We start from the raw sequence: 51,685 nt of genomic DNA, 5'->3' as shown, positions 1-51,685 counted from the left end.
AAAAGATATTGCCTCAAAATGCCCCCCCCCCACCCCCACACACACACCTCCCTTTTCTTATTTTCTCTGACCATAATGTCAGTTTTGTCTCCTCGACATGCACAAGTGAAGTGATGAAATATGTGAATGGAGCCATCACATCCACATTAGTGATTTTTATAAGTTTCTACTTGGTGTTTGGTTGTGTTGATCTCATCTTTTTAACTTTTTGTGTGATTAACAGAAATGCATTTTGCTGACAAAGACATCTGTATTTATCTCTTTACTGTTGCATCATTTCAGTTTTAGTTGTAACAAAAACTATAACATTTTAAGTTGTGTAAGAAAAAGAAGAAAAAAACTGCCAATTGTAGTTATTTTATTTGTAAACCAGTAATGATAAATATTTTAAATGGTTATCAATATATTGTTTCCGCTAGTTACCCATCAGCCATTTGACAGGTTTTCTTATTTATGAAAGAAATTAGATCATGTTTGCTTCTTGCAATGGAGGTGTATTTTTATTCTTATTCTATTGTTTCATTTCCTTTGGTTTGATAAAAATGATGATGATCACAACAATGATTATTTCTTTACTTTTTTTTACATTTGTGGGTGCTGCTCCCTCTGCCCCCCCCCCCTTTGCCAGCAGCATCTGTTTGTGTCACAACGCTTCTTTAATTTCAAAACCTGCATAATAAAAAAAAGTTTAAAAGTGATCGTTCGCCGCAGACTCTTTCTTTTGTTCCCTTTTCTACTCTGAGAGGATATCGCACATTTGCTTTTGTTTTTAAGACGTGATAATCGTTTTAAAGATCCGCCGACACCCCCCAACTTACCGAACCTTACAGCGTGTTTGCGCTGAAGGGGGTCACGTTTGCATCCCGTGTTTATTTATAGCTCCGGACTCCAATGGCATTAGCTAATTAGCCGTGGTTACAGTGTACGCCAGCCCGTGTGGATATTGCCAGTAAACTATCTTAACAAACAAGAGAGCAGATGCGAGAAGACGTTTGCTTTGCTCGTGAAAGTGGCGCATCGTAGGCGTCTAGTGTGAGATAAAGAGAACAGAGAAATGCAATGTGCACACAAACTCAGGCAACCGTCCAAGTACTGATTTTACCCCAATTGCACACCAGTCTTCTTCGAGACTTTCTCTTCTTGGAAAGACGGAGAGATTGAAATGGAACTGCCACGATCCCTCTATTCAATGTTTTATTCATTTTACGTCTCTTCCTCAATAGTATTGAATCGGCAAATAGATTGTTATTGGACAATTGGAGGACCTGCCACTTAGTGATATGACACACATTATATGAAAAACACAGTCATACATTCTTAATACAATGCCAGATAAAAGAGGCTGTGGGTGCTGCCACACAGCCCTGTCTGTGCCTTTTGTGTACGCAGCCATGTGTTTGTGTGAATAGCTGTGTGTTTTTGTTTCCTTTTTTCCTGGGGTGTTGTCTCTCCTCTCTTGCTGCAGTTCCATTTCGCACACACATGGCAACAGTATCTTATTTCCTTCACTGCATATTCCCCTCAGCCGTACACACGTGTGCCGGCACAGTCATTATTTCTGGAGTAAATACTGCGAGGAGACGGTATCGCTTTAACACTCCCGTCAGCGCCCTTAATCCTGTCTCTCGTCTCCGAGTCAAAGTCACGAGGCCGACAGAGAATGAAAAAGCCACAATTTATGGTGGAGGGTGCCATTGAGGAGAGGCGAATGCAGCGGTCCTGTTGGTTAGCAGAGAATCAGACGGACCGCTGCGGAGATGGCATCAGTAACAGCAGGCTGGTTGACAAAGACAAGGTCGGTGTGCTACATCTGTTCGAGAGAGAAATGAAAGTGACGCAAAACCCACTCTAAACGCTCCGTTTTATGTTGAATCAAGAGCGTAATGAGTTCAATGAAAGATTGATTGATTGATTTTTAATATATATTCATGTTTTGACATTGATTCAGGTTAATGCATCAGCCCGGCAAGATTCATTTATGAAAATGTGCCCTCTGTCAAATCAAAATTAAATTAAAATGAGTCACCTCAGCCCTATTGTGTGTTCCCTTTTGCTCCAATGTGTTTGATGGGCTCTTCAGGCTACATTTAACACGCAAAATAAAGATTTTATTCGGTCTATGAGGATCTTTCGTTCAATCAAAACATGTATTGAGGTGTAATTAATGATGAAAAAAGTGTCCAGTATCCTTTAAAAAATTCACATTTGACCTAAATGTTGCTAAATGTCTGTCAGTGTCGGAATGCGTCTTTCTTTCTTCCGATGTCTATTTAAGTACACAACTGACGAAAGACACAAGCGTGCACGTACAACAGGTTGAGCCTGTTTGTCGATGATGACTGAGGTCAACCTCAGCGCGTGTGAATCTTCATCTGTGGAGTCGCTCAGCCATCGGTGGGAAACGTCTCATAAGATCCACCTGTCATGAGCGACTTGCTTTCTTGTACTTTATTTGCAAGATGCTGTGGTGGAGCCGTGTAAGATCAGCTTTCAAGTGAGCGTGGATATAAATATGATTATTCTGAGAAACGTAGTCGGACGCTGGAGCACATCTGTCCCGTGTCAGTGATGCGGGCCAGAAGGTCAGCGCTATGTTGCCGTGGGCAGAGAGCAGCACACACACCGGGCCTTTCCTCAGACCGGCTAACGGAGCTTGAGGGCGACACGTTTCAGTTTCACCCTCGGTGCTGCGGTGCAGCGTCGAGCAGCAGGAAATGTGGGTGTTTTTAACAGGAAGTGGGTTTCGTTTTGTGTTCAGAATCAGCGACGCTTTTTTTTTTTTATGCTGACATGAATGAACTTGTCCATCAACGAAAGCGCAATGTCGCCGTCAGATCTTTGCATTAAATATTACAATTGTCATAGAGTTAATTCCGCAGTATTTTTGATTTAGCAGTTTATCAAATGTGGCTCGTTAATCATTTCCTTTCATTTTATTCGCTAGAGAGCTCTTTTTTTTGGAACTAAATGGGTTGTCATTATGTTCCATTTCAGTTGCAGCTAAGAACTGAAGGAAACAAAAGGTGACAGAATGTAACACGGAGGACATACCACGTGAGGCACAGAGCACACTTGTGGTTTCACACCTGTAGATGTCGACATCATCCAGCATGTATGCTATTGACAACCACCATTTCTTCTTTTCTTTTTACCATAAGGTCAAATTTGATACAATTATTACAAACATTTTAAAGTGGTTGCATTGTTTAGTTGCCACGGGACTCATTTTGAAACATCAGGCAATGAACCATTTCTCTTTATGACTGGATTAAACCAGATTTAAATGTTTCAATAGCAATTTGGTTTATTTTTGCCTCACAAAAGAACTACTTTTAAAAAAGGGACAAAATCAAACTAGCTGCAAAGTGATGCAAATACCAACACGTGCTCACTCCCACCTTGTTAAATGCACCTCTTGAAGCCTTAAGCATCATGTTTCAACGTGCTTCAACACATGGGTAACGTTATTTTTTGACCTAAGTCATACACGTTACTCAGCTTAGGTACGTTGGTTAGGTTCGAGGTAAGATCCTAGTTTAGGTCAAGACGAGTTTGACGTAACTTAAAGTGAAACTTTGCCGATTTACAAGCAGCTTCATATCGTTGCGATACAATGTCACCCGGCAGCCTTCTGCGGGCCGCTGAGTGGGGAGCTGTGGTCGCCGATCACATGCCGAATGTTCACTTGCACATCACACCCACGTTGTAGGCCCACCAGCAACAGGCACACGGTGTGAAATGGTCACAGTGTTAAACACGGGGTTGAAGTGAATTGAAACTTCACTGACTTTTAGTTTCACACTGGATATGGACAGCGGCCTCCTGAGTAAAAGTTCTGTTTTTGGAACATTAAATGTAAATATAGGTAGTAATAAACTGCATTGGCAACCACGGACGTTTTTTGGGTGGACGTCGGCTTAAAAACACGTGACCTTAGAAATGCCATATCCCAACAGCAGATGCTACATTTAATACTACAGCTTTACATATTTTAACAAAAATAAACTAAAACAAAGAAAGTATAAATCACACGCAAACTACATATTGCCTTTTCTTTCCGAGCATTCCTTCATAGAAGTATCTGATTGTGTTAAATGATTATGTAATCTTTCGTAAATTTGTCCAGCAGATTTTCCGTGGGAATAGAAAGCGATTTGATTAGGCTGATATTGCACTTGTGATCTTTATGGACTCGTGGAAATTGGGGTTGAGAGAGAAACATTAAGAAAATGGTGGCTGGAAGAAAGACTTGTGTGATAAGAAGTCTCCCTCTCATTTATCCGTGGGCTGTACGGGGCAGGAGCCCACATCCCCGAAGAGGAACCTCCGTGCTCATTGAGTAAGAGGTCAAATAATAGCGGCCCACTTTTCTCCATCTCAGCACTTCTTAAGTCTTGACTTGAAGTGGAGGTGAGTCAGATTGAGAACCACACACATAACTATTTTCTCATCACCCCTGCAGTCGTGGTGTCTAAGTCGGGTCTCTTTATGCCCTGGATCAACTCACACACACAAAAAAACAGGACCAGCAGGATGCAGTCATTTCAGATGTTTGTTAACCGCCACAGCTGCTCCATTTGAGCAAGATCGCCCACACATGCTGCACCTTAGATCCTCCAATAATTGCATGTCGGGGAGAGTGTTAGAGAGAAATGATTGTGTTAGTGTAACAAGGTTCTGGTCCAGATGTTTGGGATTAAAGGCTTGTTATGAAAATACCAAATAGTTACTCAGGAAGTAAGGTATTCAGCTCTGTCATGCACATGGCATGTGACACTATTTAAACAGGCTTGCAAGATGAGATTGGGAAAGGATTCAAATGAACATAGTGCAACATGTTGGCATGTTGTATAATAGACAGTCCGAGCATTTGGTTGGTGGAAAAGGTCTGTGTTCTTAAAATCCGCACCATAGCAACCAAGCTGTGATACATGCTTTGCCAACATACAGGAAATGTAACTTCACAATGCATTTGTACACTTGCACTCACGGCTGAGACACCCTTTGAAGAAGCATTTGTTCCGTTTTAATTGTCAAACACGATATTTAGGAAGTATTTATGAAAATAAAAGCATTTAAAGGTTATTTGAAAATGTTTTTGCCTGTTTACTTCAAGATTGAATTATGAGATGTTCCTCTTTGTTTACTCACTCATCGCAGCAAACAGCAACTAATGACTTCTGGTGCAGGACACAAATTTGGTTTTACAGCCATTTCATTTGTGCACAGAAACCAATCAATTCCTCCCATGCAGTGAGATGCCTATAAAAACTATACATAATATTAGTTCAGTGCAAATCCTTCTATTGACAACATACAAAGCAAAGACCATTTAAAAACCGTTCAGACATGCCGACACCAAAGATGAAAGATAATTTTGTCAAGTAAATAGAATTCAAGATTCAAGATTCAAGATTCAAGATGTTTTATTTGTCACATACACAATGTGGGGTCCTGTGAGGTCGAGTTCACAATCCTGATGGCCTGATACAAGTCCTGCAGGGTGGAGTGTAGTTCCAGTAGTTCAGCCGAACGCACTACTCTCTGCAGAGCCTTCCTGTCCTGAAACCAGGCTGTGATGCTTCCTGTCAGGTTCGTTGACCCTCCACAGTAGTCCCGTTAATCCCCAGTGGTGAGTCGTCCTCTGTTGTTGAGGGAGGTGTGTCTGCCCACCCTGACCACCTGTGGCGTGGATCTCTTGAGCAGGCGGGGACCACGGACCCCGGTAGAGAACTCCCACCGCTACGCTTGGTGTTGTTGTGTTAGGCCGAGCTAAGCGCTGTTGTTGCTAGCCTCAATGAGTTCAGGTCGTCGCTAGGGATGCGTCGGCACCACCATTGCGCGGGGTCTGGACCGTATAGGCAGGCAATGCAGGCGTTCACAGGACCCTAACTTTTACCGGGGGGACGATAATCCGCGCTGTTATGAGGGCTCTCATCTACGTCCCCGCGACTTCGCTGACGTCACTGCTAAAAAGCATAGCATGTCGGTGGCGGCATGGTCGGAGGAGAGAGACAGCCTTTGTAGCCTCTAGCCTCTTAGGCGTGGCAGTGGTCCAACGTTTCTTTTCTTCCTCTGTAGCGTAATGTGCTGGGTGAAGTTCGGCATGACTTTTTTTTTGCCTTTATTATCCCAGCCACCACCACACCACAGCCGCGGGATACTTGTTCTGATGCCGACATAACACATCATGTAGGTCCGAGTGTGCTCTACGGTCCGCTCCTGGGTGAAATGTAGACGGCTGTGGTGATGAGAGTGGCGGCATGAGATCGTCAGATGTTCCAGGTTGCGAAGCAGGAACGAGAAAGAGTCTTAATGTTCTTGGGGTTGCACCATGTGTTGTGTGTCATGAAGCAGACCCTCCACCCTTAGATTTAAATCTGATCCTTGCCTAACATCATCCTCAGTCTGTTCCGACTCCCGTTCTTCTCGATGTTTTTCGTCGTCTCCCGCACTAGCGGCTCCACTGTTGTTGTTGTGGTTCTTCGCGCGGATCTCCTGCCGCCACGCTGGATCATGTCCAAAAGCTGCGCTCAGATGCTGTTATTGCCGATGTGTTTGCTAAAGAGCGCACAATCTCCGCGGAGCTACCACGACGGCGTCTGGACACAGCCGCGCCATCAATGACATGAGGGCTGCGAATAGGCTAGGAAGCTAACATTAGCGCTGATAATACTCCATATCTCAGAGAATCTCTGGTTGTCTTCTGCAATCGAGCAGAGACTGCTGAGCTCCAACAAAAGAACCAGCACAGTTTTTTGGCATAGGCTTAAAGGAAATAGTTTTTCATTATGGCTTATGCTTAGTGGTGTATAGTAATGTAGTAGAAATACTTTGTTAATGTATTTTATAAGTTGTTTTGGATATCCGTACTATACTTTACTATTTATATTTCTTTTGACTTTCACTTTTACTTTTTTTACGAAAAGTGATCATTTTACTCTGATGCATTATCCCTGAAACCTTCGTTACTCGCGACAACATCAAAAAATATATTTAGAGAAAAATGTATCACAAGACCAACGTCCAGGACTGTGGTGGAACACGGACTCCAAAGCAAGCAGGTTTGGTGAATCACGGGTCCTAGCATGCAAGTTAAATCATTGGTTAATCACATTAATGAACAATTGTAAACAAGTGCTCTCAAAGCCGCGGTTTCTTTTATTCACAGTGATGCCTGTGATGCTATAGCTAGCAAGACTACTATAAATATTTAAGTACATTTAATATCAGACAATTACTTTTGATACTTAAGTACAGTAAATATCAGATACTTTAAGACTTTTACTCAAGTAGTGTTCTAATAGGTGACTTTCACTTTTACTGGTCATTTTCCATTAAGGTATTTTTACTTTTACTCAAGTAAGGCTTTTGGGTCGTTTATACACCACTTCTTAAGCTACTCCCCTTGTAAAAATACTGAATCTCTTCAGGAAAAAAACTGAAAAATGAGAACGCTAGCAGTGGCTAGCAGCGACAACGGCCTGATCCTGAACACGTTTAGCGATAGCATGTTCTTCTTTGACTTTAGATAAACAGTGTATCCAATTAATTTAATGTGAATTGCAGTAAACATTCTTCACGCCTAATACATTGTTGAATGTTTGTGCCAGCTGTATTGTCATGTGCGTATGGGGCTAGTGTGCAAAGCTAAGCTGTCTAAGATGCTAGCCACTGCTACATGCTATAAACGTCTATAAACATCTTTGGCTTTGTCCTCCACTGTAAAGCTCTTATCAACTTTGTTCCACTCATTTTCCAAGATAAACTTTATATCCCTTTGAATTTACTCGGCAAACATTAAATGAATAAGTTATTTCCACCTAAGTCCTATACAAATGCAAACGTGTGTTCGTCAGCTATGCAGGAGAATCCAATTCCTGAGGTTTTTAAACTACTTCAGGTGTAATGAGCTCCATATGACATCGCGAACAAGCCAAGACTCTAATGAACACTAATGGCTGATTACTTTTCCGTTTGAATAATACTGTCACATTTTTGGCGTACATAATATAATAGTTAATTTGAGCACGAACTCAAAGCGTTAGAGAGAGAACATTCTTATTGTTCGTCTCTGTGAGCTCCATTGTGTTGGACACCTGGTATGTCAAGTATTTCTCCTCTTTAACCAATCATAGTGTTTATTTACCAGCAGATCCAAAATATGTTGTGCTTTGTCTGCCATTTTCATATTTCAGATCTAACATATAATTGTATCTTTAAGCCCTATTACTCTTCATTTATGTCCGTGAGATTAACTTTCTTTCTACCCAAGGGACATTTGCTTCTGCATTCATCAGAATAAAATGCACCAGAATATTTATTTTGTATTTCTTGAGTGTTCTCTCTTTTTGTCTCTCTTCCGAGTCATACTACTTTCTGTCACTCCAAAGGGTTTTCAATCAGTCTCCCTGGTCTTAAAGAAATTGACTTAAAAGGTTTGGAGAAGGTGAAAATGTGAATTGAATTCTAACTTGGGACTCATTTCAAAGGATCATCCCGGGCTAAATCGTTGGCAGAGAAATCCAGGTCACACGAAACCTGATGAAGGGCCGCACGGTGACGTGTGGGTTTTACAAATAAATATTAGTTCTCGGTTAAACGCATTGAACTTGTTTCTCAATGTTGCGCATTCATTCTTTGAATCGTGTCAGCACCCGGATAACTTTGTCAATGATGAGCTGACTTGACAAGAAGGAGAGCAGCTCTGTGAACAGGTCAGAAGTTCAGATTGGGGATGAAGACTTCAGAGCCTTCAAGTATGTTAAAGAAACCTTGAAACTCAAATTCTACAGAATGTTTTGTCTCCGCCGTTTCCCATTCAACCTTATCTCTGAGCATGTTGAATGCTACTGCAGAAGCAAACCTGCTACTTTTATATACAACTAAATCGCTGCAGCAAATAATATTCGTATTATCTTAGCGACGTAATGAGAAAACATTTTAATTCACGGATCTGGCATGTTTCAGAATGTTATTCTATCACCAAGAATAGCTTCTTTTGGTCATATCACATTCATATATTTGTTTTCTATTCTCGCTGTAAGAATTAAGGTCAATAATAAGAATTGAAACGTTATGTTAAAGAAGATATTTTGCTAGATTGCACAATGTATTAGTATCAAAATGAGACAACGCCGTGCTACAGCCATGCTTGCAACTCTTTGAAAGAGTTAAATAGTAATGTCAGTATGCTAACCATTACATTGCTATAAAATAAAATGCTCACCATCAGCATGTTAGCTCGTTTTGCATTAATTTGCATATCCACTAAATAATCAATACATTGGTTCATCATGGTCGGGCTTGAAATAACTGTGTTAATTAAGTAACAGTTAAACAACGCAATGTAAGAACGAAAAACATCTTTGGCATCGCCAAAGAGGGTAGGGTCTATCCTCAGGGGACAGTGAATATCCGAAATGTAATTTCCATCCCGTAGTCCAACATTATGACAGACACAGAGATGTATGAACCTCCGCATCACTCACAACCTCCAACCACCTTTTGATTTGTTTCTCTTCTCTCTCATATAAATGGTAATATGCTAATATATAAACAGGCCAATAACAACTCGCTGGTTTACTGGACTCCTTTACTGTCAACCATACATTCATATAATACACACCACAATTGTATTATTCATTAGTAACTTTAATTGCATTTGTTAAGCGTGAGCCAGTAATGACTTAAATCCTGTTTTCCTCTCACGCCCACATCCTCGCAACTCACGGCCTCTTCTTTCTCCGCTTGTCAGCCACAGATAATAAACACAGGAGAACATTCTGGGGGAAAAAAGCTCTTTAATATGTTTCCTTTTTTTAGAAATGTATCATCAAATTAATGGAAACTGCTCAATAACTGCTGCTGCGAGGAATGCTTCTCACCTAATTGAATTAGGGTTTTCATTTCTGTGATTTCTGTGTTTGTTTTTGGCAGCTGCCATCTGTTTGCCTGGGACCAGCTCTATTAATAAGCTATTCAGATTGAGATGGGGCTTTATTCCAGCAACTGTTTCTCACCTCTCTCTCTCTCTCTCTCTACCCTTTTCTCGCTTCCTTGCTCACTCAAATGATTGTCATGGAAATCATCAGAGGTGCCAAACCACAAACAAAAGAAAGAGATTCAACATACACCTGAGCCAAAAAGAACAGAACTGCAGTCTAATTACGATGGGAACAATTAAGACTGTGCATATTTATTGACAGGGGACTTCACACAGGAGCATATGCTCATGAATACCAAAAAATGAAGGCAGGATGGGGTGGGGGTGGTGGTGGAGGTGGCCGTGGATTGGATCTGAATGTCTATATGATGGTGTTGCTATGAAGAAGAAAAAAAACATTTCTACCCTAGAAGCCTGTTAGGCAACGAAAATGTACTATTTTATTATGGACTCATTTTGTGCAATGTTTTGATGTAACACCTTTCTGAAAGCAATCTGGTCAATTTCCATTGCCTCAAACAAATGAAGATTAAAAAAAAAAACGTAAGTGTGCTCATTGTCAACAGCTGCCAATAATAACCCCCATTGTCGCTTTCTTTTCCTTCTTTATTTTTTATTTTTCTACCCCTCCTGTTGACAGCTACAGTCTCCTTTCAATACTCCAAGAACAAGGAATTCCAATCTGGGCTTTGCTCAGTATTCTGATCACACACCTCTCTCCTCCAGTAATACAATTCTACTTTAAAATTCATAACTACATTTGGAAAGAATAAAAGGGTGCCCTGATGGAATATTTCCATGGAGCTTACTTGAGCGAAAATACAATTCGCTTTGGCATATTTAATAACCCCAACCCGGTCTTTAAGACATACAGTAGTAATAACAATATTTAAAACAATCCTGGTGAGAAAAAAAACAACAAATCCAAGGCAATGCCGTACAGCATGAAATGAGTAGCAATAATTCCTGCCTCCAGGAGGAGAGAATGATCGAGTGAATGAAAGAAAAAGGGGGTGAAATGAAAGAGACAAGAGATGGAGAGAAGCCTCGTCAGAGTTAGAAAGAGTGAGCTGAGCTCGACTCTCATTTTCTTCCTTTTTCTTGCACTCTTCTTCTGCCTGGAAGGCAGTTTGAATTGAATCAAACAACCTCGATTGATTAAGCTCGGATGAATGACTTTCCAATGACACAGGACTCAGCTTTAGCCTCACCCCATCCCTCTGTACATATTTGACATGGTTATTGAGGAGTTGATGTGAAAGTGATTGCGCAGTTGATTCCTTTGGATTCTGCACAAGGTTGAAACGTTGTACCTCGACTGACTGTTGTCGCCATTGTTCCTTTCCGTGAAAGTCCCCCGTTTGATTCCCGTTGAATCCTTCTTTGATTCCAATGCCTCTCAGGAAGAGACGCACAATGAAGGAGTGTGAGAAAATAGATAACATGCTCCTCCAATTGGAATATGAATTGCTCAGCTCGAGCTTTAGGATTAATCTCTTGGCCTCTTTTCCTCTCTCTAGTCCTTTTTGTGTTAAGAGGGAGAGGAAGAAAAAAAAGACAGAGAGAGAGAGAAAGTAAAAAGGAAAAAAGATAGGAATAGAGTATTGAATATTGTGGGATGTCCTGTTCTGAATTAGGTCAGGACCAATTAAAGATTAAATGCTCTCTCTCTCTCTCTCTCTCTCTCTCTCTCTCTCTCTCTCTCTCTCTCTCTCGACAATAACACTCTCTTTGTGATTCCTCTGTATGGAGAGACAGAGACCCCTACTGTTTCTAACCGTACATTCATAGCAGCCAGACCTCTCCTCCTTCAATAGTCTACTGCCATCTGTCTGCTATGATACACACTGCAGGATATGATCCACAGCTCGGATGTGTCCTATACAGCCATGTCCTATACAGCCATGTCATATACAGCCATGTCATATACAGCCATGTCCTATACAGCCATGTCCTATACAGCCATGTCATATACAGCCATGTCCTATACAGCCATGTCATATATAGCCATGTCATATACAGCCATGTCCTATACAGCCATGTCCTATACAGCCATGTCATATACAGCCATGTCCTATACAGCCATGTCATATACAGCCATGTCATATACAGCCATGTCCTATACAGCCATGTCATATACAGCCATGTCCTATACAGCCATGTCCTATACAGCCATGTCATATACAGCCATGTCCTATACAGCCATGTCCTATACAGCCATGTCATATACAGCCATGTCCTATACAGCCATGTCATATACAGCCATGTCATATACAGCCATGTCCTATACAGCCATGTCCTATACAGCCATGTCATATACAGCCATGTCCTATACAGCCATGTCATATACAGCCATGTCATATACAGCCATGTCCTATACAGCCATGTCATATACAGCCATGTCCTATACAGCCATGTCATATACAGCCATGTCCTATACAGCCATGTCATATACAGCCATGTCATATACAGCCATGTCATATACAGCCATGTCCTATACAGCCATGTCCTATACAGCCATGTCATATACAGCCATGTCCTATACAGCCATGTCCTATACAGCCATGTCCTATACAGCCATGTCATATACAGCCATGTCATATATAGCCATGTCATATACAGCCATGTCATATATAGCCATGTCATATACAGCCATGTCATATATAGCCATGTCATATATAGCCATGTCATATACAGCCATGTCATATACAGCCATGTCCTATACAGCCATGTCATATACAGCCATGTCCTATACAGCCATGTCCTATACAGCCATGTCCTATACAGCCATGTCATATATAGCCATGTCATATACAGCCATGTCCTATACAGCCATGTCCTATACAGCCATGTCCTATACAGCCATGTCATATACAGCCATGTCCTATACAGCCATGTCCTATACAGCCATGTCCTATACAGCCATGTCATATATAGCCATGTCATATACAGCCATGTCATATATAGCCATGTCATATATAGCCATGTCATATACAGCCATGTCATATACAGCCATGTCATATATAGCCATGTCATATACAGCCATGTCATATATAGCCATGTCATATATAGCCATGTCCTATACAGCCATGTTCTATACAGCCATGTCCTATACAGCCATGTCATATACAGCCATGTCCTATACAGCCATATACTAAGCGTCTAAGTATTTAGATCCTTAGTTGTTTGTCAAGACAGCAGCTGATACCGTCGTTGAGTTTACATTAAACTGTGTGTTTCCTTCTCATACAATCTTTTTGTTTTAGAAATATAGATTTTGTTAAATGCTGTTACAGAAAGATGAAATGCAGACGGTGATTGGCGAGTTTAATTGAACTGCAAAGCATCGAGAGGGTTTGACTGGATGTTGTTTGTCAGTTGTATTAAAACCTGCGTGTGTGGTTCTTTATGAATATAATATATATATATGTTTATGTATGTACATATATATATGAATTTGTATATATGTATGTATGTACATATATACTTATATGTTGGTGTATCGGGCATGTAATTCAGATAATTATATCTATTTTAAATATCGGATTTAACTTCACATAAAATTATTGGAAATACGCCCAATATACTGACATCATAAAAAAACTTATGATGTGACTTATGTGTGTGCACCTATGGAGGAGAGCCACACTGCGGTCTGTACCCGGTCTCTGTACCTCCTTACATACATAAATACACGCACATACATCGATATAAATATACACATACATGTTTAGACATGTATGTGTATATTTATATCGATGTATGTGCGTGTATTTATGTATGTACATGTAACATGTGTATATATCAGAGAACCCTCCCACCTCCCTCCCCCCCCCCCCCACCCCTTCTGTGCAATTCACAAATCCCCCACCAGTCGTATTCCTACGAGTATCTAGAGTTCACATCCTGGTTCCCACATTCTGGTACCAGGACTCTCCCGGATCCTCAAGTAGGCTTGAGACCAGTGCTTGAGCCTGCTCTAAAAACTCTGTGTATACATGACAAAGTGAGAAGATGTAGTATTTAAACTAACAATGAGAATTCCAAAGCATACCGTATTGAAAATTACAGTTATTTCTTTTTTTATCCGATTAATCGATAAATCGAAAAAATTGTCAACAGATGAATCGATTATCAAAATAATCGTTCGTTGCAGCCCGAGTGTATATATGTATGCTACACAAGTATAAGCATACACCAGTAATACTCAAGTAAAGTACTTCATATATACTTTATTGACATCGACACACGAGTTTATAAAGCCAAATGTTCGAGCTTTTTCAAGTTTAAAGAAATTGGCATCCACACACTTTTTAATTGATTATTATGCATTAAGCATTGTAAAGAGAGCCTGTGTGATGATTCAGTCTGACCTGCAGGACAAGATGCTCATCTTTCATAACGACGATGAATATCGTGACTATAATGAAGAGTGTGACTTCACACAGGAAGTGGTGGACACAATAGTAGCTGGACTCGTGATTGTGATCGACACCTGAACTGATAGTCGCTGTTCATTTGAGAAGATTATGCTTCATAAAATATGGAAATGATGCCAAATGGACACGCTGGCTCTGTGCCATCGCAGGACAATTATTTAAAAGTGCATTTCCACTCTCATTGTATGTCATTTAAATCAATAAAAACATTTAATTGTTGTTTAATTCATTCCTTTAAAAAATAATTTGACAGTCAAAATTATTAAAAAGAGGAAGATAATTTGTAAATATAACAGATTGTTATTGGTTTCACTTTTAAAAACACTAAGCGTGGAACCTCAGATTATTTTTAACAACGCCATATACCATTTAAGACATACAACATTCATTAGTCATTAGCCTGGAATTGGGAAAGGTCTGAGAGAGAGAGAGAGAGAGAGAGAGAGAGAGAGAGAGAGAGAGAGAGAGAGAGAGATACAGACATTTTATTGACTATACATGCAGGAGCTTCAGTGCAATAATAATTGTTTTCGTTGTAGTGCAGCAAACAACAATAACATATACTTATTCAATGATGTTTTGTTCTGATATTACAGATGTATCAAATGAGTGAGTGTGGTGCATTTTAGCCCATTTATATTCACACTTGCTTTATGCCAAACACTTGCTAAAGTATGTGTTCTACATCTGTGAATACTTTCCTCCATCTTCCAAAGAACAACACAATAGGTTTCCAATTATGTCACATGGGTAAAGAACAATACATATCTTTGGTTAAGTATGGGCGTATCGGAAAGGTCTGTTTCGTATTGTCGTGCGACATAATTGATTTGACCAAATAATATACAATCTGGGCTCAAACAAACACAGTATGTGCATAGCCTTGATCAGCCCTGACTTGTCTCAACATCTCCAGTCTTTTCATTATTTGATGTCTGCATTCACACAATATCCCTGCTTATTGTTGACATTCAAACAAAGACCTTAATGTTGCCTATTCAATCCCATTTAGAGTCAATATTCCTTCTCTTTTTGTGTGATCGTGTTTGCTCTCCGGGCTTCGACACAAAAGAAGAGATTGCAGAGTGCACATATGCACTGCAACATTTCCTCCGAGATCTTTTCCTTTACCATCATATTTTCCATCAATGTCCCCCCCCCCCCCCCTTCCTCTCCGTCCTAAGTGCCCTTCCATTTTTGTTAATCAAAATATATTCACACAATCTCCTCCTCCTCTCCAGCGGATCTGAGAGGCTGATTGGCAATTTCGGCAGCGAAAAAACCACAGTTCAGGGGGAAGAGATGGACGCAGCCAATCTGAGAGCTCCCTGCCGTTACCATGGTAACGCCTCAACAAGAGGAGCGGGGGGCTCAAAGGGGAGAAAGGAGAGAGAAGATATGATCAAAAGTGAACACTCTATTCTGATTTGACGGGCTGATGTACAAGTCACAGTTTGTTATTACCACACTCTCCCGCATCCATTCGGTGTTCGGGCACACGCATGCAAATGCACACGCGTGTTTGAAAAGCAGATGCACGCACACGGACTCACACTTTGCACGGCAACACGCAGCATCTGCGCCTCGCTGATAACGCGGCCTCGCGGCAGTAAAAGCATATGGGAGGGTTCTGTTTGCTTGCTCCCTTTACAACGGCTGGAGCAGCAGGCCGAACCGTCTCCATCACACACCCCGCTGACTTAAGCATCCCATCATCATCCTCGTCATCATCATCTCTGCTCTTCCCATTCTACGGCTCTGTCTGGACTTCATAAATCTGACAGACCCCCAACCGGGGCTGTTAAATGAAAGACGAGATCTGCGGTCTGAAGCACGAGATCGTTAAAGACCCGGAGATATGACTTCAAAACGTACAGCTGGATACGAAAAGTGCATTAGGGCCGAGTTAGAAAGGACTCCACACGGCTGTGTGAGCTATGAGAGATAGACAGGCAGACAGACAGGCAGACAGACAGGCAGACAGACAGGCAGGCAGACAGGCAGACAGACAGACAGACAGGCAGACAGACAGACAGACAGACAGGCAGACAGGCAGACAGGCAGACAGACAGGCAGACAGACAGACAGACAGGCAGACAGACAGGCAGACAGACAGGCAGACAGACAGGCAGACAGACAGGCAGACAGGCAGGCAGAGAGGCAGGCTGACAGATACATAAATAGATGGACAGATAAATATATTTGATAGAGAAATAGATAGAGATACATAAATAGATAGATGGATAAATAGACAGATAGATATATAGACACTTATATTCAATCCCTTTTTCCAGATTCAGTCTCAAAAGCAGATATCACTCTTGTAATACTTTTCTTCTTTTCATTTTTGGGAGTCATCAGGCGATTAAAACGTCAACAAACAAGTATGAATATGATGCGAGTGCAGACGACACAGGCGTCAACTCCACAAAGACTTCCTCATCTTTCACACAACTTGGGTTTTCTTTGATGACGCCAAACTCATCCTTCTGGATGCTGTGACATGGGATTCGGGTTGTGTGCCGTGCATTTGTCCCCCCGAGGCCTCTAAAGCCGCTTTAATCCAGTGGCGGGCCGTGCATTTTCTACCTAGGCCTTCAATGCCGTCTTACTACAGCTGAACAACCTCATGTAAGATTAGTTCACCATGTATTTATGTATGTACATGTGTATATATCAGAGAACCCCCTGCTCTATCCCCCCCCAGTCTACGAGTATCCAGGGTACACATCCTGGTTACCATATTCTGGTCCCCAGGACTCTCTCAGATCCTCAAGTAGACCTCAGGACAGTGCTTGAGTCTGCTCTCTATACGCACTCTGGATCAGTGCTCCGTGATGTCTCTAGCGACGTCACAGCACAGAACCAGAACACTGCATTGTGAGAGCCAATCAGCGCTGAGCTGCTCCGCTGTTGGATCTAATTGGCTGCTGCTGCTCTCGTGGCGCTGGATGCGGAATGTTACGACGTGTGTGGCATTTCCACAAGAAGTATAACGTAGGTTAATTATTCCGTGGCGGATGGCGGAAAATATTTTTCCACGGAGCAAAGTAACGGAGATAAGCCACGCCCCCTCAACGACGCGTATGACGCGGTTAAACCACAAACAGTCGGGCTAGTAAACTCACGCGAGTCAGCGCTGTCAGTTCTGTTTGTGACGGGTCCACACACATGCTGACCAATGGATCTCCAGGACCTTTCCAGGACTTTAAACCAAATTTCCATGATTAAACATTTTGTGAATATATATATATATATGATTAATTTTTTACCACAAGTGGCGGTGCAGAATAAACCGAAAACTCAACATGGACCTTATTTGATCTGTAACACCGTATAAGATGCTCATCAGTGCAGCTTCTAACATTTGTAGAATTTAGTGGGGATTTATGGGAGGACATGATGCGCCACTGGTTTCCCCTGAGGCTTGATGCACAGGAAAAGTTTCAAGTGGTTGAAATCTGAAAACTCACCTCTAGATGTCGCCAAAACCCACACACTACAACTTTAAATCGGAAAGCTGTCAAACAAATTAAATATGATTTTCTGTTTCATAAGTGTCTGTTTGTATTTTCAGTTGAGCCTTCTTCATCTTTAGAGAAGAAAATAAAAAGAAATAAAATAATCAAGAGTGACATTAATACGCATCAATAAAGCAAAGTAAACAATAAAAGTTAACAAAGTTTATTACATGTTTATATACAAACAACCTTGCAAGGCACACATTTGTTTAAATAAGAATATACAATACATTTTATTCTTGAAAGCAAACAGGTTTTTAGTTTTGAAATATATATTAATACAAGTCTGTTTAGTGTTGGACACAGAGAGAAGGCCCCGATTTGTTGATGTTCAGTCGACACACATTTTTAAAAAAGAAAGAAAAAACACTGATGTAAACAACTCAACATCTTTCATATGGTAAAATATCATTTAAATGAGGACAATTTGTGTAGAAAATAGACTATCGTTGCTTTCTGATGAAGATTGTTAGTCCTCTGTTGTGATTAAATCATGAAAAATGGAAGAAGAAAAATAAACTGTACTATAAAACTCTGTGAACTCTTTGAAAGCTTAACCCTACAGGAAAAGAAGTTTAGCTGCAGTGGCACTCTGAGCCAAACGTTTGTCATCCATCAACACGTGATTATGAAACAACCTCTCTTGGTAAACTCTAAAAACACGAGAGCTTTTATTTTGTACTTCACATGGGTCATAATGTCTGACTCGGGCATCCAGATTCAAGGAAGGTGTCTTTTCTTGTCAGGATAATTACACGTTCTTATCTCATTTACTGGTTAAGCTAAAAACCTTTTCATAATATACTGTGTTAGTCATTTCTGTTTGTTAGGCTATGGATGAGCACATTTAAAACAGACGAAAAGAGAACGAGAGGAGAGTAAAATAAAAAGTTGTTGAGCTGCAGGGAAAATTATATTTTAACTAAAAAGTATGTAGCTTTCTTTCGTGAAAATCCAAGGGAAAGGCAACTTAAACATTCACATACAAACCACATGGTTATAGTTGTGTCGTGTACATTGTTCAGTTCAGATTATCGATCATAATGGATCGTCATTAGCCATGTCATTCTGTCACTCCACTAAAGCTGCTTTTGTAAAAAGAAAAAGAAGAAAAAAAAGGAAAAAAGAAAAAAAGAACAAAAGTTAGTCCGACATCAATCAGGACATTTGTGAAATAACTTATTGTTATGACTGCTCACAGCGCATGAAGCAACGATTGAAAGGATGAAAGGATGCTCAGTACAAAGGCCTGCCGGGACTCGTGAAACAAAACAGAACTTAACAATGGCGCAAAAAAACCATGAAATGGTTGGGATTTCAAGCTCGGAGGCAGGCTGTCACTTCACACAGTTTGCCATCATAACGCGTGATGACCCACCGTAAAGGATTCGACAGATGCAAGATCCCCAAAGTGGTTGCTGTGAAAACTCTCTTTACCGTAAAACTACAAGTTCAATAAAAAGGGTCCATCATTGTTGCGGTCTTCTATTCATTCCCCGAGAAAGAGCAACGGGTGCCCGACCAGAGCCGATCCTCTCGGAGGCCGAGGAGGGCTGAAAGAAAGTGGCGAGTCGGCACCTTTTCCTGGGCTGCATCCTCCGGCGAGTCTTTTTCCGGCCGTGTGTTTGAATGAATATTCCTATCTTTGATGTTCCAGATGGTTGACCGTCATCACGCCAGGAGGCCCAGTCGCTTGACCTTGGCGGACAGGAAAGAGTGGATGATGAAGACGATGGTCTTGGGGCAAGAATGGAGGTCCAGTTGCTGGAGACAAGAGTGCAGGGAATATGAACGAGAAAGAAAGAAATTAAAATGTAGAAAAGAAATGAAGTTCTAAATGTGAAATATAGTTCGGTTCAATTACATTTTATGTATTTAAATACTCTTAAAACATATTTTCAACATCAGTAAATTGTCAGTCATTGTGATTTTAACAACTTGACTGTGGGAATATTAGTGATTATTCTTCCTGGAGCTTTCAACCGCATATCATCAATGTCTGCAACAAGCTACCGAGTGGATCATGTGTTTAGATTATTGTGTCAAAACTTTATTTGTATAATCATTCAAAGAAATCCAGCGGCGTTGTGACAGCGCTATAAACCAGATTTGTTAAGACATTTATGTCAAACTCTCTCCACGACTGTCATCACAACAATTCGAAGCCAACTTTGACGTTAAATACCACATCTTATATGTATGGTGGTTATAATGCAACGATATTAAAAGTGCTACGTACTGAGCAAGTTGAATGGAAAACGGTAGCTTACAATCTCGGCGCCTGGGCCTCCGAAGTCGAGGAATATCATGCGAACTCCGTCATCCGAGGACATTCTAAGGCGCTCGAAGGGCTGCTGGAGCAGAATACTCTTCCTCACACCCATCTCCTCTGTGAATAGTGTGAACCCCTCATCAATGTGGACTCCCAGGGTGCACTCCTTCCCATTCCAACTGCAGGCTGCCGTGGGTAGAAAATGAAGGAGAAAAGAACACGGCTTACACAGAAGCGGACAAAGGGAAGGTAAGGTTGTGCTTTTTACAGCACACCGCTGTAGTCCTTGAGAAATAAATCCAGATTTATATTGCATATTTATCGCTGTGAGCGCAGTGTTGGTACTGAGCCCAGAATTATTGGCTGTATCTATGCGTGTGAGACTGAAAGGATGACAAGAATAATTAAATAATGGTTTTTGTTAAGAAAAAGACAATCGGCCTCCTAAGTCTGATTTCTAAAATTAGATCATTTTAGGTTTTAGGATGACGGTTTTGGCACCACCTCGTGCTCCCAGCAGAGGGCGCTGTCACAGCATTACACTGCACTGAAGGGATGTTTCAGAAGAAGTCTGAATCATGGAAGTGAAAAGAGCTGCAGTCACTGCAGACATGGCTTATATGACATCACATGTATCCAGCTGGACTTGCTCTACATACATGCGATAACCACAAATGTTCCTTTCTAAAAACTCAGTTCACGTCAAGTCCTTCACAAACATGCAGCCAGAATAAAATCCTCAGAGATTGAGGACACTCGGCTAAAGACGACAGTCACGAAATCCTCGTGTGAGAAACCATTCATTGTGCGTCCTAATCCAGGCCACTTTTATGTAGTGAGACGTTTGTGCGTCTGTTGAATAGAACATCTTGTAATTGTTTGAATTACATAGATTTGAGCTCTTTGAGCATTTTTGATTGCCAGCAGATCTGAAATCAGAAATAGCGCCATGTTTTAGTGCATGACAAACACGTCCTAAACAACTTGTTTTTTAAACACAAATTGTGTCAGTGTGAAAGACTTGTCAATCAATTTTAGAGTGACAGCAGTGTTGCGTTTGTGTTGTGTTCATTCAGTTAGATCGATTGTTCCCTGTAGAAAATAACTTTTTTTTGTGTAAAGTAACAGTGTTTAGCATGCATTCACTTTGGGAGGGATTTCAAAGAGAAAAATATATATATATATATATATATATTATAAATATATATATGTATAAATATTTTTTGAGATTAATATATGTATAAATATTGATTACATATTTAGATATATAAATATAAATATATATATATATATTGATCAAATCTACTATTATATAAGTGTCTTTAAATACACAATTATTGACTTCAGTTTCTGGTACTCATTGTAAACTAGCTACCACTACACAACACTTCACAAGTCTTTCTCATGCACTATATTATAGAATTGATATGCCTCTCATCATGTGTCACTTAACATGTAGTGAATCTACCAAAAGACACGTGACCTCGGTGCCATGAGAAGAGGGTGACCCCGGTGGGAGTCAAACCGTGGACCTCGGTCGCGTCATTCAGAACAGAGTTTTTCGACTCGTAGGCAGAGGAACTGTGTAGAAAGAGTGAAGATGTGGAGCTGGGGGTCAAACGCGTGGCTGCATCCGTACCCGTGGTGACCTCCTTGATGAGCTCCGCAGCATCGTGGCAACCCTCCACCAGCAGATGAGTCCAGGTGGACAGCTCCTTGGCAGAGTCCACCCTGAACACATGGGTCTCCACGCCTTGCTTGGTGCCCGAACGCAGGCCGAACGAGAGGTCAGAGTCCAGGAGAGGGGAACTCTTCCCCGGTCCGGAGTGCACCAGTCTGAACGGGAGAGGAGAACGTGGGGGGGAGAAAGAGGGGTAATTAAGAAGAGCAAATGAAGGGGTGTGCACGCCGATGTGCTGCAGAAACAAGAGTGGGATGTGGAGTGCACCGCGAGAGAAAGGAGGGAAGGAAAAACCCATGAGTCAGAGGCTGTGGTTCCACTCATGTTTTCCAAATGAATGTGACGCAGAATGTCCAATAGTCCAGTTACGGAAAAAGTGAGCTAGTGCTCTCCCGACGGGGCCAAGACAAGCCCAAAAAGGCAGCTTTTCTCAATTCTGGGCCGCTCGGGGTGGAGGGCTATTAAATGCCAAACATGCTACGTGTGCTCACTGCCTCGATAGGTCGAGGACTGTGTGTGTGTGTGTGTGTGGATGCATGGGTGTGTGTGTCGGGAACCTGGTCGCAATGAGCGGGTGACTCTTGGTGGGGCTGCTGAGGCTCTCTTTGCTTTCAGGCAAAGAGGGATACAGGAGCAGGTCTCTGTCGGTCAGCATGGCCAGCACCGGTTTCTCTGGACCCTGGGTCACCTGCACATGTGCAGCAGAGTTGAAGAAATCCGTTAAGCTCACTCAGATAACCGATAGTAACACCCCAGGGACATCAGTGGAGTGGAGGTCTGGATCGGGGTCCATGCCTACGACTAATTATTCATACACTCTGTCATATTCATTGAATGTGTTGTAACTATGTAATGATTCCTTCTGGTCACATGACAGCGATTGCTTCTGTCCATCCTGGAGAGGGATCCTCCTCTGTTGCTCTCTTGAAGGTGTCTTCCCTTTTTCCCCCGTGAAAGGTTATTTTTCTACTTTTTGGGGAGTTGTTCCTGATCCGATGTGAGGTCAAAGATCAGGGATGTCGTACGTGTACAGATTGTAAAGCCCTCTGAGGCAAAATTTGTAATTTGTGATATTGGGCGATACAAAATAAACTGAATTGAAGATATGAATAAAGGATCTGGACCATGAATAGACCGGATTGAAGCGTATGGCGTGAGAGTTTTGAACCCAGAACCATAAAACATGAACAGGGGGAAAAGCATCAAACACAAACGGAGCAGGTCTTGCTGCGTGAACCATGCACATCTGCATTCTTGCACACCTGCTCTGTAATCCAGCCCAGATGTTTGACCTCCACGCCAAGTTGCATGCTCTTCATCTCCTCCCGAACTCGGGGTAAAAGGTTGGCGGCGCCGGCCAGGATGCCGTTGTACCAGGACTGAGCCATGGCCGGGTCCTTGGCCCGCAGGAACACAGAGTTCTTCCTGCTGGATGAAATCACCTCGAAATACCTGGCGGATGAGAAGTGAGGGAGAGAGAGGGAAACGAGCAACAAAGTGAATCTCAAAAATGGAGAAATGGGGCATTTTGAGAAAAGAGAAAAGATTCAGGGTGAAGTGGAAGTTTCCGATATTAACAAAGAGACTGTGGGAAGAAGGTGGTGGTGGGGGGGGGTAAGAAGTCCCTTTTACAATATTCCCTCTCAGCCAAAGTGTTCTTTTGAGGCTGTGATCTTTCCGATTGACTTTTTCCTGAAAAGGAATACATGAATTAATAATGTGTGGCTCATAACTGGCTTCAAACGTCCAGCATGCTGTACCTGTTCTCTGTGTCCGGGGGGCACTGTTTCCGTGACACCTGGCACATCTTCAGCGGGACGCTGCAGGGCTCCGTCACCTCAGCGGGGAAGAGTTCAGTGCCCCTCTGAGGCGTGGAGGGGGGAGAGTCCCAGGGGAGGGCGGCCCCGGGGGATCCCGAGTTTTTAAAGAAAGCCGACATCTCCTTGATGTACTTCACTGGAACACGGAGAGAGGGAGAGCATTAGATGAAGCGGAAACAGAGGGGGACGGAGGAGGAAGGGAAAAAGGAATTTGGGATGTGAAGAAAGAGCCTCCGGGGTCAGAGATGAGCTGAGAGCTGGAGCGGCACTTTACGGCATGAAGAAAGAAATACGGTTAATTGGTGAGAATTCTCTGTCACTTCAGATGTCTCAGTTTTTAGTGCTTATCGTGGTTTTAAATGAAGAAGAAAAAAAACACTCCTAACATGGAAAAGCTATGCTTCTACCCTCCTAAAACTAGCAGTCGAGTTGCAAAGCATCACTTCATCATTTCATCCTATGAAGCATATGTGTGAACATGTCATAATTAGCATATAAATTATCGAGCTATTGTCCCCAAACATTTGCGTGAGGTCACAGTGACCTTTGACCACCACATTCTAATCAACCTCGAGTCTAGGAAAAAATGGGCCACATTTAAAGAAATTCCCTGATATCACGCTTTCAAGAGAACGGGACGCACAGAGGGACAACCGGAAAAAATATAATGCCTCAGAACGTATGATTTACTTTAATCCATAAAAAACACCATAAGTACAGGGAACGGGAGGTTGAAAATCACAGAACCACACTGTCGGATGGAAATCACACTTTTCAGTCGTCACGCCATTTTTCCCATGGGAAATTGTAAATGTTAACAGGATGTGTCTGCTCTTCTTTGTTTTGAGGTCGTTTCCACATAACTGGTCCTATATTATTTCATAACGAGTGTGTAATTTGACAAATCATTACCCGAGTATTTTCCAAGGAAGATCTTCATATTTACGAAATTGTCGTCCCACACTTCATATTTTGTTCCACCTTAAATTACCAGATTAAATATCCAAAAAGAAACCCAATTAGAACATTTGAACCACAATTACTTTTCCAAGTCATACAAAATACAGCATTTTCCCATAACTGCAAAATTGAGACGCACAATCACTAGAATAACAGTCTTCTTTTGGCATGTTGCCCAGTTGTTTTCTTTGCTCACATCTGTTTTTATACTCAGTTTTACCACACACACACACACACACACACACACACACACACGGCCTTAGCACCAGTCCAGCAAGTCCAGCACACTGTGGTATGGGTTTTGCGAGAGTAAAAATAGCCCAGAGGACATGGCAATGCATGAGGCCGACGGCTGGAGGCAGAGCTCTGGTTTCACTGGGGAAGTGTGGAGAGCTGTTCTCGCACAGGACAAGAGGCATGTCGCCAGAGGGCGAGCACACGTGTCACAGCACAGGACACCGGCAGTGAGAGAGGGGGGGGGGGGCTTCCACCGCTCCCAGAACACGCCGGTTCTAATGAAACATCCCTACGTCGTATAACTGGGTCGCGGCTCGTCTCATTTGTGGTTTTATGCTTCGCTCCAAACGTTCGGGTTTCTCATTATTCACTTCTCTCAGGAGGCGTCAGAGTGACTCGGTGTCACGAGTTACATCAGGCTCCGTCTGAAATTCCTGAGAGTCAGAGCTCGGAGCTCCGCCAACACACTGACATTACATCTCCACCGCCGCAGCTCGTTTTCACCGGTCGCTTTTAGTCATGGCGTTCAGCTTTTGCCCCAGTCGGACGCCGCCGCGCCAAAGTGGAACGGTGAGTCTGTTCAAAAGGTCACGACCTCGCACGATCGACGTCTGCCGTCGCGTGGCTGTTCCCGTGTGATCAAAAATTCTCATTCTCAGTTTTCTTTTCTTTAAGCCTGTTAGGTTGTGGTGGATTTTATGGACACTTGCACATGTAAATAAGGAAGTCTTATGTTTTACATAATGCATATAGAAAGATAATTGACATAGTGGATATTAGGGAGGAATATTCCGATTAATGTATTAAGAAGCATAGACAAGTATGATCACTGTATTATATGTGTAACTGTAATGTTAATTTTATGAGGTTTATTGTTATCACAACTGTAGGATGTGGACAGTATGAATGAGATTGGTTTTATTATGATAGGTTGTGCGTTTCCCTTGAGATCCTAGCTGGTTTCCTGTTTAGGCTCTTATTCTGAAGTCTAAAACCGGGGGTAGGGCTCTAAACCGGAAGCGGAAAGCAGCTGTTACCTCTCTTGGCGCGAAGCTCGGTCTCTTTTGAAATGCTGAGCAGGAGAGAGCACGCCATCGGGGTGCTGAGTGAGAACAACACACAAACTGGGAGCTTTAAGCTCACTAAATGGAGACTGTAAGTACTAATCTGATTTGCGAGACATTAGATTGTCTGTCTGATTATTGGAGGTCGACAGAAACTTTAAAGCAACCAGAAATGACTGTCAAATAAATACTCTTATATGCATCCCTGGTGTTGAGACTTCTTCCACAAAACACATCGCTCCAACAAGACTCTTTTGAACACTTTACTCTTTTAAACCCGATGCCAACATGTATTGACTTAAGTTGCTGCAGACAATGGAATTACCTCAGTTTTGAAAACAATATCCATCCTGTAGCTCCTCTGACTCTTCTTCTGTGAAAACATATTCTCTCTCTCTCTCTCTCTCTCTAGCCCATAAGCAGACCCTGCTGTATGGTTCATTTACCACATGCATATCATGCTGTATTGAAGACCATAAAGTCCTGTTCACAGTGTTTTATTCGGTAATAAAGCAAGGGAGGAGGTCAGGGTCATTCTCTCATCGACTTCCATACAATCAAGCCTTCTTATTGCAACCAGAGGTGTCGCCCCCTAGCGGCCAGTAAAGAGAATGCACGTTGGAGACACTTCTGCATCTTCACTCTGCACAGGTTGTAACCTGGTTAAGACTTGAGGGATCACTTCATACAAGTTTCTCAAAAACAACAAGTGTGAAAAAAGCATTACTATGGAAGACCGAGTTCATGTTTCATATGCAGAACAAAAACATAGGCTGGGAGGGGGAAACACCAATCATAGCAAGTGTAAGGATGAATGTCCTTCGTGAAAGAGGCTTTACTTTTCTCTGAAAACACCATGTGGAGATTCTAAGTGGTGAATGAAAAGGAGAGAGGGATGGAGAATTGAGGGGGAGGTGGAAAAGAACGGACAAAATGGGAAAGAGAGACACAGGAATGAAAAGAGATGGAGAAAATAAGAACGAGTGAGACATGAGACACGGAGGGACCGAACACAGTTAAGCTCAGCCAGAAATGTCTCCATGAATACCAGTGGCGGCACATTCAATACAGAGCTAAAATTAGCTGAGGTGGCACTGTTATTACTTTAGCTTATCGGGCTGCCAGCGAAACTACTTTTGTGCCATGTGTGTGTGTGTGTGTGTGTGTGTGGAGCTTCTTTGCTTCTTCTGCAAAATCTGCCACTTAGCTGTTCCTTCTAAAGTCTTCACATTGAACCTCACAAACCCTGACCAGACATTTTCAGCCAATTCAATTTGACACAATTCACTTCACTGTGGTTTGAAAACCCTTTTTTCCCTCTTTAACTTTTCACACACACACTGATGGTTTAATAATTGCTTCAACAGGTGTCTACTCAGAAAACCAGAGAGTTGGTGTCGATGGCGGTCATTACCATGCGGTGAAAAAAGTGCAGCGAGGGAAACAATGCGCTCCAGCTGAATAACCCCCTGCCACTGGTTACCGTGGGAGCGGCTGGAATGTCGCTGGCCAGTCAGCGGCCTCAGAAGCCTGCTGCTGGCTCTGTAAACCATGTCAGGCGAAGAATGTCCCGATGTTACACCACCAACGAGGAAAGATGTCCAAAACAACATCATAAATAACGGAACACTCGCCGTTTTCGTTCGGTACATTGGGGGTCAAACGAGGATTACAAAAAATCAAAGTCCTGTGAGTCCAATTAAAAGAGGCTGCCCATCATGAATTAGAGGGTGTAGAAACCTACAGGACTAATCGGATGGTGCAAAAACAGGTCGCAAGTCAATATTAGAAATATGCTTATAGTTTATAGATGTTGTAAACAAATGTATGCATGAGAAAAAGGAGTGTGTGTGTGTGTGTTTGTGTGTATGTGTTTGTGTGTATAGAGTGGAGCCCGACAGACATAACAGCATAAACGATGATAACTTCCGGTGGAGGCCGATAAGTACAGAGTCCAACATATTGATCGAAGCAGCTTTAAGGATTCCTTGTGTTTGTCAATATTTATCTTCGCGTTGAAAATGCGGAAGGTTATGTTTTGATCGCCGTGTATTTATTTATTTATTTGTATGCGTGTTACTCGCATAACTTAAAAAGCATTAAACCGAATCGCATGAAATTTGGTGGGATGGTTGGTTATTATCCGGGGACCATTTGATTAGATTTTGGGATCGATCGGGTCAAAGGTCAAGGTCATGAAAAGGTCAACATCTTCTTTTTACAATAGCACGGTCAATTTGTATCCAATTGGCATGCAACTAATGCCAAAATGTTCATAATTCAATGCCCAATCTTGTGATATGCGAAGGTATGCGCTCTACCGAGTGCCCGTTCTAGTTGTTTATGTTACAGAACAAATCAGATGTGTTAATACCAGTGTTAAAAATGGTTTATCATTCAGGCTCAATAGTGCAGAGAAATGCATATTTTCTACTCTTACCAAATCCTTGGGTGGTCCGTTTTGAGGCAGGTGTGTATATGCACACATAAAGATTTTTAAAAAAGGTCTTGGTCCGAGTTTCCTTTCATTGATGCATAAATGCTGGGTTCATGTGTTTGTCAGTGCGCCAACGATTTCTGCTGTTCTGATTCAGAGAAGTTCATTGTTCCTGGAGCCCATCTCATTAAAACCATGGATAAATGCCACGGTATGGTATGGAGAGGCTGAAAGGGTAAGAGAGAGAAGGCCGAGCACACCCAATCACACTTTTAGGCCAATTCACACACAGCCAGAGCACATACAGTCGTTGATTTCCTTTGAGTCCTTTTGACTTCACGTCTCATGGGGTCATCGGACCCTATGAGACGGCATAGATCCTATCTGCCTGATGGATCATTGAGGTCTGGGTCGTGGAATTCCTGCTCCTGACTACGCCACTGTCCTGTTGAGACTCCGCCCACTGTTGAGACTCCGCCCACTCCTCCTCCCCATCGCCATCTGCCTGATGGATCGTGGAGGTCTCCATCGTGGAATATGCCTACTATGAACTATTCATACACTCTGTGATATTCATTGAATGTATTTTAACTCTAAATCTATCCTTCTGTACACATTACATCTATTGCACCTGTCCATCCTGGAGAGGGATCCTCTCTGTTGCTCTCCTGAAGGTTTCTTCCCTTTTTTTCCCCCTGAAGGGTTATTTGAGAGTTTTTCCTGGTCCGATGTGAGGTTTTGGGACAGGGATGTCTATGTGTACAGATTGTAAAGCACTCCGAGACAAATTTGTAATTTGTGAAATTGGGCTATACAAATGAACTGAATTGAATTGAATTGAATTGATTACTGTGTGCGGTGTGTCAGGAGGAGTTAATCGTCTTAATTCAACAAAGTAACAGTGAAGGAAACTTGATCAGGATCTGGCAGAGGACAAGAACAGAGTGGAAGAGAGGCTGAGCCGCAGACATCAACACTCACAACTTCGGTTTCCCTGTGTTGATTTCCTGCCTGAAATGCAAAGAAACGACATTTTCCATTCGGAGGTTAGTTTTGGTTCGCTCGGTGGGATTCTAAATGGAAACTTGCAGTGGAAATGAACCTCATTTACACTTTGTTTTCTTCACTGATGACATCAATTAAAAGTTGTTAACATGCGATATGGGAAGAAAACTGAAATAGTTTATGAAATGTCACTGAAAAGTAACATGAATGTACACTTGAAATATGCATAATGACAGTGGGTCATGTCTCTGAAATCTTAAGTAGGATTGTTGCAAATTCAGTGTTAGAAGTCAAATTAATTTAGAGTTGGCTGTTAGATCAGCAGTTTTTAATATTGCTGAAAAGTCATTTTGTGTTAATTTCATTGTGTATTTATTGTGAATAATGGCCGCATACGCACTCTCCCGTGCCTATTACACCCCCCCCCCCCCTTCCTCCATCCCCTACGTGCACAATACTGTGCGACGGTTCAGTGGAGACTGAGCCCGTAATGAAGTGAGAGAGTGGCACAAAGAATTTATCGGGGGCCCCGAACCGGGGCAGCGGGGTTCGGCGGGGGCCTGTTAAGCAAACTTGACGCCAAAGGGAGAGAGGGCCTTAGAGAGGGCTGTGATTTAATAAAGCAATGTTATTGCGAGTTAATCCATTCCCCTTGCTGAGTCCAAGCGCAATGTCCTCACGGGCCAGTGGCTCCAGACGGAACAGGACCCGGGCTTTGTGTCCCCAGGGTTTGAGGTCTCACTGCAGACTGCAGGAGAAGATGTGCACATGAATTATTCCCCGATTACACATTATGATGACTTACTTAAATTCACATCATTTCCATTTTTTTGTTCTCCTTCTCGGCTGTTTCTATCCACAGTTTTCCAGATTTATACCAGTTTGCAACATTGCAAAAGTAGTAGTCATATAGACTCGCTATTCATCATCATCAACACTCCACGAGACGGATCCTCAAAATAACCTGCAGCAACAAAACAAAAAGAAAGTGAGACTTTCCTGAGCGATGGTTGGATCTGTGAGCGTGTAGCTGATTGTCAAAATGTTTAATGATGGTGAAATGGAACCAGGAAAAACTTGTCCACACTACTGCACACTGGAACATGCACAAAAAAAACTAAAAATGATTTTATATTCACAGACAACTTCATTTATCTCAGACAAAAAGAAAGATAAACGACAGCAAGAAGACATTTCATCTCTAAATGAGATCAGTGAAGGTTAACAGAAAGACCAAATCGAATGGAATTTCATTTAGTCGGCAATTAAAAATCAGACCACATGGGCTGGCGCTCGGCACGGAACGGCTCCACGAAACAATTCTCCAACTAGATAATGATACATCTGGAATTAAAAGAAGGTCGTGATCCTTTCACCGTTAAATAATTCACTCCGGCAGAGAACAGAGCAACGTGAGCCCTGAGAACAAAAAGATCCAATAGGTCGTATGAAACTGGAGGAATTCAGTCAGGCTACATGGGAAAGGTTTCTTTTCAAAGTAATAATTAGCATGTCACAGAAACTTTTAATGAGGTGATAAGTACATGCGTCATGTCATTGGCGTAACTGCTGCGCGGCTCGCGCGTCAACACTGGTGCGGATCGTACATTTATATATATCCCCACCGAGTTCCTTTCATTCATTCATGTGAATTCTGAACAGAATCTAGTTGAGAATCAGATCAAGTTGAGCACGTGGAGATTAATCGCGCACGGGCCAATCGGTAAAAGATCCGCCTTTGATTTCACAGGGTCAACGCTGAATTATTGCCACATGCAGATCCACTTCTCAACCAGACGGGTCAAATTGAGAAAAAGAGGAAGAAGCCCCATCCCCCCCAAAAAAATGTATATCTAAAAAGGGTTTGTCCCATCCATAACTTTAAATTGGTCTTCCAGTTATGATACAAGTCTTATCGTTTAATGGACACCATCGTGCACTTGTTTTTTTAAAGACATATTTCATGAGACGACAGCAAAGCCAAGAATGTAAGATAGACAGAGCCACCATGGCAGAGGACACACCAGCGAGTGGACCGATCCACGATGACAAGCCATCCGACCAATATTTGGGGTACAGTGTGAGAAATGTATTAATCCTGCGGAGACTCCGAAGAGAAAAGGACCAGATTCTCTCGCTGAATGACGTTTACTGCATGTCACACTGTGCCAGATCGGGCTAATAAAATCTGGATCAAACGGATATTTAATAGAGAAATGTTCAGTTATGGGATGACTGGGGGCTACATATATGTCTCGAAAAAAAGTCATATATGAAAAGAAATCAGCCGTTTGTGGACCTCTGCCACTGCTTCTGGATTGACGGCCAAAAGATCTCGTGAGGCGTAAAGCGTCCGTTAAAGAAATCAGAGCACCCCTGCTCTTTATTCAGGGTTCTTACACATTTTGACCAATGGATTTCCAGGACTTTTCCATGACTTTAAACCAAATTTCCATGACCAAACTGAAATCTCGGTATAAACATGAACAATTTTGAAAATGTTGCGTATTGAGAGCGTACGCCGGCTTATATTTTGAGCGTCTTTCTTTAAAAAAATATATTAATTATTTCAAACTCGGCGTAAATGAACATGTGATTATAACAAATTTCCATGACTTTTCCAAAACTTTGATGATTTAAGTTTTTTCCATGACTTTTCCAGGTTTTCCATGACCGTACGAACCCTGCTTATTGCCGAACATTCTCTGAAGGGGGTCTGAAATCCTGGTGAAGCGAGCGGATCGGCGAGAGCGACCGAACCACAGGGAGTTGCTGCTGCCACACACACACACACACACACACCAGATGAATTAGCTGCTGCACAGACACACAGACTCTCTCATCTCCCGACTGGGTTGAGGCAGCTTGGCCCAAAGACACCACCGGAGAGTTGTAGTCTTACACCCTTCTCTGTTCTTCCATCCGAGCCATTACCCACCCAGAACTCTAGAGTAGAGACTGTGTCTGTCCCACGGCCACTTCAATTAACTAAATGAAAACGAAGCAGAAGAGGAGTCATACAAAATAACCTCATAAAGGTTAACACCACTATTTCAACAGTGCAACAAAACAGGAGAATTAAATGTGGACTCCTAAATGTGGACTCCATCTCTGTCATCTAAAGCTGTAAATAATTTAATATCAGATAATCACATTGATTTATGTTGTCTTACTGAAACCTGGCTGAGTCATGAAGAATATGTCAGCCGAAATGAATCGACTCCTCCGAGTCATATTAATACTCACATTCCTCGAGGCGCCGGCTGAGGAGGTGGAGGAGCAGCCATCTTTGACTACAGCCTATTCATAAATCCTAAACCTAAATTAAACTACAACTCATTTGAAAGCCTTGTTCTCAGTCTTTCACATCCAACCTGGAAAACACTACAGCCAATTCGATCTGTTACACCGTACCGGCCACCCGGTTTCTATCAAGTTTAGTCCTTAAAACTGATACACTTATTATTGTAGGTGATTTTAATATCCATGTGGATGTTGACAATGATTGCCTTAGGGCTGCATTCATCTCATTGTTGGACTCGATTGGCTTCTGTCAGAGAGTACAGAAACCCACTCACAGCTTTGGCCACACCCCCAACCTTGTTCTTACATATGGCGTTGACATTGAGCATTTGGAGGACTTCCCACAGAACCCTCTTCTGTCAGACTCATAACTTTTGAGTTTATACTACCAGAGTGTACACCGTTACTCAAAAGCTTCTACACCAGATGTCTAACTGACAGTGCCGGGAGGTAGACACCGTCACCTCATTTAACCCTTGTGTTGCCTTCGGGTCATTTTGACCCGAATCAATATTACACCCTCCCCCCGCCTTCGGATTAATTTGACCCCATTCAATGTTTAATGTCGGTGTTTCTTCGGTAGTCAACAAACAAACATAAAGTGTCTCACACTTAAACTTGGAAAACAATATTAATTCTAATAATTTTCTGGAGGTTTTAATTGCTGGCGTCAAATTGAACCCAAAGGGTAAAATATGTTAGTAAATATAAAGGTAACAGGAGGGTGAAACATTGATTGAAAAAAAAAAAAAAAAAGAGAGGGGGGTGTATTGATGATAAAAAAAAAATGACCCGAAGGCAACACAAGGGTTAAGAGTCGACTTAAGACTTTCCTCTTTGATAGTCTTATAGTTAGGGCTGAATCAGGTTCACCTGGTCCAGCCCCTTGATCTGCTGCTATAGGCTTATAGCTGCCGGGGGATGTTTAGGATACACTGAGCACCTTTCTCCTCTTCTCTCTACTTATGGATGAATTGTCATCTCTTCATTACACATTATTAACTCCACTTCCTCCCTGGAGTCTTTGTGACTTCACATCTCATCAATTGGACCTGGCTGTGTTTTAAGCTGGTCCTGGGTCCTGACCCCTTCAGCCTGCTTCCGGCATCCAGCCTCTGGGCTAGACCTGGCCTCCTTCCCAATGGCCCTGCCTCCTTCTCATTGCCTCCTGCCTCAAAGGCCGACCTCATTGGTCTGGGCTCTTTCGCGATGCCTCCTGTCTCTGTGGCCCTGCCTCCTGCCCCGCCCCTCTACCTCCTTCTGTTTCATGGATTGTGGAGGTCTGGATCTTGGCCCACTACTATAGTTATTCATACATTTTTGTCATATTCATGAAATGTGTTATAACTTGGTAACGCTATTTATTCTGGACACATGACATCTATTGCTTCTGTCCATCCTGGAGAGGGATCCTCCTCTGTTGCTCTCCTGAAGGTTTTTCCTGATCCGATGTGAGGTCCTGGGACAAGGATGTCGGACGTGTACAGATTGTAAAGCCCTCTGAGGCAAATTTGTAATTTATGATATTGCGCTATACAAAATTAACTGAATTTAATTGAATGTGAGCTGGCCTTGCAGTATGGTACATCTCTTCTTTTGAGGATTATATTCATGCATGTCCTTGGAGAACTTGATTTGTAGATACGAGTTTTAGCCCTCAAAGCAAAATGTAACTCAAACTGCTGGTCTGCAGTCTTCTGAAGGGCTGCCCCTTGTATAAATAACCCAGACTATTTTAATGTAAAATTATGAACATGATCTTCAATGACAACCCACATAACCAAAACTACCACGTGGTTGATATCTACAGTTTAACAGCAAAGCGCTGCGGATCACAAAACTCTTCTTTATGCACGGCATACAAATTGCGGGAAGTTGAAGAATTTGATACAGAGGAACATATGTGTGTGTGTGTGTGTGTGTCAAAGAGAGAGAGAGAGAGATTAGGTTTGGGGTTAGCTCTTGTTGAGAGCGCTGACAAAGCATACTTCAGCTAACACTCATCAGACACAGATGAACCTCTTCAAATCTAATCTCTCCTCCGGCGCTCCTGAAACACACTCCTACTCGTGCATATTGAATTTTCACATTCTGGTCATTTTAAAGACGCATTAATGCACTTCCAGAGGAATGATGGCAGTCAATGTGATGTAGTCACACATGTGTTGAATATAATGGGAATAGCAAACCACCGTGTCCACTGGGACTTCAAGTTAACAGCTGTAATGAAACTTGAAAATATAGCCTGCGTGAAAGGCTTGATGTAAACGAGCGTGGCAACACAGAGGTCGCCTCCTTTTACGGAGAGCGCCCACGCTCATGAACAAATTATAAACATCTGAGTTTCGACATGTTTCCAACAGATCACACAGAGCTGGGATGTCCGTGTGTCCACGATCTCAAGAATCGGCAAAGTAGGAGGTCGTAGATTAAAACAGAAAGGAAGTAGAAACAACTACATTTCAACATTTAAAAGCATTTCGAATGAAGAAATAATAAGGTTCTGGAGACCTGCCAAATTCCATGTCCTCCATGTGTAACACCCGGTTCTGTTTCTCCTGTGTTCCGAGTCTCATATGTTCCATGTCCTCTGTCTTAATTGTTTAATTCCCTGCACCTGCCCTCAGCCACTCTTGTCTCGTTACTGTCTGATGTCTTACACCCGTTTCCCCCCCTATATATTCTGTCAGGTCTTTGTGATGGAGTGTGGCTCAGGCGCAGAGAGACAGGCTGGACGCAATATAAATAACAAAAAAGCACTCTTTAATGAGGCAAAACAGTTTACAAAAAAACAAGGTCCAAAAGGGGCAGGCAGACAGGCAGGGTCGAAGCAGGCAGGATCAGATACGACAGACAGGATGACGGGAAAAAGACACGGAACTAGAGACGACAATCCGACAGGAGACAAGGGAAAGACTGACACAATATATAGGGGGGGGAAACACAGGTGTACGACATCAGACAGTAACGAGACAAGAGTGGCTGAGGGCAGGTGCAGGGAATTAAACAATTAAGACAGAGAAGACACAGAGGAGACATCGGAGACACGGAACATAGGAGAAACAGAACACAGGAGAAACAGAACCGGGTGTTACACCATGCAGTCCATGGTGTTCTATTCCACGCAGGATGACGGTGTCGTCATTTCTCATGAATACAAACAGAATGTTTATTTTTAGAATTGAAAATGAAATAAAAGCCTTGCATCTGGGTTTTAAATGTCCAGCCTTTGCATCTCACTGCCCACTAATCTATCTTTTAAACACATCTTGAACCAAAGAGGTGAAACCATAACAGCAACAAGCTGAACATATTTCACAATGCTATTTAATATGTCAGTAGATTTAATGTTTTTAATTCATTGCGGCGCTAACTGCAATGATCCTTGAGAGAAATAGTACATGTACTGTTGTTGAATCAATAAATCCACTTGCCAGCCACAGTGAAACCCCCGTTTTAAAAAGGTTGGCCTTTTGTTTACACCGATACAGATATTTACGAAACCGCTAGGTATATTTATTTTTACCTTTCCCAAACACATTGGACTTTGTACAAAGTTGCCCAACGGTTCATGCTTACATAATGCACATTGGCCAACCGCCCAATGTGGAGAGCAGAAATCAGGAGACGAGATCCAGTTTACAAGACATGTCCTGCTCAAAAACCAGGGAGAGAGCTTCCATTTCTAAGCCTACTTAATCCGTGTGGGTGTGCTCTGAGCCTCGCGCACAAACACACACTCACACACACAGAAAGGAAATGATGTCCCCCTGGAAGTCAAGTAAATGCAGGTTGACATTATGCAACTACCCCCACCAAATCTTAAAAATGGATCCGACCACATGAAACAGTCAGACTCGAGACCAACGCTTTTTAAATCGGACAAAAGAACATTTCAATTCTTCTCCTATTTCGGCAATTTATGATTCACAGAATGTGTTTTTCGTTTTGTTTGAATACATTAGGTTAACTAGAATGGGCACTCGGTAGAGCGCATACCTTCGCATATCACAAGATTGGGCATTGAATTATGAACATTTTGGCATTAGTTGCATGCCAATTGGATAAGAAATGATCGTGCTATGGTAAAAAGAAGATTTTGATCTTTTCATGACCTTGACCTTTGACCCGATCGATCCCAAAATCTAATCAAATGGTCCCCGGATAATAACCAATCATCCCACCAAATGTCATGCGATTCAAGAAGAGTTTGACCTTTTCATGACCTTGACCTTTGACCCAATCAATCGCAAAATCTCATCAAATGGTCCCCGGATAATAACCAATCACCCCCCCAAATTTCACGTGATTCGGTTTAATACTTTTTGACTTATACGAATAAAACGCACGCACGCGCGCATACAAATACACGGCGATCAAAACATAACCTTCCGCATTTTTAATGCGAAGGTAATGACAAAACGTATATGTGCCACATTCAGGAGCCTCCGGGGCCCAGTGGGCTGACGATGTGCTCGTGGGATCATTAAAGAGTGTCTGAAACCATTTCTGCAGTCGGGAATTTAAGGGCGCGATCGGCACATTTTTAGAAACTGACAAATCTTTAAACAACGACTTCCGTCTCTTATTTTGAGCAAAATCCAGAGGTGTGCAGAGACGCCATTATCCGTGTCCTGGATCATGGATTCGAGTACATCCCCAGTGCAAAGCCCATGAATGCATCCGAGGGAATACTGTCCAGTGTCCACTGTGTCCACTGTGTCCACTGTTATCCTCGTTCCAGTCCCCGTCTCGCCCTTCTCCGATGGCAGCTTCTTTTTTTTTGTGTCCCGCTTAGGAATTCGCTCAACACTTTTTGCATTCAGATGCGATCCGACGACATGTTGGACAATCTAGTTGGTTCGGAACAAGCCGAGGCCTTTCGCCGCTGAACCAGAGGGTCAAGTATGCTGCCAGTAACCCAAACTGGTATATGAATGAGGTCGTTGTGCAACTGGTCTCATGACGAGCCTCGCCGGCTCAATCGTGAGAACATTACATTCGCCCCCGTGCGCTTCGAAGCATAACGTACCAGCACTTTGACTCCTAAGAACAGCACTCGCACACACACACATTGACACACACGCAGTGAACAAACTCACACAAGCGCACACTCCTACCTGCCCCCCGCCCCCCACATGCACGCTCAGCTCGGTGTCCTGACCTGTCTTTGGTAGCCCGTTTATCCCCCGGCTTCACACCATGTGTGCGGGTATGCGTAGTATGTGGTTGTGGAGCCGACTCACTTGGTGTGTGTCCGTGGAACATGTCTTGCTTTGGCTGGCAGCCCGGGGGGGGGGGGGGGGGGGCAATGATGGATGCATTCTCAGTGAGAGTAGAATCAAAATTAAAACAGAGAGAGTGGCCAGCGCTACATTCTGTCCCTGAAGAGCCGCTCCATAGGTCTCTCTTATTTCTGGCCCACTTTCACCCTCAATTATGATTTCTTCATTTTTTGGCTTTATGAAGCATTGTTTAATTGTTCTCATGCTTAACCTTTCGCAAAAAATGATATACGAGCCTCCTAATCTATTGCGACAGAAACCCGTAACTCCATGATAACGGCACATTCAGGTGTGATAATAAAGTGCGTGTGTGTGTGTATGTATGTGTGTGTGTGCCTGCCTTGGAAAATTCAAGGTAACCTACAATCCTCTCCTCTTCATCCTCTTCCTTTCTCTCCTCACATGTACACACACACACACACACACACACACAGCACATGTGCTCAAACGCCAAAACACAAACAGTCTGGCTGTAAATGTCGCGGGGCGGAAATGAAGGGCACCTGTGGTTGTGTGGTTTCATCATGGCCCGTTAGATTTATCTGACCCTCGCAGGTGTTCACTGTTCCCCTCTCGCAGACGCACATTGATTATTCCATCACCGACTGCAACAGGACCGCAGAGGCCGACTAGCGGAGGGCGTCCAATTAGAAACCTTGAGAAAGGCTATTTTCCTTCTTTCAAACAGACAGCTTGACGATGAACACGTTCGAATTTGTGGCAGGTTTTTTTGTAAAAAAGCAGGAGGGTACTACACACACACACACACACACACCTACATACATACAGGCCCACACACACACCTGGGAGCTGCCCCGTGCTGCCCCTTCCCTCTGCTGCAGGCTGGAAGAGCAACCATATGGGACATTAAAATCACATCATTTATTAAATCTTTCTAAAGTGCTAAAGCTATCACCATCTGTGCGGCGAAAACCCCCGTCCCCCTTTTCAGAACCAAGACTCAGCTTCTCGTTTTCCAATGTTTCAATCTCCTGCACGGCAACATGTTAGCCGGTCCACTTCTCCCTGACACAAATACATCCTTGAAAACATCTTTCACCTGGATTATCCCACTAAAAAGGTTATGACGCCATTAATACCTCGCACGTGCTGCTGCGACATTCGGACTAATCCAAGTGGGCAGAAACCGGTTTAATACAGGCGATGCAAATCATGTCTTCTTCTTCTTGACTTCCAAAAGAGTCACGGGCTCAGAATGCCGATCAGGCTTCTCATGAAACGCCCTCGGACGTGGCGAGAGTGCTTATCGGACATATTCAAGCGTTACTGTTAATAATAATAATAATAATTATAATAATACATACAATTTCTATAGCGCTTTTCATAGCACTCAAAGACGCTTTACAACACATAATTGAAAAAAATCCAAAAAGCTATGCATTAAAAATTACAATAAAAGTAAACGATAAAAGCAAATAAGAACGGACAGAGCACACAATCACACATTAAAAGCGGTTTTGAACAGGTGGGTTTTGATTTGAACGATGAAAGTTCGGTGCAGTCTCGGATGATTTTGGAGAGAGAGTTCCAGAGGGAGGGGGCAGAAATGGAGAAGGCTCTGTCACCCCATGTGACTGTTCACATATTCCAGATATTTGAACGTGATGGAGGCAGTTCCTCCTCGCTCCGAGTCGAGGCCGACTTCACCCACCCGCCTTGAGCACCAGCAGCTCGACGGTGGCTGGTTTGTTGCCGTGCCACGCGGAAGGAAGACTGTCACCCGACCTTTAACACGGAAGTCGTGCCAAGAAGGAGGTTCCTTTCTCGATGTGTTCTTCCGGAGTATCTTGATAAAATGCCAAAAACCAAAATAAACGCGTGCTCGAACTTCGTGTCAAATGTACTCGGAAGTATTTGTGTGATGCGCAAATGGGCTCGACGGAAAATCTCAATCTTAAAGAAAACGGCAGCTGGAAGGCTCGCAAGGCCTCGAGGGTTGACTTTTCTTCTTTTTTTTAAAAATACTCCAAAGCTACTCGCGACAGATATGCATCCTGCAGTCGCCGGGTCAGAGACGCACAGACACAAGCACAGACATCTAAGGATACAAGTATAAAATACACACACACACCTCTCTCCCTTCAGTGAGCCTCCAAGCCTCTCTTCACTAACGGGTCCTCGGGGGGGGGGTTTCTGATGATCGACCGCTGTGCACAGCCAGCCCGCAGAAATGCTGTCACATGGAAAACGGGCAACTCTGGTGCTCCTTTCTTAAATGAATTCTCTCCAACGGAAAGTGTACGTCATGTTTTATTTGAGTTTATTCAACCTGAACAGGACATGCTGTAAGTGGTGGGGTTTGTTTGGTTTCTAAGGGAGACTTTCTGGACACGCAAGGTTTTCATTTGGACGTTTACGTTGAGAGCGCATCGGGTCTGAAGCGTCAGTGCGACTCGCATCACTGGACATGCCTGTCACATCGAGCGAATAATAAAAGCAAAGCCACAAAATGTGTCGACTTTTACGATTCTTGATGGAAACATATTCTTTTTGAAGAGCACCATCCTGTATGAAACATCAAACTTTGTGACTTGTGACTTTCAGTGACTTGAAGTCCACCTGATGGGAGAGGCAGAATTCCTGTGATGCAATCAGTTAGCAAGACGAACGTAGGAAATTTACATATTTTTTAGGGGGGCATTTTTGCCCCCACTGACTGAAATCCAGGGGCATTTAGAATAAATTGGGGTCACCTTTTGAAACTTGTGAAATAACATTTAACCTTTGTTCAAAAATAATATATATACTTATTTAGGCTTCCAGTATATGAGCAATTGTCATAAAAATAACTAAAATAAGACTGGCAGAATTTTACAGATTCAAAATGTTTTCTTAGATTTTTTGAAAATAATATAAAATAAAAAATAAGACAATCATATTCAATTGTCGTGTTATTTCTTTGTGGTTATTTATTATTACATTTTTTAAACAACTATTAACAACCCTAACTTATTTCTTTGTTTTTTACAATCCAAAATTATTTTTTGTGTGTTCCGACCTAATTACAGGCAATAGATACGACACAAAAAACAAAGAACAAAAATGCTATTAAATTATCGAAATTATGGGGGCATTTTTTGCCCCTCTCCTTGTGATATCAGGGGCAACATTGTATTTCTGAGGGCAGTTTTTCCATTTCCGACGCCGTCTAGCCCGCATCTCAATCGGCGGCGGAGTGTCAACGGGGAAGTGCTACTTTAATCGTGAAAGACACGCAGACTTAGTTCTCTCATACTCTGAGGATTGCATTGTTTAGGAAATATGAAGGGCTCCTTTGTCATGCGGCGGAGATAGCTGTGACGTATCGTCCAAGTGTATCTTAAAAGAGAACTCGTACGCTTTTACGAACGTTTTAAAACAGCAAAACGGGGACGAAATAGAAAGGAGACGGCGGCGGAAATGTGTTACCTTCGAGGACGACTTCTTTGCCAGTTTTCTTCAGCGCTTGCACGGCCTCGTCGTGCGTGGCCTCCCGTAAGTCGAACCCGTTGACGGACAATATGGCGTCGCCGACGTAGAGCGCCTCCGTCTGGTCGGCAGCCAGGCCTTTGAAGATCTTGGAGATGAGGATTGGCATCTTGTTCTCCTTCCCACCTGCACAGCAAGAGGGGGAAACGTTGACCGTTCCAGCTCAGCATTTGTTTCCCGGAAGCTGCACTTCATGCGTACAGACAAACCCTCGACCTCGGCTTCTGACCCTGATCAGCTTTAAACGCAGCAGCTGGGAATTAAGTTATTTTCTACTTCCACAATGCGTGCAAAGTGCAAGTGCTTATGCTCAGAGCTCCGGCACGATGTTTAACCCTTGTGTCGCCTTCGGGTCAATTTGACCCGATTCAATGTTTAACCCTCCTGTTACCTTTATATTTACTAACATATTTTACCCTTGAGGTCAATATGACCCCAGCTATTAAAATCTCCAGAAAATTATTAGAATTAATATTGTTTTCCAAGTTTAAGTGTGAGGCACTTTATGTTTGTTTGTTGACTCCCGAAAGAACACCGACATTAAACATTGAATCGGGTCAAATTGACCCGAAGGCGACAGGAGGGTTAAATATTGAATCGGGTCAAAATGACCCGAAGGCAACACAAGGGTTAAAGTCCGCGGGAACATGGCGCTGGGATGAAACGCCAAATTCAGACTTCAGTAGGTATGGAGTTTGCCACTCGCAGTGATGAAGAGGATGCCAGAAATAATAACTGACTGTGAAGCTCGGGACCAAAAGAACAGCTCAATTTAATGTGAAGTCTTTTATCAGTATGTTGTCCAGTTCACTGCATGTCGGTGGATACACAATGTTGCTATGAAACAAGATTCCAACCACTGCAATCCTCAAGGGAGAGCGCATGAGGACAGACACCGACTACCCCGTTGTACTGACTTCCACATATTGCACTCTCTCACTCTTCCTCCCGCTCTCGTTATGTGAAGGCCAGCTAGTACGCTGATGGATCTGCCTTTGGCTGCGGCCTTATACCAGGGTTCTTACACAATTTGACCAATTCCAGGACTTTTCTAGGACTTTAAACCAAATTTCCATGACCAAACTGAAATCTCTGTATAAAAATGAAAAATTTAGCGTATTGAGAGCGGATGCTTTGAGCGTCTTTCTTTAAAAAACATTAATTATTTCAAACTCCATGAACTCAAGCTCAAATGAACATGTGATTCTAACAAATTTCCATGACTTTTCCAAAACTTTTATGATTTAAGTTTTTTCCATGACTATTCCAGGCCTGGAAATTACCATTTTAAAATTCCATGACTTTTCCAGGTTTTCCATGACCGTACGAACGCTGTTTCACTCTCCGTTCCATAAGAAACATCGCCATTAATGTCAGCTGGCAGTTGGACTCTGGCCTCGAGGCTACAGAGAAATGATCTGAAAGGGGATTACATTTCATTCATTTTAAATACATCTTCCACAGGTTGTTTCCCCCGGTTGATTACTTTGGATTTAACTCTTGCAACTTCTTTTGGAGGCTAAAAGAGAGAAAAAAATACACATACACATTTATAATATGCATGAGAGCTATTATGCTGTTCAGGATTGAGAAGGAGGGATTTGCCAGCTACTCGACCGCTGCGTGACATCAGATGTTGTTTTCTGAGTATGAGAAGTGAGGAGGGCATGATGAGTCGATGGGGATTGAGGGGAAGGGGACGTTCAGCAGTGTTGGTGGTAATCAATGTGTCGTCAAAACTTTACATCGGAATATCTACACAAATCATGAACTTGAAAAACAGTTTGTCATCATTAAATACATTAAATGCACTGGATGGCACCGGGACATGAGGGCAATTTGCTAATTTCCCCACGTCACATCTGCACAGCGCAAAAGAATAAAACGTGTCTCGCAAGCACCGATGTTGTGAAATGTTGTAGCAGGCAGGAGCTGTAACTATCGAACGGGAACTGAATTAAGAAAAAGAGCAATTTGGGGCAACTGTTCGGTACCCTAGAGACCTCAAGAGAACCTCCATCCTGAATACTGCTAATCGGTGCCGGGCCTAACCGAAACCCACCAGAGACTTCGTTGCGATTGCGACTGCTCGGCATGGGGGGTGAACCTGCAGAAAGATTAAAGAGGAATAAGCAGTGTTTGCCACAGCGAGGGCTCTCCTCGACCACCGGAATGATCAGGCGACCGACGCGCATTTATTAGTTGATTAAATCAGAAGACTTTTTCCACAAAGTCACACAAAAGCCCCAAAAAGTAAATCAGCGGAGCAAAAACCTTAGTCGCCTAATTGCAAATCAACCAATTAGTTGACTAGTCGACGAAGAAGGGGCCGAGCCAGAACTGCGCTGACCAATCCTATGAACTACATTTCCGTTCATATTCTGAGGCATCACCGGTGATTCTAGAGGATGCTTCCATTAGGATGCAGCTCTTCACACTTTTTCAAGTTAGTGGGCGTAAGACTATTTTTATTCACTCGTTTTAGGCCAAAGCTAACAAATATCGGCTTACCGTTGATTTTTATTTGAGTTTTAAGCTATTTGTCAAATCATCTAAATAATTTTTATTTATTTTTGTACTTTTCTGCTCATCTGCTAAATAAAATATGTATATATATTTATTATTTGAATACAAAATCAGTGCTCATATAAAACAAAATGTTAAACATAAAAAATATGCAAGAGACGCCTCTCTGTTTTGTTTTTCAAGGATGTCACGCTACACATTGAGAGTGTTACGCTGGTAACTGTTTTTCTATCTCCAACCAGTTGCTGACGGTGAGCTGATAAATAACTGTGACGACTGCAGAGCAATTTCTCTGTGGAATGAATGCTTACTGCAACCTTTCCCACTGAAGGCCACAGCCGGATGTCAGTGGGTGTTATTATGTCATCTGTCCATGAAGAAAGGGGCTTGTTGTCATCACGACATCTTAGGTGAAGCACTTTGAAATACCTGAATTACTATGCGTGCTGTAAAGATGCCTCGTGTGACCTTATAGAATTATTTGTAACAAAGGGAGATTGTTTGGTTTGGTTTGTAAAGTGAGCTGAACCGTTTGGCTCCGGAGGAAGACGGGCTGGACTGTGTATTCATTTACAGTACCCTAGGGGACTAATTGCAACTCTACTCCTCTGGACTTTCTGTGAAAAAGCTTTGCTTAAGGAACAGTTGGTCTGATCATTGCTCACGGACATTCTCAAGGAGCGATTGATTCTGTAAAACCAGCAAAGTCTACTTCTTTATTTTTTCACGTTGATTTTACCACAAACTGTCAAAACGAAGCACCCTCAGGGACATTATCAAGGATAAACTAGACATATGCAATGTTGCCATGCACACTTTATCAAGGTTTTCTGGAGCAAATCCTCTCCCAGTAGGTCAGCAACAGAGACGACCACAGAAGAAGAGCTGCCGCTTTCAAACTTAAGCGTTATGCAGACCGACTCTCACAGTTTATCTCCATACCTTCCTTTTATTACCTTCGCATTGAAAATGCCGGAAGGTTATGTTTTGATCGCCGTGTATTTATTTATTTATTTATTTGTATGCGTGTTATTCGCAAATCTCAAAAAGTATTGAACCGAATCGCATGAAATTTGGTGGGATGATTGTTTATTATCCGGGGACCAGTTGATTAGATTTTGGGATCGATCGGGTCAAAGGTCAAAGGTCATGAACAGGTCAAAATCTTTCGCAGAACTCAAAAATATTGAACCGAATCGCATGAAATTTGGTGGGATGATTGTTTATTATCCGGGGACCAGTTGACTAGATTTTGGGATCGATCGGGTCAAAGGTCAAGGTCAAAGGTCATGAACAGGTCAAAATGTTCTTGAATCGCATGAAATTTGGTGGGATGATTGGTTATTATCCGGGGACCATTTGATTAGATTTTGGGATCAATCGGGTCAAAGGTCAAGGTCAAGGAAAGGTCAAACTCTTTTTTTACCATAGCACGATACATTTTTGTCCAATTGGCATGCAACTAATGCCAAAATGTTCATAATTCAATGCCCAATCTTGTGATATGCGAAGGTATGCGCTCTACCGAGTGCCCATTCTAGTTATTAGTTGTTTTCATCCTGTCTCTAACTATCATGTCATTCCAGATCCTGCTTCCCATCTCGTCAGTCCAACTCCCTTCACCTGCCTCTGATCACTCCCTCGTTAGTCCCTCATTACCTTCACCTGGTCTTCATGCCCATCTCACCTGTTGCCCATTCCCTCATTAGTCCCTGTCTACTTGCACTTGTCCTCTGCCAGATTGTCTTGTGTTTTCGTGCCAAGTTCTCCAGTGTTATTAGAGTATATTCCTGACCTGCCTGTTCTGACCCTGCCTGCCTGCCCTGACCTCTGATTCTCTGCCCCGCCCCTTTTTGGACTTGTTTGCTTCTTGGACTGATCTCCCGGTTTTGACCCATCCTGTTTCCAACCAAAGACAGTATTCTTTGTTACTCCTGTCTGAGTCGTGCTTTTGGGTCCACTCTAATAGCACCGTGACACCGAGACATGTGCCGACACACGCCTGCACGTATTCCCCGATCAGCATAATTAAGATGGAAAAAATAACACACTTGTGGTTCTGAATGTCAAGTGAAACGGTCTGCTGCCCTGCGAGGCCCCGAGTCCCGCTCGCTGCCCCTGGACAAAACCTCCCCAGCTGGTTTGAGGATTACATTTGAATACCATTCAGTCAGTTGCTTCTCGAACCTTCAGCTTACCTTTGCCCTGAATCTGCACGACCATATAAACGCGAGTGAATAAAATAAAAGCCCCTATCAGGGTTCTTACACATTTTGACCAATGGATTGCCATGACCAAACTGAAATCTCGGTATATACATGAACATTTTAGAAAATGTTGCGGATTGAGAGTGTACGCCGGCTTATATTTTGAGCGTCTTTCTTTAAAAAACATATTAATTATTTCAAACTCGGTGTAAATGAACATGTGATTATAACAAATGTCCGTGACTTTTCCAAAACTTTTAAGATTTAAGTTTTTTCCATGACTTTTCCAGGCCTGGAAATGACCATTTTGAAATTCCATGACTTTTCCAGGTTTTCCATGACCGTACGAACCGTGCCCTATAATAGAACTACGGTGCACACGGCGGCACATTACTGCTGGGCTGTTAATGCAACCGCAAAAAGTAATTGCGGGTCACACATGCAGCGTGGATGGAGGGTCTGGCAGACTGGGAACAATCACAGGACGCGTCCGGCGACCTTTCAGCGCCATTAAAACACGACACGCCCATTAACCAAACGGATGACATGTGGAAACTGATGCGAGGCATCTCTTCAGTGACTGGTTGGACAAGTGGGCAAAAGACGGGCTCGCCATTTAAAAAGGACGATGGAGACTTTGAAGTCAAAGTGACGAGAGGACGGTATTAGCCGTCCAAATGACTTGGCATCCGCACCTACATTACATTTAGATAAGGAGGATATTTAAATAAATGAGGAGACAAAATAACTTGATGGAAGTGATTTTCGCGAAGATTTCTTTTTTCCTCAACCTCCTGCTTTGCCAACTAAGCCAGTGTGATGTCGGGGCAGCCAGAGGAGGTGAGGGTCACCACCAGTGACAAGCACTGCACACAGTGTCGCACCTTTAGAAGTCTGTTCTCTTCCTCTCTTTGCGTACCTTCAGGTTTCGTTGCAATCTAAAAACATTGTGCGCTGACAAGGCAGCTGGATAAACATCGTTGACACACTGTAGGAAAAGCACAGTCAACATGTCTGCCACTCCGACGCAACCCCTAATTCACCCATGTCCATTTTTTCCTCCAACTTTTCGTGTCAAACACAGTTCGGCCCCCTCCAGCTGGGCGGCCTGTCGCTCAGCTGACAGGAGCAGGTGGGGTGGAGCCACCAGGAGCCGCCGGTGACAGGTGAATAAACGGTGCAGCTTTATGCAAACACCGACATGAACCTACGATTGAAAAAATTTGTGTGTTTCTGTGGTGACTCCGCGCTGTCAGCAGGTCAGGCCTCTCATATGTAACTCTGTAACGCGGAGGCTGGCTGTGTGTGTGTAGTGAGGCCGTGTGCGACACCAGCAGCCAGCAGGGGGGACGCGCGGGAGACCGTCACCGTCCCCCTGACACGTGGAGACAGAGTATGACGAGCAGCCTGAACTTTTAATCCTCATTGTTAAAAAAGAAAAAAAAGGTTCAGTTCAGGCATAGGCAGGCACCGTTATCGTTTTTTAGTACCGTTTTAACACGCGGAAAAACCCGAACGATACCCATCCCTACCTACGATGAGCACACAAACCCTTTGTTTTACAGATCACGTGTTATGAAATTTAATGATTTGGTTTTTTATAAAATAATGCAGACAATGTACAGAGCTAAAGTGAAGTCACTGCCAGACTGTGTACAAAGTTTATTTTCAATACATGAGTGTAAATATGATTTGAGAGATGTTTGTAAGTTCACGGTACAAAAGGCTAAAAAAGGGATTAAAAGAAGATGTATTTCTGTTGTAGGGGTCCAATTATGGAATAATGTTGAAATGGATGTAAGACTGGTGAACTCCTTTTTGGTTTTCAAGGGAATTATTCATAAAACAATTCTTGAGTTATAAATGTGATTAAAAACGTATTTATATGGAAGATGTATGTGGTAGTATATATAAATATATTTTGTTTGTTGTTTTTTTCTTTATTTTATATTACTTTTCTGATTTATTTTGATTTCAACTTAGGATAGGAATTTATAAGCATTTTTTGCTTCTACCTATACCTTTTCAGTCTTTCTATTTTGTATATTATATAGAATAATATTGTATTGTATTTGGTTTGACTGAATAAAATACACAAACAAACAAACCTCATGAGGCAACTTTGTGCTAACAATGTGTTTGTTGTGATGACGCTCTTCACAAAATAATTCATCATGATCAGCGCTCAACTTCATTAGGCGTCATCAGCTGATACGCACGCAGGGCTAATGAGCGCTGCAAGAAAACACCGGGAGAAATAATAATAAGAACTACCACAATCCTTCAAATTAAACGTGGTTACATATTCCAGATGAGTGTGCGGAGGCACATGAGTAGAGAATAGCTTCTTTTTTTAAATAATATATTTGTTACATAACAATGCACCAGATATTGCATATTTACACATCTGAGGCGTTTCAGGCATTCAAACGGGGTTTTCGTAATGTTCTCATGATAAATCTTCCCACACTGGGATCATTTTTAAACAATGTCAGGGAAGCTTTTCAATCCACATCGTGTTTTTGGGGGATTCCCACCGAGCTCACACCAAAGTGTTCCACCCGGTTCTGCAGAGAAACACTCGACTTCACACCGACCAGTGGGCCCGTCTCGGGATCTGGAGCCTGGCTTCCTGGCCTCTTCTCTTAAATTTAGACATGCGAGGAGGAGGAGGAGGAGGAGGAGGAGGGGTCGACTGCCTCCCTGCAAGTTGGGGTGGGCTCCCTAAAATGAACACGAGTGGAGTCGTCCATTCCCAGCCACATAGCTTTCATCTTTGGCCAATGACAACTGCTTGCTGCTGTTAGCTCCTCTCAGCTGTTCACAATGTGGCGTCAGCTCGCCCACAACAACGTTGCCCTGTTCTTCCATTTGCTTCCCACAGTTTCCCCTTTTTTACACTGTACTATTACTTACTTTGTTCGTTATTTATTTTTCCCTTTTCTACTTATTCGACCCCTTGTTGGCTTGCTTCAAGTCCATTTGTGTTCACGTATGGCTTGATTTGTGTGACTTTCCTTCCCTCTGCTAGACCCGTCTTCCTCCCTCTCTTCGCTGCCTTTGAACAACGGGCATCACAACAATGTCAAGCCGGCAGGGTGCCAGCGATGATTTTGTTTTAATAACACGCTGTCGGATTTTCAAAAGCCACCCATTTCCACAGAGATGGACATTACATTTGTGTCATTGGGGACTGACTTTTGTTGTTGTTGTTGTGGTGGTGGTGTTGGCAGCAGTGGTGTGGGGTAGGGATTAAAATGAACATTTCACCATCTTTGCAACATGACAGCGATGCCACTCCAAGGCTGTCCCTCAACACACGGTGGGCAAACCGAGTGAAAACCTGTCATCACTCAACACACGGAAATTCGAAAACAATGTTCGACACCTCCAGGAAATAAAATGAAGTATTGCTCAGACTGCATTATCACTATGCTGTCCCCTTTATCTATTGTATATATTTACATGGCGCCCCAATGCCCAGCCCTCCTAGTCTTTCTCACACAGAGATTTTCATTGAGATAAAAGCCAGTTGCTGCGAGTCAAAGAAACCCGACGAGGAAAAAGGCTTTTTATCAGCCGCCGAACAGTACACAGCGCAGGTATGTAAGCCTGGCTTGTAAGATATGGAGAGGTCGCGACCTTTTCCCCATTGAAAGGTGGTGTGTAACTGTAGTGCAGCAGCACTGTGGGGTAGATGCATCTTTGCTCCTTGAAAAACTAAAAGTACTCAGCAACCAGAATCAAGCCAACCTAATTAGTTTATATTCGGGGAAAAAGAGTGATATGTGTTTTTTTTTTTTGTGATGACACTTTCATCCAGTGCTGAACAACCCTTCAGAAATGTTGCTTTTGGATATTTTGTGGGACCTTTTTTGGAAGAAGATGTTGTCTCTTTCTCAGTGTCAAAATGAACTCTCGACCAAGTTTAGTTTGAGTTTCCTCGTTTATCGGGAGCCTCGTGCGTGGGGAGCCATACCCGCCCAGCTAACTGACCCGTAACGTCACACGGCAGCAGCTGAAATACCGTCTAACGGCAGTGGCTCCGAAACGGTCTCCCCCTCACCCCCCTCCGGTTCAGGTGAGGCGCAGCGTGAGAAAATCACAGCTGTCAAGTTCCTCTTCGCAAATAAAAAAGCCCCGAGATTCGTCTTAAAAGGCTGAGTTAACACACGAGTGGGATATTTGCCTCGCCTAAACGTCACGGACACGCGACAATGTCTCCGAACCCGTATCGGAAATGTAGGCGCGCGCATATGTGAAGGGTTTAGCTTAACGGTCGGTTTGAAGTGAGCTACCGTGAAGTTAACAGGCGAGGCGGCGGTTCGCGGTCTCGCCGTCGCCGTCAAACTGCACTCAAACTCCGACCCAAAACTTGTGCTAACTGACGCCGTATCGGCCATTAATGAAGTTAGCCGGTTTATGTTAATGTTTCTCACCTTTGATACTGATTCCGAGTCCTCCGACGTCTTGCTTGGTAACTCGCACGGTGCGCTTCACGTTGGTGATGGTTTCTGGGACCGGGGACAAGCTCAGGTTCGGGGGGTCTCCGTTGATTATACCGGCGAGACTCGAGTTGGGCTTCGCGGGCTCCTCGACGCCCTCCCCGGGGTTAACCGTGAGCGTGTCTTCGGTAAGAGTGGCCAACACCCGGATCCAGCGGTCCACGGTCACTCGGAGTTCGAGCAGACCCGTTTTCTGCGCCTTCATCGCGGCAGCCATGTTCAACGCATTCCTGGAATAACTCTAGACGGGCTGGCGGTCCTGTAAAGAGATAGTGGGTGGAGGGATGGAGTAGGGGGGACACTAACACACACACACACACACTTCTCCCTTCCCCGACTGTGTCCCACTCCAAAGAGGTTTATCCAGTAGTAAGAAGTAAAAGTTAATTGAGGGTTATACGATTAGCAACGGTGTTGACACACACTCAAAGTTCAAAGAGCTTCTTGTTGAGTCCCTCCATTAATAAACTGTGCGGTCGAGTCAAACATAATTAAGATTTGATACGTTTTATTATTTATTTATTTCAAGTGCATTGAACCACCCGAGTTCAGATCACATATCTCATTTGCAATGTGCCCACAGACACAACATCGTTGCACTGATATATTTATTTATAAATGTCTATAAAATGTCTATTTATATATATTTATTTATTTATATATATATATATATTTAAAAAATATATTTATAAATATATATATATATATATATATATATACATACACTACCGTTCAAAAGTTTGGGGTCACAAAGAAATGTCTTTATTTTTCAAAGAAAAGCACTGTTTTTCAATAAAGATAACATTAATCAAAAATACACACTATACATTGTTAATGTGGTAAATGTCTATTCTAGGTAGAAACGTCTGGTTTCTAATGAAATATCTCCAGAGGTGTATCGAGGCCCATTTCCATCAACTATCACTCCAGTGTTCTAATGGTACATTGTGTTTGCTAATCGCCTTAGAAGACTAATATCTGATTAGAA

The 51,685-nt window shown here is 42.7% G+C and overlaps 2 protein-coding genes and 1 long non-coding RNA gene across 4 annotated transcripts in view; 2 read left to right on the top strand and 1 right to left on the bottom strand.

Annotated features, from left to right (window-relative positions):
• The window catches only part of tox2 (TOX high mobility group box family member 2), a 95,470-nt gene extending 94,772 nt beyond the window's left edge, over positions 1-698 (top strand). For both annotated transcript variants that reach the window (XM_056437989.1, XM_056437988.1), the window contains one exon: positions 1-698. This exon is cut by the window's left edge and continues 1,422 nt beyond it. The gene's annotated coding sequence lies outside the window, so the exon portion shown is untranslated.
• Positions 699-18,055: 17,357 nt separating this feature from the next.
• Positions 18,056-51,011, bottom strand: snta1 (syntrophin, alpha 1). Its single transcript, XM_056437662.1, has 8 exons — positions 50,632-51,011; positions 41,400-41,585; positions 23,620-23,815; positions 23,122-23,311; positions 22,417-22,547; positions 21,818-22,014; positions 20,177-20,364; positions 18,056-19,670 (listed from the first exon to the last, which is right to left on the bottom strand). Exons 1-8 carry the CDS (start codon positions 50,912-50,914, stop codon positions 19,578-19,580), a joined length of 1,464 nt encoding a protein of 487 aa, XP_056293637.1. The 5' UTR covers positions 50,915-51,011; the 3' UTR covers positions 18,056-19,577.
• Positions 23,823-28,447, top strand: LOC130208492 (uncharacterized). The gene is made up of 2 exons (XR_008834427.1): positions 23,823-25,446; positions 27,308-28,447. It is a non-coding gene; the product is annotated as an uncharacterized LOC130208492 (long non-coding RNA).
• Positions 51,012-51,685: the final 674 nt, after the last annotated feature.

This window comes from Pseudoliparis swirei, chromosome 18, assembly GCF_029220125.1.
Source record: "Pseudoliparis swirei isolate HS2019 ecotype Mariana Trench chromosome 18, NWPU_hadal_v1, whole genome shotgun sequence".
Classification (NCBI taxonomy): Eukaryota; Metazoa; Chordata; class Actinopteri; order Perciformes; family Liparidae; genus Pseudoliparis; species Pseudoliparis swirei.
The sequence above is the reverse complement of the archived record's forward strand: the minus strand, read 5'-3'. Positions and strand labels throughout refer to the sequence as shown.

Excerpts from the sequence above, each read along its gene's own strand:
- snta1 (XM_056437662.1), bottom strand. The coding sequence starts at position 50,914 with ATGGCTGCCGCGATGAAGGCGCAGAAAACGGGTCTGCTCGAACTCCGA. Across the intron at positions 23,816-41,399 it reads CAAAGAAGTCGTCCTCGAAG|TGAAGTACATCAAGGAGATG; the intron begins GTAACACATTTC and ends TCCGTGTTCCAG. Across the intron at positions 22,548-23,121 it reads TGGGCTGGATTACAGAGCAG|GTGACCCAGGGTCCAGAGAA; the intron begins GTGTGCAAGAAT and ends GCACATGTGCAG.